The 72,089-nt window shown below is 45.0% G+C and overlaps 1 protein-coding gene and 1 pseudogene across 2 annotated transcripts; both read right to left on the bottom strand.

Moving 5' to 3' along the window:
* Positions 1–7,723: 7,723 nt before the first annotated feature.
* On the bottom strand, positions 7,724–8,494 carry LOC121838468 (annotated as a pseudogene).
* Positions 8,495–36,217: 27,723 nt separating this feature from the next.
* LOC120838320 (zinc finger protein 91-like) lies at positions 36,218–61,424 on the bottom strand. Of its 2 annotated transcripts, none has more exons than XM_042294461.1 (3): positions 61,386–61,424; positions 57,404–57,519; positions 36,218–42,064 (listed from the first exon to the last, which is right to left on the bottom strand). In XM_042294461.1, exons 2-3 carry the CDS (start codon positions 57,429–57,431, stop codon positions 39,615–39,617), a joined length of 2,478 nt encoding a protein of 825 aa, XP_042150395.1. In that variant the 5' UTR covers positions 57,432–57,519; positions 61,386–61,424; the 3' UTR covers positions 36,218–39,614. The 2 variants fall into 2 exon arrangements, with proteins under 2 accessions (XP_042150395.1, XP_042150396.1); XM_042294462.1 differs by having other exon boundaries at positions 61,333–61,393.
* Positions 61,425–72,089: the final 10,665 nt, after the last annotated feature.

Here is a 72,089-nt window from a genome sequence, read left to right as displayed (position 1 = left end):
TGTGTCGTCTGCTACTGTACCGCCAACAGGAGAGCGATAGCTCTGTGTGCTCCACAGATGCGTGTTGCGGTATAACTCTGTACGTCTGTCCTAGAGGAAGACAAAAAGATAGGCTCTGTGACCCCCCTCCTTAGCTAACAAAAACAAACAGAAGTATACTCGTTTGGACTGAAAGGTTTACAAAATAGTGACCAGACATTGGAGAAGCATATGTCACAGAACTTGGTTTATGAAATGGCATCATTGTTTCGAGCAAGAAATCACCTGCTCACCAGTGGGACGATGAAATCGTCACTATTTATTGCGTCAGGTATATTTGCGCTTATGAAGAAAAATCTGAGCACATCCTTCTCCCAAAGTCCTATGTCGAATAATAAACACTTTTTTAAACATCTATGCACAAATAACTCATTTTTCTCTACACTTGTATATACACGTTAATTAAACGACGTCAAACCGCGTTTTTGATTAGATCTTGATACACCAACTACATTAATATTTTTAGGGCTTTATTGAACGATAACTTCAACTATAGTTAATGGAACACGATGGCTCGATCTCAACAAAAACCTCAACGTGCGAAGCTTCCACAGACGGTCGCTTGCGAGTATTCTCAATTTGAGACTTCAGAAGCTTTCGCTTGCCATAGGGAGCTTGCTTTCGACTACAGCACTGCACGGGCCCGGAAAGCGCGGAGCGCGCTGCTGTGGGGAGAGGTTGACTTACAAGATGACGTGTTACGTGGTCACGTAAGATGGCGTCATTTCGTGCAGCGTGATCACGTAAGATGACGTCATTTCGTGTAACGAGATCATGTAAGATGACGTGTTTGTGTCACGTGATCACGTAAGATGACGTCAGTTCGTATGAACTGACGTCATCTTACGACAACGCCAACAACATTAGTGCCGTCCGGAACCATTGACCTTAGGAACGCGCCTCTTCGCTTGAAGAGCTGATATGCGTTGATTGTTATTTGTTTCTTTTGCCTACTACAGACCATTCAAAAACTCGCCTTCTGGGTGCCACCAACTTCGTCTACTGGGCTGTGAAGCGCGTTCGAGCGTGCGCAATACCTCTCTAGGCCGAAAGATTGTACACTGACTATGCGTTCACAGCTCAATGACTTAGGCATTTTTCGTCAGGACAGATGCTCCCACGAGAAGAGCGTAATGGATATGTGAATAGAATTGGAAATTTGAAATGTTCTTGTCCAATCGCATTTTTCTTTGGTTATCAACGCTTTTTAGCGTCATCACAAGACGTTCAACCCATAATACACTGGTGATTAAAAAATAAGCACCGGAAAACATGCACCGATTTTCGCTCAAAAATAAACACCGGAAAAAAACATACCGTAATCATTACCCATGTCACCTTTTTGGGTGATATGTGAATTTCCAGAAGAACAGCGAGTTATCACCCTCCCCTAGGAATACCCTGACTACAGAGCAGGCGACCAGTTTTTCCCCGCGTTAGATTGCGGTGACCACGAACCGTACGGAGGTCACAGGACGTGCGTGAAAAATAAAAAGGAGGAAAACAACGATCTACTCTGTGCACGCTTCATCCCCGATTTCCACGACCCCAAGGCCGAAGGACGTTTGTGTGAAGGATAACGATAAAATAAAACTTTGCGTCAAAAAAAAGCCCGTTTTTAAAAGAAAAAAAAAAGTAGAAACAAGCACAACGCGTTGACGGACCGCGAGGTTGTGGAACACCTCGCGGTCCGCTTGCCACAGGACGGTTGTCTTCGACCCATAGCTCCAAGGTGAATTTGCCACTTGCGAAAACACGGAGACCTACCCAGCGAGAACCAGGAAAGCAAGACACGCACACTGACGCCTCGGCGTGCAGAATGAAACAGGATACGGGCGCGGAATACGGCCGCGGAACAACACCTCGCACAGTGCCGATCCGGCCGATCTCCGAACGGACGATTTCGCATTTCGTGGACAGCGAGCGCCACCGCACGGGAGAGAGAGGTACCTTAAAAACGACGAAAACAAGCACCGACACCTTGGTTCTTTATATCTGCTGTAGTTACGGAACAAATCGACTTACATGAATAATTTGAATATTATTCGATTCCGTAATAAATTTAGAAGACATTAAGCGCAATACTTCTTATGTTTGAATTTAGATAATTTTGTAAATTCGCTCCGAACGCAAGAGTGCCGAATTAGCCGATTTTGACCATTTTCATGATTTTTTTAAAGAATATAATTAAATTTATGATGAAACATTTGTTGCGCTTAGTGTCTCGATAATGACTCAATGTCTTTAAAGCCGAAATTTTCAAGAAGATCCGCGCAGCCGTTATTATGTGAGAATGTTTTTAATTTGGTGAAAAACCTCATGCATTCTCTATGGGGCTCTGAGGTGCGCCCCCTCTTAAAATGCAGGCACGCGAAGGGAAATACCGGTTTTAGTGCGGTTTTTGGCTGGCGCAGCGAGCACGCTTCCCTGTGCGACACTATAGTCCGTTGCAACCTAAGAACGAAGGGCGAGGGTAAGACGGGCCGAAGAGGTGGAAGCAGATGGAACGCTGGAGAAGAGAGGGGGAAACCTCCTTCTCTCTTTAGCGCTCCGCCTGCTTCCTCCTCCCCGGCCCGTCTTACTCTCGCCCTTCGTTCTTAGGTTGCAACGAACTATAGACCTTTTCCACAAGGGCGCCGCCATCTTGGAATGTCGTCACTTCCAGTATGGGCGACGACAAAATAATAAAACGTTTCAACCTGTAACTAGCAAAAAAATAGAGGGGAGCCAAAACGAGAATGTGTGACGGTTAGGCTTATATCCTAAATGCCTTCTATTGGCGTGGCAAAGGCAAAACAATGTTTTCGCCCATACTGGAAGTGACGTCAATTCAAGATGCCGGCGCACTTGCAGAAAAGGTCTATTGATAACGGCGCGAGCCGCAAGCGGCACTCGCGGGGCAAGGAGGTTGCTCGAGGAAGCGGGGAGAAGCGAAGAGAGAGGCTTCAGTTGCCATAGCGACGGAGGGACGCACGCACGTGTCGTTCACGTGCGTACGTCCCTCCGCTGCGTTGGCAACAACCGCAGCGACAGACCAATCGCAGATCAAGGAGAAGTGTTCGCGCGCGTTGCATGCCGGTCGCGGGCCGGCTGCTTCTATCCGCAAACATGGCGTCGGTTGTGATCGTGTGTGGAAGCTCATCGTTCCGCGTAAAAGCGCTATCCTTGACTGTGAATTTTCGTTGTGTGTCGCTATGATAACCCAGCATGTACTAGAAGGGAAGATCCGCCTACTCGTGCGGCGATGTTGTGGCGGCACTCTCAAGACAGCAGAAACGCCAGTGTCGTCGTGTCTGTTTACTTCGACTACTGTGGTGCTTTCTAAGCATTTGTGTTTTCGAACATCGCCCGCATCTTTTATTTGGAGCATTTCATGCCTGTGCTCATGTTGAAGGTATTACTGGCGCGTACCGTATAAAGGATGCGAATTTTCACGAGTTTTCATCGCCGGAGAAAAGTGATTAGGGTTAGCAATCCTGAACGCTCGCAACGTCCGTCCGCAACCCGCGACGCCGTTAAAAGGCTGCACCAGGCAAAAGTCGCTCATTTCTCTCAAAATGTGTGACACACTTGAGAGAGAAGTGTACTAGTCTGGTGAAATAGACTTTCCTCAAACTAAGCTTTATTTTTCATCTAATATAAAATAAATTGTTTTACAAAGGTAAGTTGTCTCATGGCATGTATTTTGGCCTGAAAAATGTATGTTTTGGTTATAGTGTGGATTTTCGCGACTCCCGCAACATACGTTATATGCGGTCTACACTGTACTCTCTAGATGTTGGTGGATGTAAATATGGAATTTTTTCAAAATCAACTTTGTTTGCAGAAATTGTTTTTTCTGGGTGAGCCTTAAGGGTAGATGGCTGCTGCTCAAACTCTGGGTGGATGAAAAGATGGATATTAATGGCTGTACCCTCTATAACGGGCATTAACTTGCACCACCTAGCCTAAAAACTAAAAAAAACGCCATTCCTCCCCTTTTAAACCAATGCATTTCTGTAAATATCAACCGGGCCGTGGGGGTGAACGCCGGGATGACCTTTAAGGGAACACTGACAGGGTATTTATGCTCATCGAGGTTTTTATTAGAACATGACATATAAGGGCCCAACAACCCACAGCACGACTTGTAGCTTGAAATTCGTTTTCTTTCCGCCCGAAAACGGCCGATCGAGAATAGGCCGGTTCCAGTCGCACTCACTCTCTTTTTCACGAATATGGACCCCATTTTTGTGGCCTACAAAAAGCTACAAATATATTCCTCTAAAAAACAAATAGTTGCACAGATCACAGCAAGTTTGTGTAGACGTTATTCTCAATATGGTGTGGGCGAGACGACGCAATGGCGGCGCACAACAGACCAACATTGCGACGGACGCAGGGCCACTACTTCGGAGCTGTTGTTTATGGTACCAGCCAATCGATCTTTAAGCGCACAACATTGAGTGCAAGATATTAAAGTGGAAAACAATCACACGACAAGCGGTACACGCAACTTCGTTGTTGTCGTTGTCTGCATCACACACCAAAAAAGCAGAGAGAGAGAAAAAAATTTGACGGCGATAAAGAAAATGCAATATAGGGCATTGGTGCTACATGACGTGGGTTTTCCCGCTAAATTTAGCGGGTAACTGAATTGGTGTATTGGTCACGTCACATCAATTTCCCACTAAATTTAGGGGGAACTGAGCATGTCTATGTGCCGTGACGTCAGGTCCGTGGCATAAATTTTCCAGATAAATTTAGCCTAAGAACTGAGTTTGTGTTTAGGTCTCGTGCAATCAATTTCTCTGCTAAATTTAGCAAAGAATGCACGAATGGACGCACAAAGCATTTCATGCTTTGGATGCATTAACGCATAAAGCATTTCATGCTTTTAAAAAAAAAGTCCATATGACTTCTCGCTATGAGCTTCCATGCTCATGTGTCAATCTCGAGCAGTTGAGGTTTTTGGCTTTATTAAAAATATATGTGACTCTGCAGAAAAATATTGATTGGGTAGTCTCGTGACTTTAAATCACTTTTTGGAGGGGGCCACAGGTGTCCTTTTAAAAGGTTGGGGAAAAAAACTAATAACCCACACCCCCTTCCTCTTTTTCCCATCGAGGGAGCCGCCATTTTTCTGTTGGCATCACCCCAACACCAGACCCACTAGGGTACGGGGTTGAGACCTTGGGCAAGAGCCAGGAGAGGAGACCCAATTTTCATCCTGTCGCCCAGCTGTGCTACTTAGTTGCTGTTTATTCAGTTTTTCGTAGATAATTTCCACCAGCACTCTAACCTCCTCTCTGTTGCATCTATTTTACTATAATCCACCCTCCATCTTCTCCAGCAAAACCCACGGCTCTTGTATACATCTGTCACCCATTTGAGAAGGGCAGGACTAAGCTCCTTACATTTTAGAATCACAGCGCACATTTCATCTGTATCTTCAAATTTAGCTTTGTATGTGTTTATTCTTAAGACACCCGTCCTAGCCTGAAGCAGCAGAGTGCTCTCTCTTGAATTGCCACCTTGCCAAGGTATACCCACGGTTGCCAGACTGACATCCCCACAAAACGTGGCTGCCTGTAAATGTGCAAGACGAAGAAGCCATACAAGTTAGAAAAGCGGCCATATATGACAAACCTAAAAAACATCATAGCATAAGAAGAGAAAGAAAGCTTACACATTTGGCTGGAAAGCCTCGATAAATTGAACCATTGTTCGGTACTTAGGTCTTCTGTCTTTCGAAGGAAGGGCAATCAACGGCAGACAGTTGTGAAAGTTTCGGTGGACTCTGTAACCCAAGGTCTCAGCTTCTTTTTTTTCTGTGTGTGTTAATGGACCCTCTTGTGTCCATGATAACGTCACAAACCTGCATGTATTTACCCGGTTTGTTCCCAAAACTAGCTGTCCATAGTCTGTACTGCAGCTTAATATTCATGATGCAGAATTGCATGGGGAGAAATTGGTGCCCCCAAAATGTGTGTATGTAACAGGGCGTCCATATTAGCGAGACATGGCTGCATCACATGTTAAAATTATTTTACTGATAACTTGGAGAAAACCACTCTAAAAGATAGAACAAAAACAAAGGGCCGCACTAGCCGACTGAGAGCATGTCAGTAATCTACATTTCTTACCCGTTCACTATGTGACTCATTTTTTCCCGCAGGAAGGACATCTCTTCCTGACAGCGCCAATGAAAGTTCACTAACACATGAATGCCCATGGCACGCAGTGTGGAAGGCCCCTATAATCTCTCGTCATACTGTCCCTGCATATGCCCAGAACGTTGACCCTGCCAAAATCAGGCCGACATTCGCAATCTCTGCAATGAGCTGGCAAAAACCCCCCAACCGTGGCTTTGAGCAAATATAAATGTTCTATTAAGTGGGGGCATGGACCTAAATGTCCAATATGTTTTAAAAAAAATCATTTTTAAATTTTTAGGCTCTTGGATTTAGGAACTAATTAAATACCCTTACACTGAATTTGATAACGATACGCAAGATACTTTTGTTAAAATAAAATATTTTCAACACATTGTGAGGCAGTAACAAAGTAAAGGAGTTCAATGTTTCAATGCATTTTTCTCAGTTCCACCTTTTGCTGCAGTTTCATACAAACAAATATTTTTTGAAGGTAAAAGTATTCTGATATCACAATCAAGATGTTTCTGAACTGAAATTTACTGGGGAATTGGGCTATCTACTTTCAAAAATTGACATAGGACAGATATGCATCTAATTTTTTAGGTAATAGCTCTTCCTCATATTTGAGTTTGAAAAACTAGATACCACATCCCCCTCTTTGTATTCAAGCCGTCAAAATGGTGCTTAATAGCTTCATTTGCATATTATAGATTTCTTACTGAAGAGCGACACATCTTATGCAGGTATGTAAAATTGTTCTAAAGAGTTGAAAGTTTTCACAATACACCTATATCTGATGTCAAACCTCCCCTGAAAATTTCATTTTGATCAATTTGAATAATTCAGAAGTTAAATCTCTAGCCAGTGTCCCCCCTTAATCTATCATTCAAAGAAACATACGGCAAAGGGATCTTATACACCACTCACGAAGCAATTCATTAGCGCTGTCAGGAAAAGAGATATTTTTTCTGTGGAAAAAAATGAGCCACGTAGTTAACGGGTAAGAAATGTAAATTACGAACACACTTTTCGGTTGGTGAGTGTTGCCCTTTTTTTTGTGCAATCTTTTAAGATATTGAGTGTGTTTTTCTTTACCTGTTTCCTCTATCGAAATGCCTCAGTTGCGAGTACAGCATTATCCTGTCGTGTTTGTTCTTTTTCATAGTCCACATTTTCTGAGCTGTTTTCCACATCATGTACTGTGATAAACACTTTATTGTGACAAAAAAAGATCCGAAGGAAACAGGAAAGCTTTCTAAGGTGAGAAGGTATGTGAAGTGTAATTTAGAGATGATGAAAATAGAATGCATAACATTGTTTTTTTAGTATTTACCTTATTAAAGACTAGGGACTACACTTAACGGTGTTAGTTGCATTTGAGTGCTTCCGTGAGCTGAATTCCAAAATGCAATAACATATTAAAGTGCTCAGCTGCAGCAAAACTGCATTGATAACTACTCTTTTCCAAACTAAGTGGCTATCATGGTTGAGCTTTTTTTTGTATGTCATAATATGCATAGTCTTTTCTTCTAGGTGATGGAGCAACATTATTGGGGGAGACCAAATGTGCACTGAAAGTCACTGAGGACATTTGGTTCGGATGCTGTTCCTGCATCTATGTGACCAGAGATCAGCGTGGAATTGTGAGCCACTTGCTTGCCCATGGAGATGAACAATTCAAGTGCCAGCATCCTCCCACATTTAGCTCTAGGTCCCAAGTGCTCAGCAACACTCAAAAGTGCAAAAGTGATAAGTTCTTTGAGTGCATGTTTTGCCCCCGAGCCTTTGCTCAAAATTTTCATCTGCGAAGCCATAATCGAATACACACTGGTGAAAAGCCATTTAAGTGCAAGCTCCGCCCCAAACCCTTTGCTCAAAGTGGCAGTCTGATCTACCACAATCACACCCACACAGGTGAAAAGCAATACAAATGCAAGCTGTGCCCCCAAGCCTTTGGTCAGAATACCAGTATGATCCGCCATAATCGAACACACAGTGGTGAAAAGCCATTTAAGTGCAAGCTGTGCAACCAAGCCTTTACTCAGAGTTCCAATCTGATCCGCCACAATCGAACACACAGTGATGAAAAGCCATTAAAGTGCAAGCAGTGCCCCTAAGCCTTTGCTCAAAATTCCTATCTGATAAAGCGTAATCGAACGCACACTGGTGAAAAGCCATTTAAGTGCAAACAGTGCCCCAAAGCCTCTGCTCAAAGTTCCAATCTGCAAAGCCATAATCGAACGCACACAGGTGAAAAGCCATTTAAGTGCAACCAGTGCCCCCAAGCCTTTTCTCATAATACCAGTCTGATCAACCATTATCGAGTACACAGTGTTTAAAAACTTTACAAGTGCAAACAATGCCCCACAAGCTTTGCTCAGGATAGGAGTTTATCTGCCAGAACCAGATGCACGCCTGTGGAATGCATTGTGGCTGACCTGTATGTTGAGCCTGCCCTAGCTGTGTGTAATCATTTAACATGTGCAGGACTTTATGCCATTTCACTCAAACTATTTATATACCCAAGTGGAAAGTAGGTTCCGAAAATCTTTGCTCAGATTAATAGTTAAGTTCGCCACACTGAGGCGCTTATGCACATTAAGCCTCACAAATTCCAACAGCGTCCTGGTACATTTTTTAAATGGTTTTGCCTTCCCTAGCGAAAATTCCAGAGGTTTCTATCTGTATTGGGTGTATCAGGTTATGGTCCAGTAGGAATGTCATCCAGTAGAATTCTATTGAAACCAATGAAGACCTATTGGTCATAATCAATAGAGGCCTATTGGTCTAGAGGAACCAATACTGGTCTGTTGGTCTCTAGGAAGCAAGATACACCTATTGGTCTATAGAAAACAATAGAGATCCAGTGGACTATTGGTTCCTATAGACCAGGGGTCTCAAAAAAAATGTTTGTGACTCGCTGAGAAGCGGCCCGCAGGCAACCGGTTGCGAGTCCCAGTTTCCATGTCTCGAGCGCTAGGAATGATGGGTCATAGTAATCTAATCTCGTGGATTCATTTTCGCTCAAAAATTAGCTCTGCTATTTTAACGTATGTACATAATTTATAGTTCTCTGTCTTCATTTTCCCTTTGTTTTGCTTTATTTCTTGCTTCCGAGCTTTTTGTAACGTACAACAATTCCGCTACTAGTCTGCAACCCCGAGCTACTCGTTAAAGGATGCATGTCGGCTGCGCAAACTCTCGCTTAGTAGGAGCAAGTGCCAAAGATAAAGCTATGATCTCGGGACCTTCACCTTCAAAAATTATCACCATTAAAAGACATCAGAGTGTTATAATAAAAAATGGTGAGGCATTTAACAACTGTCAAATTAAAATGTTATTTTTTAAAGACATGTTGAGCTGGAAACGACAGAATATGTGCTCTCTTGTTTTATTAAAAATGGTGGGGCGGTGTAATTTTAACTTATGTTATCACATCAGGTCAGTGCTCAAGGTAGTCATATAAACGAATCAAATTTAAAAATGTCACAGGCAAAACTGAGTTTACGAAAAGCATAGGGCATGAAGTCTCCTCTCATTAAAATCTTCTAACAGCTCCCCCCCTCCCGTCTCATGTTGGCCCTTGGCCTTTCCAATGTGGGCTATCTGGCCCCCACACTGAAATGAGTATGAGATCACTGTTGTGGACCATTAGAGGCTTTTTGCATACTGGTTCATGAGTAGAATGAATAGAGGACCAAACACTCGTTGAACTCTATTGATAATGATGGGGCCAGTGCACCAACTCCTGGTCTTTAAAGAATAGTATGGATATCACACTCGACATGAGGATTGCTTCATCTTCCTGCAGAATGAACAATGTCCATTTTGGAAGATGACAATCGAAATGTGTAGACAGTTGACCTGCCAGTTACTAAAACCTAATCAAGCTTGGAATGACTTATGAAGAAAAGAATGTTGTGAACATGTTTCCATTTTTTTTAATCTACTGAGGGTTTGGTGTAGTTGACTAATTAATGATATTATTAAGTGTGCTATTTTTTAGGGATATTCAGTGTCCATTTCAGAGGATGCTAATACACATAGCTAATCTTGAATATTTTATTTGAGCCCCTAAGTTATCAAATCAGTAACTGTTTGAAACATGAAATCAGGCATATACTGTATTTTCCGGACTATAAGTCGCACCCTTGTATAAGTTGCACATCCGTATGTTGAGCCGATTTCGTGGAAAAGTTGACACATAAGCTGCATCTCTCTACACGGTTCACGCGATGAGTTTTTAGTTTGTGTGAATCACGAAATCCGAGTTTCGCCATTTGCACACAATCGGCTAAACAGCACGTATCTCTCAACGCATAACTTTGACGGTTCGACTCGCAAAAAATGCCCATAGCACAGCGCTGTTTGGCGGCGGCGATCGAGTGTTTCGCAGCAAACGGCCATAAAATGCGCAAAATGAGAAGGTAGTTGGTTTTACTTGAGCGAACGAAAGTTTAACAAGCGAGACACTCGTAAACCAAGCTTTCGACTGCTAGGCCTAGCCTAGGCCAAGTCCCCGAGACGACGCGAGCATTGATGCGAAGGCAGAAAGATAAACCTTGACATAATTTTTTTTGGGACATCTAGAAGATAGGCTAGGCACAACCCTTCATTTTACGCGTAGCAACACGGCGGGAGCACGGCAGAACGAAGCTGCTTATCAACCGAGAACTAAAAAAGACGCGAGAAAATATTCTGCACTGCATGTATACCAGCCCACTTACCTTTTTAGTGTTACTGAACTGAAGCAAAAGAATATGGAACCATGGCTGAATTAGGCAACGTCGATAACATGCTGCAAAAGCTTTATTTTCACTGTCTTGCCTATCCACATTGAGCCGCTTAAAAAAAAACATAAGATTCCTCGCTTTCTGAGTCAGTTATGAAAAGTGTAAAAGAGTGTGGCGACAGCAGTGCCTCCTGGAAGGGGCAATACTACCTATGACCACAAAGTCACAGTGCTCTACGAAAGACGGCGCGCGGCGCATAAAAAAATGGCGTCACACAGTTAATTTCTTTTCATTGTTGTATAAGACACACCAAGAAAAATGTTTGAAAAAAAAATCTTAACTTATACACCGGAAAATACGGTAATGAGAATAGACTTTTTTGTATGTTCGGCAGGTAGAGCATGAAACTGTAACCGCAACTTTTAAAATAGTATTTTTAATAAAAACTGGCCATGCACACTTGGCATGCAAGTGGCTTCAACTTTAAAATGAGAAACTAAAGCATTATTTTGAACTAGACTCTTTTGAACAACTCCTTTGACATAAAAATGACAATATTTTAATGGAATATAGAGTTTTGACAAACATTTAATACTGCACAAAATTTGTGGCAAGAAGTTGACCAAAACTAACTGCCAACTAAAGCTGTACTTTAAAAGCAATTGAACATGGTACAGCTCATTTGCCATAAAAATGACAAAAATTGTATATTAAAAAATATTTAACACTGCTCAACTCTGTTGGAAATAAACTGACTAGACATCTAAAATTAAAATGAGTATTTTCAACAGATAGGGAACATTTCACAGGTCTTGGTTTGAACTAACAACAACCTCAACACAAAAAGAAAAAAACTTTCTTTGAAAGAAAAAAAAATTAACAGTGCCATGGTTTTTGCTGAACTGTGTCTGGTTACAATTTTTGATATGTACAACAATAGTGACAAGTTTCTGTTATCCGTCGGTTCTTTTAGAGTTTTGGATTGACAGGATGGCGCTGGATTTTAAAACATAACGTGTTCTTTATTGTTCTAATGGCGCCCGGCTGGCTCTGCGACGAGTTGCCAGTAGGGCTAACGCAACATAAGTGGCGCTACCTTTCATTACATATATAACACGCCCTTTTTTTCTTTTTTTTTTACAAGTTCATGCGGTTTGGAGGACGGACTTGTCTTCCTGAACATGTGTGACTTGAGGTCGTCGGTCCACTGCTGGTATCACATGGTGCATTCGCTGCCCGGGAGGAGTCTTCATCTAAGTCAGACAATGGGCACAGATCCTCCACACTCCTTTGCACTTGGGGTGGTGCCTCTCGATCCCTCGGTGGCAGATGTGCTTCTCTCAGGTGGTAGCGGTTTCTGCGGTATGTGCCTCCACCGTTTCCTTGTATGATGAATGAGCGCGGCTCTGGACCGAATGCTGTGATCTCACCCAGCGTCCACTTGTTGTTCAGCCAGAACCAGACTTGCTGTCCAGGTCTCAGCGGCTTCAGGGTGGATGTGTGCTGGTCTCCATGATTGTGTTGTTCCTTTTGACGAGCTTGAAGTCCTTGCTGGTGGGCTTTCGTAGGGTAGTCTGGAACCAGTAGCTTCGGATGTACTGGAAGCAGGGTGCGAACTTTTCGGCCCATAAGCATTTCTGCTGGAGATGGCAGCGTGGATGTTGGCGTTGAGCGGTAGGTGAGGAGGGCCATGTCCAGGTCCTCACCCGACTGTAGTGTTTTGCAGAGTGTGTCCTTGATCGTTGTGATCGCTCGCTCTGCTTGTCCATTTGACCAAGGGTAGTGGGGTGATGATGTCCGGTGTATGATGGACCATGAGGCGTTGAAGTCTGCGAATTCCTTGCTGTCAAAGGGAGGACCGTTGTCCGAAATGATCTCGTTCGGGATCCCAAAGCGTGCATACATCTTCTTCAGACTGCTGATGACGGGTTGGCTAGCAGTTGAAGACAGCCTTTCTACTTCGACATACTTTGAGTAGTAGTCGAGTACAAGCAAGTGCGACGCTCCATTCAGATGGAAGATGTCGATTCCCAGTTTCTGCCACGGCAGAGATGGTAGCGGGATGTCCATTAGTGGTTGGTGGTGGTTTGCGGGCATGTGGTGCTGACATGTGACGCAGTGCTTTACCATGTCTTCCACATCTTGTGTCATTCCTGGCCAGTAAAGTGCTTCTCGAGCCCGAGCTTTGCATGCTGACATTCCACAATGCCCCACATGAAGTTTCTTGAGTGCTGCTGGTTAAGCAACTTCCGGAATCACAAGGTGGAGTCCACAACAGAGTAGTCCTTCTCCGAAGTGAAGTTCTTTCCTGCAGTCCCAAAACCTCTGTGCCGATGGATGTACTTCGTGTCTCTCTGGCCAGCTGTCCTGGACATACCTGACCACACGCTGCAGGGTTGGATCGGCGGCTGTTTGCACTCTGATGAGATTTAAAGTTTCAAACGAGGCTCCGACGAGCAGGCAGACTGACTGACGGATGTCCACCGATGATGTGTCAACTGAGACGGAGGTCAGAGGAGCTCTGGACAATGCGTCAGCTGCGACGAGCTCTTTTCCTGGCACAAAGACCAGTTGTGCATCATACGGCTGTAGTCGTAGTAAGAGACGTTGGAGTCTGGGAGACACCGCATCATATGGCTTTTGTACCAGACCAAGAAGAGGTCGATGATCAGTCTCCACTTCAAAAGGGCGTTTATACAAAAAATAGTGGAAGTGTTCTGCACCATACACAATAGCCAACAGTTGTTTTTCGATTTGGGCGTACTTCTGTTGAGCACTTGACAGTGTTGCAGATGCAAAAGCGACTGGCTTGCCTTGCTGTAGCAGCACAGCCCCCAATCTGTACGAGCTTGTGTCAACCGACAGGGTTGTCTTCTGGGTTGCATCGCATAATGCAAGGATGGGAGTTTCGGAGAGCGATTTTTTCACTTCAAAGCACTTCTGTGTGTTTGCGTCCCAGATCCAGGGAGTGTCTTTCCGTAACAGCTGCCTCAGTTGATGAGTTCGTTGAGCTAGCTGGGGGGCAAACTTCGTCAAGTAGGTAGCTATGCTCAGAAAGCGCTGAAGGTCTTGTCGGTTAGTTGGCTCAGGATATTGCGCAATTGCTTTGAGCTTGGCATCATCTGGCTGGATTCCTTTGGCAGTCAAAACATGACCAAGGTAGTTGACCTCCGACACTGCCAACTTCAGTTTGTCCTTGTTGAACTTTAAGTTTGAGCAACGGGCTTTCTCCAGCACCTGTCGCAGTTGCTTGCAATGGTCAGGCATGGACTTGGATGCAATTAGGATGTCGTCAAAGTACGGGTTGATGTTTTCTTCTGACGCAAACACTTGGTCCATTGCCTGCTGAAACATCTCAGGTGCACAGCTCAGTCCAAAAGGCATGACCAGAAATCGGTAGCGTCCGAATGGTGTGGTGAAAGTACACAGCCGGGAACTTGCATCATCAAGCTGCATGTGATGAAAGGCATGAGAAGCATCCAGTAGAGTGTACACCGTTGATCCATGTCGCTTTGAGAGGAGGGTTTCAAACGTTGGCATTTGATAATGCGGGCGCTTGATTGCTTCATTAAGTCTTCGCGGGTCTAAGCAAATCCGCAGAGAGCCATCCTTCTTGGTTACGATGACAATCGGGCTGACCCAGTCAGTGGGCTCGGTGACCTTCGCAATCACATGCTCATCCTCCAAGCGCTGCAGTTCCTGCTTGACCTTGTCTTCCATGGCTGATGGGATCTTTCGTGGTGCCGAAATGACTGGCTGTGCATTCTCTTTTAGAGTTATTGTGAACTCTCCAGGGAGACGACCTGTTCCTTCAAAGACATCCTTGTACTCCTCAATGATGCGCTCTGGTGTGTCATCCCTTCCTGTAGTGCCATCAACAGAGTTGCACTTGAGTCTGTTGAGTTGTATTAGCTTCAGCTCCCGACAGGCATCCAAACCCAAAATGGCAGCTGTTGACATGTCAACTATGCAGAACTTCAGTGTTGCCGATGTGCCAGGTACGCTGCATCTTAGAAAGCACTCTCCACGTAGTGGCAACGGCTCACCGGTGTAAGTAGTTTCACAAGCACCAGGGCTGTTAAGTGGTGGGGGATCCGGCAACTTCTGGAACTGCTCCGTCGAGATTAGGTTCACATCTGATCCAGTGTCCAGTTTGAACACAATGTCGTGTCCACTGACGTTCACTCTTTGGCTCCATGAAGAAGAGTGCTGAACGGTGCGAACAGTCAGCACATCCATGGAGAGAGGTGCATCCTCCTGCAGCTCTCGCACGACGTGGGCATGACGCGACTGCAACGGACGAGGCTGATGTTGCTGCTGACACAGCGGAGCATAGTGGTTGGGCTTGCCACAGTTGTAACACTGTTGTCCGAATGCTGGGCACTGTCGTGGCTGGTGAAATTGGCCACACCTGGAGCATGTTCCTTGCGAGTTCTGACGAGGCTGTGGTGGTTGGCGGTGAGTGGGCGTTCCTTCACTTGGTTCCCGCGTAGCGTGATACTGCCGTGAAGTTGGTGGACCGCGGCGATGTATTGCGAGCACCTCTGGACGCTGTGGCTGCATCTCTTGGGCGTACGTTCTGGAAAGCTGCGCTGCCATACACTGGTCCTTGACTTTGTCGAGTGTAAGTTTCTTCTCGCGCAACAAGCGTTCTCTCAGCGAGTTTTCATTTATTCCATGAACGAGGCGGTCGGTGGTCATATGGTTGCGAGCTTCACCAAAAGCGCATTGATCTGCCTGCTTTTCTACGGCTTGAGCGAAGGCCTCGAACGTTTGGTCTTTCGACTGTTTCAAGTTATGGAAGACGTAGGATGCATGCGTTGTGTTGCGGTACCTTTCGAAATGCTCGTCGAAACGCTGAAGAACATCGGCGAACTTCTGCTGCGCCGCCGGAAATGTGAATGCGTGGTACTTCTGCACGAGTTTCGCGCCTCCAACATGTAGGAGCAGAGCAATCCGTGTCTCGCCGTCTTCCTTGTGGTACTTTGTTGCACGTTCGTAGATCGTGAAGCTCTTCTTCCAGTCGCTCCAGTCCTCTGCCGGGTTGGCGGCTGCCGAGAAGGCTCGAATGGGCGGAAAAAACAACGCCATCGCTTCTGTGGTAGATGCTGCTTACTTCCTTATCCCACTTCTGACACCATGTTACGCATGGGTCCTTTTATGGCGCGTTCACACTGGGAGCGGATCCGCGTTCGTGAAGCGGTCGCGGATGCGGTTCGGGAGCGACCCCGTTCAGACAGACCGAGAGGCGGTTGGCGGTTTCTCGGCGATCACGCGTGATATTTTGAGACTTGCGTTTGGCAACCCTGTTTTACAATCCTAAATCCACTTTAATTCAAGATCCAAAGCCAAAGTTTTGCTATTTTGGCACTCGGAATATTTTTCTCCGGGATGCTCGCACACATTGCACACATCACGAGTTCAGGCAGCGAAAAAAGAAGCATGGACCCGCCAAACTCGCCTGTGATTCCCTCGAACTCGCCCACAAGCAAAGCCCAGCTAGGCGCGCCTTGCTGACTCGGAACAGGATGCCCCCGCCCTTTTCTTTGAAGTGGACCCTTCCCGCATGAATAACTGACCTTGATTTCGGGATAGAGGCCCAGTTTTCCCCCTTCGTTGTTGTTCGCTCTTTCTCTTGTGAGTCTTATCATTTTCGAAGTTGTGGGCGGTGGGGTGGACCGTGGTGCGGGAATGTGTTCGGTGCTAGCCGGTCGTGGCTTCGTTGGTGGCGGACTCTCTTCTCGTCACTCGCTCGTCGATCGCGTCTACTGTTTGTTTGACATTAAGCTCAAATAAACGCCGTATGGATTACCTCTGCATTGTCTGGTACGTACACTTTATTTCTTGAGCAGGTTCCCTTCATTTATTTTATTAGTAGTAAACGTTACAGGTCGAGCTAGCGCAGGTACCCTGCCCCTTCCGTGGTACTGCGTTGGCTACGCAATCAAGCTCACGACATCTCTATCGGCCTTCGTGGTGGTCATGCACGGTGTCGAAAACTTTCAATAGTTCACGCTACTATCCTAGGGGGTAGAAAAGCTGACATTTCGGTCGATCTGGGGTGGGTTCCGACGTTCTACAGACAGAGATTAACAAGGCAGCGAGCTTGGGCTGTGGCACCCGGAATAATAAACAAACTCTTACCCGAACCAAATCACCGGTGCGAAGCCCGTTAAAATTACGAGTCAAATCTTCTCGAGGCGGATTCAAGTGACGGACGTGAACATCAAGTTTCTCCGTTGATTTGTCGAAAGCTAAGACTACAGCGCTAGGACTACAGCACCTTGGACGCCTCACCAGCGACAGGTGCCATCTTGTTTCGAAAGTCACTGACGTCACGTCAGCGTCGCGTTGTGATTGGTTGCCGCTTTGCGGTTCGTGAATGCGGTTGGGAGAAATCGGTCCCGAAGCGGTTGGCAAAAACGCGCTCCAACCGCTCGATCCTAGCCGCTTTGCGGTTGAGAACGCGTAGATCCGCTTCGCGAACGCGGAACCACTTCCAGTGTGAACGCGCCATTAGTGTTTTGGATTGACAGGATGGCGCTGGATTTTAAAACATAACGTGCTCTTTATTGTTCTAATGGCGCCCGGCTGGCTCTGCGACGAGATCCAAGTAGGGCTAACGCAACATAGGTGGCGCTACCTTTTATTACATATATAACAGTTTCTAAGCAAAGCTTTGCAAAAACGCAATGCACAAGTCTTACATAGGATTCTTGTGCATGACGTTCTCAACCACTGTCACACTTTACATAGACGAAAATGAAAGACGAGGATAACACAAATACTTGCGCACAGCTTCATGATCATCGAAAGTCATGCTTAGTGACTTGGAACTAAATGTTTATGAAATGTGGCTCGAAGTTGATCCTGTGTTCAAAAGGTTGTTTTGATTGTGTTCACGGGCAACGTCAATCAACTTCTGTGACAGATGCTTTTTAAACATTTTTCGAAGTCCGAGCAGCTTATCTTTCCGTAGTTCTTTGCCCTCGGGTGTGCGTTGTTGTTGTAGGTAGTTGTTGAAAAAACTTAGGAGTTGAAAAAATATTTAGTTTTCATGCGAGAAATTTTATGGAATACATTTCTGCCGTCAACTCAGACTAATTTTTACTAGCAATAGGTTCATTGTGAGACATTTTCTAAGCAGGTGCAATGCAAACTTTTCGAAAGTCTGTTTGTGCCAGGGGCACTGATGCAATTAACCCTAATGTAGAAGGCTCGGAAAAACCTAATATAGAAAATGGAGAACTGTTATTTTCCAGGTGCTTCTTTTAGCCCCATAGGAATGAAAAGACTGGATTTGTGCAAGCATTGCCAGTCGAAGACTTCACAGGCATTTTAAATTTCAGAACGCTTACATGATGAGTCACGGTGTCCATATTAACTTATTTTATTTGAAAAGATAGTGTGCTTGCTTAGCTATACTGTAAATCCCTTTATTCTTATGGCTCCAATTTTTCACAAATCGGGCGAAGAGGACATTTTGTAAATTCAAGGCGCCCAAGGAGGCGTTCATTCAGACCTCACGAAGGTTAAGCATTTTACGGTATCACATTGAATACAATGGAAACTGGGAAAGGCCACGACAGGTTTGGAGAGCAATCAGTGATTGTTTCACTGTGAGGCCTCACTCTCAGTAACTTTTATTAATCTCTCCAGTGTTTTTCTCTTTGCTTTGACAATCTTCTTAGGTATATCATGTGATGTACCCAGCATATTTTGGTCAAATCACATTAATTAGGGCTGCTAGCAATCAGAATTACTTCGAGCTGCTTAATCACATTGCAAGCCAAATATACCCCAGACCTTTTAAAGGAAAGCGGACATGGCCTACCGACAAGAGCTTTTAGTTTCGCTGCATCCAGTTGTGGCTTAGCAAACGCCTTTGTGCGGTTTGAAGGTCTGCCAGTTGCACTTCGGCCATGGAGGCCGTCTGTTCTGAAGATCATAACTGAACCTTCCCAGATGAACATTGATTCGTTCTTCTCCAATGCACACTTATAAGTAAGGCATAAAGTCCAGTTCATCTTTGAAGCTGTACTATGTGCAAGAAGTCTACCAGCGTAGTGTACCTGTATTGGGATTTAAAAGAGAGGTCCTATTTGTCAACAACATGCCTTAAAATTAATTTTGTATAAGAAAAAATATTGCAGCAATATTTACACTGCAAAATACATTTTGAGTTTGGCGCAAGACCAAACATCTGTAGTTATCCTTCTTGCCTCATAACTGTCAGAGTTAACGATTTGAATAACTCGACATAATCCCTCCTCCTCCCCTTTTCTCCCTCCCCTTTCTTCAAATAAACTTCGACTGTACCATGTTTTGACACATGTAATTCATTCGAAGCTTTCAGCACATAAAATGTATAAAACATGTAAACTGTGCCTACCTTCTGGACATATGAAAGCCAACTCACGGCACACTTATCAGTGAAGTCCTTTGTACTTGTAGCGATATAAATAACCAAAGAAAATCTCAAATTTAAATTAAGTCTTGCGTATCGCTCCGGTAAGCGCAAGGCTTAAATTACAATGGCCTGTTTTATACGAGCATCCTCCAGCTCTCCCAGGAGTCACTCGCCTCGTCTGAAGAAATTTTTTATTCGCTGTCGTCGGAGGAAATTTTCGGTTACTTGCACACTGAGCTCCCACGTCACTCAGCAATACTGAAACGACCGGCACCGAGAGTTACTTTCACATATTTGTTAACTTGATGGTCCAAGAAGTCACCATTTTTCAAGTAATGAATAAAAGAAAGACTTTAATACGGTTAGATAAGGTTAAAACAATGACGAAGAGTACACTAAAAGGTTTCCGACGTGAACGTCTTCCATCGGTGCCTGGAAGCTGAGTGTCCTCTTTCCCCATCCCGGGCGATGCCCGGGAGGGGGTGGTCGAGGCACCCGCGGCAGAAGACGCTCAGCAAACAATGGTCCTCCTCTCCTGTCTGAGCACCCCTCCTTGCCAGAGGTATAAACACAGCTGGCCCCCCTTCGGAGTGCGGTCCCCTTCTCCATGGCCGTGGGGTCGGAACACATTCACAAATGAAAAATGAGACTCACTGCTGCATGTGATTTTAACACTCGGCCATACTGGGCCTTTAACTGTCCTCAAATATTAAAGGCCAAAATAAAAGACTGCATTACACCGTAGATTACGCACACCACATCACTTCACACAGACGTATTGTCCTTCAGGTAAGCAGGCGGCTTGAGAGACCTCCTACTTTTCCGTGGCAATGGTTTATTGGGGACGTCTTTGTGGTTGGGGTCTTCAACCATAGTTATTATCGTCGGGACTAAGGCCCTGTTGACGCGTTCGACCTGGCCATTTGCCCTTGGGTGATGAGCCGAGTTGAGGGTGTGATAGACTCTTTTCTTTTGACAGAAGCTCTCGAACTCGTCCGATGTGAAGCGAGATCCTCGATCCGAGACGACGCGATTTGGCAGGCCAAACTCGGTGATAAAGCTCTGCAAGCATCGCAGCACGTTTTTTGTTGAAGTGTCTCGTACAGGGTACAGCTTCACAAACTTGGTTAAGTTGTCGATCAACGCCAAGATCCACTGACTAAAGTCTTCCACTTCGAACATACGGTCCAACGTGGTCAAGGTGCACCTCCTCGAACGGTGGTTTTCCTAAAGGGATTGAGTGAAGAAATCCAGGTTTCTTCTCTTCTGCAACTTTGGCAAGTAGACACTCGAAGCAGCCTTGGATATGCTGTTTTACATAAAATTTCATTTGTGGAAACCAATACAGCTCCTTGTCAGGGTGTCTACCAAATAGTTCTTTTCAAATTCCCTGACTTTTCCAGGTTTTCCCTGACTATTTTAATTGAATTCCCTGACCCACAACTACCGACACCAAAACAATATATGATAGTTAGACACTATTCACAACGTAAAATATTTTCTTTAAGTTAGATAAAGCAAACTTTAGAAGATGTTTAGAGTACAGCATTGACCCGGGTTTACTGTTTCAGGGAGTTTGGTCCCAGCACCTGATCAGTACATCAATTTGTTCTCCGAGTTACTTTGTTCAGTGACTCATCAAAAGCAACCACTAGATATGGCACGTTAGAGAGGCTTGCTAGTAACTTGTCTTGAAAGTAGGGGGCGACACCACGACATATTGTATATCCCACTTTGTCTTTTCCAAGCTGAATTTTTCTGGCGGTTTCTAAATGGGGAACATCAACGGAAACAGCGAGGCAGACGCTGCCGCTGAACGGAAATACCCATGAGTTGTTATAGTGTTCAAGCACCACATGATCCCCGGCCTTTGTAACTTCCTTCTTCAATAAAAAGCCACCACCCACGTCTTCACAGAGGGGCTAAGAGCTTCCGTGGCGGTGGTTAGATGGATTGCCGGAGCCCTACAAGCACTATTGTTACCACCGGACAAAAAACACCCGTTGCTGTCGCGGAAGGCAAGTCCGCATTTGTCGCAGTTTTGAAAAATACGACTGGGCTCTGGGAAACGCTTTGCAGATATTTCATAGCAGTGTGATGTTTCTTACCCTCAAGCTGAGTAGCAATCGCCCTATTCCCCATGTTGCTCAGGGAGAACTTCTTGCAGCACATTGTGCAGTGAGCACTATTTGGATCATTTGGAATGGGCCGAATCCAACTCGCATTCGTGCATATGTCCGGGTTTGTCCAGTTGAGATTGAAGGAGCACTTTCTCGACAGCGACAGAGTCACTTTCACATACCTCCACTTTAGGAAAATAACAAGATAGAAAGTGCAACCCACAGCCAGCGACCCCGGAAGTGTATTTTACGTTGGGGGGCTCACGGTCGAAATAAAGGGTGAAGTGGAAAGGGGGGGGGGGGGGGGGGGGGGGGAGGGTGAAAAAAATGAAAATTGAAAAAACAGTCATTACCAAAATTTCACTCTTTATAGAACGTTAATTATCATTTCCTATACCGCGTATCCTTACATCATCCGAAATTCTTGCCACGAAGCAATGAAATGTTGACGCAGTCGGATCCAATAGTAGCAGCTACACGGTGGCACCGATCTACCGTGTCGATGTAAAATGCACTGGAAAATCGGGCGCCTTCACATACAGAGCTCGTATTTTCGGCGAAGGTGTATTTTAATCCTGGACGCATTCCTATGAAGTTTCTAGGCGTAGCTCTGTTCTTGTAAAAAGTTATGACAAACAATATTTAAAATTTCAAAAATGAGTTCGCTCCGCCATATAGACCGAGCTTACAACCGGCGGATGCGGTCGGCAGCATTTAATTACAATGGAACCGAAAAAAAAAAAAGCTCGATAACATGAATTAATTTTTTGGATTGGGCTAGTTGGTTCACGTTCATTAAAAGGTTTAAAAGCGAAAAAAACACACGGCCAAAGAAGTTGAAAGTTAGCGGCCGTCTGTGATCTATTGCTTTTCATACGTTTTTTTTTTTTTTTTTTTAATTTTTAACCCTTTCGACGAACTCGATACCATCTTTACGCTTTAGACCATTGGCTAGCATCTAGAAGCGTTTTGACAAGCCAGAAATGTGTACCACACCAACGAGGTTCAACGGAAGACACACTTTGCCTGTTATAATTATTATCAGTTTTACAGACTGTGCTCAATAAATTGCACAGGATAAACAACATTGAACTCTAAATATGTTCTCTTAATCGATTTGGGCCATATGGGTAACTAAAAAATAGTCGACAAAGGCCGCCATTGGTCTCATTATTGGGCGATAGCGTTGAAGAATCTACATTAGTCGAATGCGAATTTATGTGCGCGTTAGCGTCGAGGCTGCCGCCCTCTACAACAATCTTTCCTCTTAAAGAAATTAATGAGCTTTATTTTCTTTTTTCGTCATTTAAGCGGGATAAAACTACGACGCACCGAGGCAAACGCACAACTATTTTTCTACGTTAAGAGAAATGCGGCTTTCTTTAGAACACGTCACCACAATGCCATGTTTTCGGAAATTCAATCGAAAAGCTAGCCGTCTCGGTGGCTCCGAGGCAAAGCGCCGGCCTACGGATCCCCGGGTGGTGGGCTCGAATTCCCGCAATCTGACGGGGGCTTATTGCAGAGAAGGCACCGTGTAACCGAGCTTTCGGTTGCAGGTCAGAAGATCCCGAAGGGGGTCGAGATGGATCCCCAGTCCTCCGCTGGGGCGTGTCAGGTGCCCGTCGTTGGTTTGGCACGTAAAACCCCCAAATCTGACTTTTAAAACCAATGCCCACCAAAAGCGGTTAGGGGATCTGACATATTTTACCGGGAGTTCACGTAAGATGTTTCGTTAGCTTTGCTGCAGTGCGATCTCTCTCTTTACAACCTGTGTCGCCCTTCTCTTGCCTTGGAAGTTGGGAAACTTTTCCCCCTCAACTCGCTACATCTGTACGCAGTCTCCGCTCAAGAAGGGCTATCTTTTCGCGCAAACCGTCTCCCCGCCTCACGATCGGCTCTCCACGTGGAAGCAATTACCCGACCTTCGTGGCAGACATGTACAAATTACTCAAAAAAGGTAGTTAAGTTACTGAGTATCGACGCCAAAAGTAATTGGAGTAGAGTAGAAATTACACATTTGTAATAGTAATTGAGTAAACTACTAACTACTGTAAAAAGTAGCGAGTTACTTTGAAGTTACTTTCGAAGTTACTTTTTTATATTTTTTGTGGTAGCAAAATGAACAGCAGTTTTGATCAATGAAAAACCCTGCGAGCCTAAAATAAATGCAGTCTATTTATGGCTTGCGTTTTCGTCAAAATAGTTTATTCGCTCGCAGAAGCAATTGACTTTCAAAGTTCTTGATAGGAGAGTTTTCCCCTTTTCCTTCTAAGGACGTCCCCAGCCAAGCTAAATAGACGTTCCACCGACGGGCTGGATGGAACGGCAGCGTTGAATTTGAGAAACAGGCTGTGCAGGGTCGGCTAAGCTAGTGCCGGCATCTTAGGTGTCCATGACTAAATATGTGAGGTTTGCCTCGGGTAGAGGATCTTCTATAACAAACTTTCCTCCTTTTTTCTTTTTTCTTCGTCAAGTTGAGATTGTTATGACAGACCCCTCTTTATTCTGACGTCGTTCTGAGAGTACGCTGAGCGAGTGCACCAGACCGTCAAGGGTTCAAGTCTCGCGCCACGACGATGAGATCATCCGAACGACTGCGCGTCCCGTTGTAGTGCTAGTGCTACGCTACTGAAAATATTTTTTTTTGGGTTTAACAGATGATGAACCGAAGTATACTTCGCCGCTGACGCCGGGTCCAACAAAATGATCTCCCAAGTGTAACTCGCAATCCTTCCCGGCGACTACAATATTCTGATGCGCCTGACACACCTGACAAGTAAATCGTTTTCAAAAAAGAGGAGGTCTCCCAGGCATGGATGGTCGGAAGGACGCGAAGGATTACGTGAACAAGCATCGTCGCTCGTATACAGTTGCAGCTGGAAGCGGGAACGTGCTCCCATGAACGGATAATCCGTGCCAGGGTTTGTGCGCGGGGGAGTCCGGCTTTGCAAAGGCGTATGCGCTGACGACAAGGCGACCATGGGAACAGGCGCCCAGCTGCGAGGTCATTCCAGTGGCGCCTCCCGTGGAACCTACCGCTTGAGTCAGAACTCACTAAAGACAGACAACACGAAAACAATAACAACTCTCGAAGTGTCCCCGTCTTTCATGGTTGCAGCTGGAAACGCGGCGCCTGCGTGCATTACCGGATTAGGTCAATACCCGACCAAGGCTTGTTAAGCATCTCTTCCTGCGTTCGTGGGTGCCGGTGTTATGTTTTGGCTGCTCGTCGCCACCTTGGCCCAAGGACGCCTTCCCGAACAAGGGGGCGCCTTGTTCGGGAATGCCACTTTATCTGCCGGCGTCTTATTCATTTCTGCGCCCAAACTTTCGTGATGGGCAAAACTAGCACTATATAATTTCGAAAGCAGTTAGTAATTTGAGTAGAAGTTACCTGAAAAAGTAGTTAAATTAAACTACTAATTACCCAAATCAAGTTGTAATTGAAAGTTACCAAGTTACTCGAAAAAGTAGTTAAACTACACTAGTTTGAGTAGAGTAGTTGAACTACGTCCAAGTCTGCTTCGTGGTTACCCTGATTCCCCCCCCCCCCCCCCCCCAAAAAAAAAAAAGAACAAGAAAAATAAACGCCGTTGAAAAACAAAATGGAAGAGATTTGTGTATTTTTGGGGAAACGTCGTTGCTCAATATAGAAGCAACACGAAGAAGCCGGCTGGCTGTGTGGACAGAAGCAGTGCGCTGCGCGTTCCTCCTCATGGCCAACCCGCGTGTGGAGTAGGGTAGGGAGCCTTCATGTGCGCACATGAAGGCACCCTAGACTCCCTCACTGTGCTATGCAAGCCCCAGGCGCCGGCTTTTGTTTTTCTCTCTCTCTCTCTCTCTTTCCCATTTTTTGAAGCTGTCGCGTCATCCGCGGTTTACTGACACTTCGCTTTACTTCGTAATTTTTTTTTCTGGAATTTTGTGGGCGAGGGTTGTGTTGTCGGTGGGCAACCAGCCGTAACAACAGAGAGCCACTTGCTTGCCCTTAGTCAAGTACGTGACTTGGCGGAGCTGAGCAGGAAGGGGAACACGGAGGGGAGGGGGGAAGGGGTGCAGGCATTGTTCAGTACGCCTCCAGCCAAACGCACGGGGGCTCAGCATATTGCCCAGCACTCCCTGGAAAATGTCAGCTGGTGCTCAAGCCCCCGCTGCCCCCGCTGCCCCCCCCCCCCCCCCCCCCCCCCCCGGTTCCGGGGTCCCTGCCGCTGTTGTCGCTCTTCTGCCGCGCACCACCTGCCTCGCGCCTCGTGCACTGCCGCTGTTGGTCTTTGACACTTTCCATGTTGTGGGTTACATTTCGTTTATTCCTCCTTCAGATATTGTCAGGATCTTCAGTTAGTCGGGACTCATATTTTGTTGACAAAATATTATAGTTTGTTTCTCGCTGATGACGTCACCCCTGCCGACTGCTTCCTCAGTAAATGTGTGCAGTTTCACATCACGTGCCAAAATAAACTACGCTTCGCCTGAACGCTCGTTCTCCCCCCAAATATAGCGCTAAACGTGCAGCTTTCACTTTTGCTAGGGAGATGGCGTGAAAGCGTGGAATCCCCTTGTTCCGGGAAGGCCTTTTGCATGTTGATAGCGACTTGCAGGGTTCTCTCGTTCAGCGGTGATGTTGTCCTTAGATACCCAGATGGGTTTTACGCTGCAAAGGCTTCCCACTGGCCATTCGTACAACTCTCGGGGCGTGCAAATCTGGTCATCGAAGGGGCGTTGGAGGCTTGTTTTGGCAGTCAGTCTCTTTCAGGTTCCCCCTACCCCATCGCATGGACCTTCCCTTGCGATATGGCAAGAAAACCCAAGCTTTTGTTAGCGGAACTCACCACTGAATAAATATGGTTTTCCCAGGAGAGGTTTGAAGTTAGAAGAACGCCGAGGTATTTATACATATCCGTGGGTTCAAGAGGAATGCCATTGAGAAAATGAACAGGAGAGGTTTGAAAAGAGAAACGAGAGAAGCGCATGCATTTACATTTGCTGACGTTAAGCGTCATCTGCCAGTTAGTAGTACCAGCTCTGAACTAGGTCGACGTCATTTTGTAGGGTTAAAGAGTCATGAGGGGATGCTGTTTTTCGGTAAAGGACACAGTCGTCGGCAAATAGGCACATGGGTGAAGATACCTGAAGAGGAAGATCGTTGATGTAGATCAGGAAAAGTAACGGACCAAGCACCGTTCCCTGAGGCACGCCAGATGTTACGGGGGCTAAAGTAGATGAACAATTATTAACATGAACAAACTGATGACGCTGAGAGAGAAAAGATTCAATTCAGGAGAGAACATTATTATCGAGGTTTAATGACGGTAGTTTTAGAAGCAGCCTGTTATGCGGAACTTTGTCAAAAGCTTTAGCGAAGTCGAGAAATACAGCGTCAGTCGGGTAGCCAGAGTCAAGGTTTGCGAACAGGTCGTTTGTTAAGCAGAGAAGTTGGGTTTCGCAGGAGTAGTTTCGGCGGAAGCCGTGCTGCGCTTTGTTAAAAAAGGAGATAGAATCAAGGTGAATAGTTACTTGTGGATTACGTGCTCGAGTATTTTAGAAGGTACAGAAGTTAGAGATATTGGCCTATAGTTTAAAGGAGAAGATTTATCACCGCTTTTGTGGACCGGGATGACCTTGCCGATTCTCCAATCCTCAGGAACCGCCGCCGTATCTAATGATTGTTGAAAATATTTTGTTAGAAATAGGCTTCAGGAATATTTAGTGCTTTGTAAAACCTTAGAATTTATGCCGTCGACACCACAGGAAGAGGACATTTTCAGTGACTTAATAATACTAGCAATACCTTCGCAATCAATACAAATTGGATCCATAGGTAAAACATTGCTAGTAATAGGTAAGGACAGTGTTAAGGGACAGTGGGCAGAGAAATGGGAAGAAATATATATGATTAAGAACTGTGGCACACTGATTAATCTCGATTATGTTCTCAGAATCACCAATAAGCGCTAGTGGGGAGTAAGGTGCATGATTTACAACATTCCAAAATTGGCGCGGGTTGTTTAGTAGCATAGATGGAAGGCCTCTCCTGGTAGAATATACGCTTCCGCTGCTCTAACATAATTTTACATTCAGTCGCGCGTTCATAGTATTTAGACCAGGATAAAGCAGTGTCTTGTTTTTTGGCTACTCGAAAACGTCGTTTTTTCTTAATGTTAAGGGTTTTCAGTGAGCGCGAATACCAACGATTAGAAGACCGGGAACTGATGTTAATGGTTGGAACATGAGCTTCAATGAGTTGCAGTAATTTGTTTTTAAAAAGGCACCAATTTTCATTTATATTCCTATCGTCAAAACCCTCCAGGAAGACTGAGAAATAGCTTGAGAGGTCCTGGTTAAGCTGCTCATAGTTCCCCTTATTATATAGCCTTATTTGCTTGGTCAACCTGACTGGTTCTGGTGCTTGAAATTCTAGGTTGAAGAACACTGCTTTGTGGTCACTGATGCCTTCAAAACCGGTAAGAAAGGTAATAGATTTCGGATGGTTAGTCAAAAGCAAGTCTAATATATTTGAAATCACCTGGGAAAGGTTAAAATCCCGGCAGAGACTGACAAAATTGCGACACTTAACAAAACTTCCACTACCAACAAGATCTGATGAATTCCAATTTATCTCACGGAAGTTAAAATCGCCTACTAAGATAACAATGACCAGGATATTGTGTGAACAAAATTGACAACTCATCATGCAAAGCAGTTACAAAACTAGATGACGCATCTGGTGGTCGACAACACACGCCAAGCAGGATTGACTTAAGACCACATTTCACTGAGACCCTGTGCTTATGATACTTTTGTCAATGCGTATTAAAACGCCACCACCACGACGATCCTTCCGATCGCGTCGATAAAATGTAAAGTTTGAATGATTCGGCAGTATTTCATTGTCGTTTATATCAGGATGAAGCCAGCTAGGTCTCGGTGATCAGTACTATCTTAGCATCACAGGTTGAAATCTTAGAACAAAATTCGTCACGCTTTGGTATTAAGCTCCGCGCATTTAAGTATAAAACGCCGATAAGTGAGTTAGAGTTAGAGTAAGCAACGCGTTTGTTCCCCCCCCCAGCATGTGCCTATGCGGAAGCACTCACAACAGAATCGGAAACGGAGTCGTAAAGGAAGCTAGACATTCAAACACATATGTAGTTTATCAAAACGCAGCTTATGCGGACCTCCCTGTGACTTGGCGAATGCAAGAAGTCTCTTGACGCGCAACGCAAACTTTCTTCGAGAAATCTTCAGACATAGAAAAAGGGAGGCCGTGCAGCTTCGGTCCACACAAAAATAACTTTTTTTTTTGTGTTTTTTTTTTTTTTTTTTTTATAAAGCTTACAATAATAGGCCTGCTCTTTTCCCGAGATGGGGTTCCCAATCTATGTGCACGTTCGATGTGAGAGCTATCAAGAGTGACACCGAGTTTCTCATTTGCAAACTCTAAAACATTTTGTTCGGACAAAGACCATGACTCGCCGGCAGCATCGGGTATGCCATAAAATAGAAGATTACACCGTCGCGAGTGGTTTTCAAAATCAAGTCAAGATAGCATAACTTCAGTTGCAGTGGACTGCACAGCGACGGAATGTTGCAGATTACAGATATCTGCTTTGGCCTGCGTGATAGACAAGATTTCTTTTTCGAATGAACCAAGTTTTGCATTTAGTGCCGCCACCGAAGTCTCAAGTTGAGCCTGTTTGCCAAGTATCGCCTCGACATCGGCTTTTAGGGCAGCTTGTCCCGCCGCAAGGCCGGTAACATTAGCATCGAGTTTCTGCATTAGCTCGTACGTACTACCAAGTTGTTCCACCTGCGCTTCCAATTCAGCCTTGGTAGGCGCGGGACCAGGATTTGTTTCAAAGTCAGCGGACAAAAGTAGCAAATTACCAATAACGTATGCACAATCACAAGCGAGACAAAGTAACACTTTGGGCCACGGGGACAGTAAAATGTTCACATTATTTGTACTCTCAGCATGCAACGAGAAACGTTTACAAACCTGTACGAGAGGAAGCATTTCATGCGTAAGCCACCGTGCTGCCTTAGCGTTCCCGTGCCCACTGAGGGAGGAGTGGCTTGCGCCGTCCTTATGTAGGCTGGGATCTTGGAATGCTGGGAATGTTTGCGACCAGGGTGACGTCACGGTGCTTGGGGGCGGGTCCTGCTGACTCACAGAGGATGACACGCCGAGAAAGGTGCCAGCAGGGTGGATCCGTCAGGATTGCTGACACCAAGGATGACTTGAGATGGACCCGGTGATAGTGCGAAACCGAGAAAGGCCTGAAGCAGGAAGCATTTCATGCGTGAGCGACCGTGCTGCCTTAGCGTTCCCGTGCCCACTGAGGAAGGAGTACTGCTTCCGCCGTCCTTATGTAGGCTGGGATCTTGGAATGCTGGGAACGCTTGCGACCAGGGTGACGTCACGGTGCTTGGGGGCGGGTCCTGCTGACTCACAGAGGATGACACGCCGAGAAAAGATGCCAGCAGGGTGGATCCGTCAGGATTGCTGACACCAAGGATGACTTGAGATCGACCCGGTGATAGTGCGAACCCGAGAAAGGCCTGAAAAAGTGGGATCTGTACGAGAGAAAGCATTTCATGCGTAAGCGACCGTGCTGCCTTAGCGCTCCCATGCCCACTTGCCGAAAATAATCCCCGGAGAAGAGGAACAAGGGGGACAAACACAAATCTCCAAATGCACCAGTCACCTATGTTGGGAGATTTGTGTTTGCCCTTTGTCCCCCTTCTCCAGGGATTATTTTTGTCATTCTTGTCCAGCTCACTTGCACCTTTGCATTTAATTGCATTATCGTCATAGCTTTTCCGTTGTTTGGACCATACGGTAGAAACGAAGTATTCAAAGTTTGCATCGGGCTCAGGCAGCGTTCCATCTGTAGAACCTAGTGAGAGCTGTGCACTTGCAGCCTGAATGTTCTTGATTTCATTGTGCACACTTATGTTGCAGTTCACGCATAGGTAGTTTCCAACTATCAGCTTCAAATAGTGAACTGCGGATACAACTTTTGGGGGATCACGCTCATTCCACAACAAAACTTCTTGCGTAAACGAAACGAAACAGCACATCTTTTTGACGGTGGCATCTTGTTAAAATCAAGATCAGTGTTCTTTTTTTTTTTTTTTTCACTTTACAGTGCTTCTGAATGATGCGTGTTTTCTTCGCATTTCACTTGAGAGTGCTTCTTTTGAAAGATGCGCGTTTCCTCGCTCGCATTTTTATTAGACATCCAAGAACTGATGTCGTCTGCTAAAAATTTAGCTTGCCCTTTCGTAAACAAATTCCTCCACCTGCAAGTCTTTTACTCGTGGCATGCATTAATTTAAATAAAGCCTGGGAACACTTTTCTTTACATTCTATTCGCCTTGGGACTGTTAAGACCAATTATGTCCTAAGAAATTCTTAAAAATTTAGTTTCAGTAAACTTTTCACTCATTAATGTGATTGCGGAATACCAGCTGGTGCTCCCATCGGATCCTTCGTTTGCTTTACCGAGCGAAAATGAACGGTAAAGGTTTTATTGTAACGCATCACTGTTGGTGATGCGTTACGACTTTGTGCAGCGTTGTCCACAGATGGTGCATTTTTTTCTTTTGTAAGATTTGCAAAGAGCAAACTTACCTGGGGAAAAAGCAGGGGGGTAAAGGTGGGTGAGGAGGAGTGGCAAATCCCGTGCGCCGACATCCTGGGTCCCGAGTGAACGAACGCAAAAGAGAGCGACAGAACACGAGAGAAAGAAAGCAACGTTGCCATGGTAACGCGAAGAGTGAAAACTCTCAGCAATATAAACAGTGATAATTTAACGTTGTAAATTAAATTATGAGCTATTCTAACGCTTATAAAAAGCAATAAACTCATTACGCTGCATTAACTTCCCTTCTGTCGAAATCTCGGAAATCTGGTGGTTGCGTAGTATCGTATTCCTCAACCGCGCCCGAGGCCGTACATCTGCGCGCTTTTCAAAAAGAAAGCTTCGAAAGGAACCTGAATATCTTTCCACCGGTAAGTTCGTGAATTGTTGAAGTTCACGAAACTGCTCTGATGATGTAACCGTGTTTGGGACCCAGAGTGTCTGCCTGCATGATCCGCCGCTTGCGGCAGCCAGAATGAATGGGAAAATGGCGGACCTTTTCCTCTAGAGTTAGTATGTATGATCTCTATGGGAAAAAGTAAAGAAAGAAAAAAGGCTTAGCTCCTATGGAAGCGCAGCGAAGCCACTGGTCTTCAAACAATACGGCGCCGCTTCGCACGGGAGAGAAGAGATGGCGCAAGCGGTCGCGATAAAGGGCTCTGGCGATACGGGCGATAGCAACTGCGCCAACGACCGAGCATAGGCGCCGAGAGCCGGCGTCTTTAGCAGACAATACTTTCGACTCAAAAGTGGCGCGAGCTTTTCTGATATTAGTTGCCAATGGATTTTATCATCCTTACTAATAGAAGATATTGAATGGACAGATAATCGATTAAAAAAATGGCTTGTCGGGATATTTTAACTGTTTTTTTTTTTTTTTTTCGGGGTACTGCTGTCGTCTGCTTTGCACTTCCTTGTTACCGCGCCTGTTTTTGTTTCTGCCACTGTCGCCGCCTGCAAAACACGCGCCGCTTTTGAGTCAAAACGATCGTCTGCTAAAGACGCCGGCTCTCGGCGCCGTATGCTCGTTCGTTGGCGGCAGTTGGTACTGGTGCCGTATCCAGTGATTTCGGCGGTCGGGGTCCATTTTCGCGCGACATCACGACCTTCTGACACTATGTGATATGTATCATGTCACTCGCGTAGTCTTACGACTCAGTTGCTTGAGTCAACGAGTTTTAATAGAACTGGAATTGGCGCCTTCTTGAACGAGGGAGAAGTGACACGATCTCGATGGTGCTTGCCACTAAGCACGGGCTACCGTCACACCTGCCATTTCTCCATTTCCTCCCTGAATCTCTTGCCATTGCCTCATCCCTGTGGAGGCAGGGGGTTTACTCGGGATTCTCAATCCGGGGGGTGCTGAAATATGTTTATTCGTTGTTCTTTGGTGAGGAGCCGAAGGAATTGATAGAGGTAAAATGGTGCATGCCATAAGTTTGTGTAATTTGCGTAGGACATTATGGGGTGGTTGTCGGACTCGACCTAAAGGTAGAGTGGGGGGCCAAAGTGAACGAAACGAGCCAGAACAGAGGGACATTTCACCGTGAGCCCCCAACAAATTTCATTCCATTGCCGTCTTAGATGACATCCGAGGGACTGGCATCAGGACAGCGACTGCTTTCTGCAAAGTTCCAAGCTTTTTACTGTGGAACATTCTTTGGCTAGTTGGTCCGGATTTCGTGAAGCCATGGCCTGCAACATCACAATGACGTCTCGTGGCCTAGTTAGTCACCAATACAGTTTCCTCGCTGATATTAGTGGGAAAATTGACATCACATGACCTACACACCAATTCAGTTTCGCCGGCTGAATTTGGCGGAGAAATTGACGTTGCGTGACAGATATGCCACTCTAGTTTCTCCACTGGTCTCTATGTCTATTTGCTGGATCGCGTTTCACCAGCTCCGCCTATGAACGGGAATGCAGCCACGGTCGGCCATTTTTTGGTAGAGTTATATTATCTCTAACCATCATAGTAATATGGCGGGCAATGGCGGCAGGCTGCCACAAAATAGCCGTAGATCTAGTACACTGTACCGTGGGTGATATTTCGTACTTGATTGAAGTTGTTCGACGAAGCAGATTCTTGAAATCCGGCTTGAACGGTAGCCTCATCTTTGAGGACCCGGCGAAGGTTGTACGAAAGCACAGCACCGGGGAAAAGCAGCACAGCTCGCATTGAAAGCAGACTCTGTACCGGTGTCTGCTTTCGATGCGTGTTGTGCTGCTTTTCCCCAGTACTGCGATTTCGTGAAACTTTCACCGGCTTCTCAAAGATCGGGATTGAAATTGTTTCGTCAAACAATTTCAATCAGGCACGAAATATCACCCACCCTATTTTGACGGCAGCCTGCCATCACACCTGCCAAAACGCTGTCAGCCATGGATGGATGATAGTGGCTGCAGCAGAGCCGTATATGTAGAGAGTTTGGTCAATGGGAGGCGTGGGCAGAGCCAGGGCGTGTGTCTGAATCGGAAAGAGGGCTTGGCATGCTCTCTTGACCAACCAGAAGCCGAAAAGAATCCCCTAGCGGTGGTAGCGAGAAACAGTTCTGATCGAAGGTCTATGTTCGTATATGGTTTTAATAAGCGCGTAAGAGTGAAGTGGAGTAACTCTTCGTGGTTGAAAATAGGGTGCACGTGTTGTTTTCATCATGATCATGCAGAAAGATGTAAGAAACGAATGCGCCGCTCAACTCTATTTTGCGCGGACAGAATGTGACCGCTCGGACGGCAAATTCCCGGCCCTCGGCGCTTAGCGTACTAATTATGTCGATCGTTCCGCTAGTCGCACTCTTCCACCATCATTTTGGATGAGCCTCATTGAAACATCACGTGTACCATATTTTCAGCCATCGAGAGTTACTTCAATGCAGTTATCAGGTTTGTTTCTCGCGACCACCGCCAGGGTATTATTTCCGGCTTCTGGTTGGTCACATTGAATTTCTGAAGACGCCCTAGAACACGCCCAGCCCGCTTTCAGCCAATGGTGCCTCCGCATTTGTCTCCTATACTTCCCAACGAATGGCCAAACTCTCTACATATACGGCTCTGGGCTGCAGGAGCTGTACCTTGGCTAGAGGTAATATAACTCTACCAAAAAAGATGGCCGCCAGTGGCCGCATTCGCAGAGCGGGCAAACGCAATCCAGCAATTGTCATAGAGATCAGTGAGTTTCTCCGCTAAATTTTGCGGAGAAATTGAAGCCATGCGACCTATACGCGTGTAAAACCACAGCTAAACAGTGGGAGAGTAGTAGCGCATTAATGCAGAAGCCAGCGAGCGCGTTGGCCTTTTCGCCTGAGTGGAAGCCCAATCTCGTTGGCGCGCGCATCGCAACTAGAGATACTGTAAGCTTTTTGCGAACCTGAGGTTCGAAGATCGAATCAAGGAGTTTAATAAAGGGTTCGCAAAGCTTTGAAATATCAAACTTATTAGATAAAAAATTAGATGATTTTCAAAGTTCCGAATTTTTTTTGTGCTCAGAATTTCGATTTTCTAACCTCCGACTACTTCTAACTACGAAATTCGACATTTTCAAACTTTCAAACCTGTTAGGTTGAAAATCTTGACTAACTTCAAACTTCTGAACAAAAGTATGACGAAGCTGAACCAAGTTCATCCCCATAGGTTCGGAGCTATTCAAATATAAGTAACGAGCCATCACCAACATGTGAAGTGCTGAAAATTGCACTTGGCTGATGGCGCCCCTAACGACTCACTCTAAGGGACTGAATGATAGGGGTGTCGCGAACCGGCCGAGGTTCGAGTTCGACCAGGTTCGACTTTTTCGAACCTTTAGTGGAAAATTCGCCGAACTTTGTATTGAGGTTCGACTCGAGTGCGCATGCGCGGCAGACTGGCCAGTTGGCTTTGAATTGGATGGTGATGGCTAAGGGGAGAATTAAGGGCAGCGCGGATTGGTTATTTCAGTTAATGCAGTACAAGAAGATTAAGTTATTAACTTCTTCAGTGATTAGAATTGGTTTCTTTTATTTTCAACTGTTCATAAAATAAAATAACAAAAATTCTCCAAACCTAGACATGCTTGTATCAAGGTCTGGCCACAGTGTCCACAAAGTCGAACCGGTCGAATCTGGGAAAAAGTTCCAAAGGTTCGTCGAACCGGTTCGACCCAGTCGAACCCCGAAAGCTCGACCTAAAAATCTGGTTCGACAAAAGTTCGCGACACCCCTACTGAATGATTGCTTCAGAATGGCCTCTGCCGAACGTTATTAGATTACCTCAGTTACGGAACTGCTCATAGACGCCGCATGCATGAACAGTACCCCCCTCACTCACCATGACTCGCCCAGCATCGCCCGACGCGCCACCAGACGGCTGCTTTGGTAACTGAATCAGGATATGTTTCAACGTACGTAAAAACCAACGGAAAAAAAATACTCTTTTTGTAGTAACTTTTATTGGAGTTTAGTACAATATGGGGGTGCGTGATGTTTTATAAAATCTTTAGTTTGCTAGGTTTTGCGGCGCAATAATATATTTTTCATACAACCATGCCTCAGCGGTGATTTCAGGCAGCGCGTCCCGACCTAGGCTCATCTTAACTTCTGTGGTATTTCGTGGCGCGTCCGCTGGGGAGACGGGGGTGGCATCCCTGTAACCTTTCCGCTGTAATATAGTTTGTTGTTGGGCGAGTTGGTGAACGTTTGGATACATGGTTTTGCGCAAAAAAGACGGACACAAGAGAGAAAACACAGACTCGTGTCTGTGTTTTCTCTCGTGTCCGTCCTTTTTGTGCAAAACCATGTATCCTTTCCGCTGTATCTGTTTCCGCTAAAGTGTCATTCGGTGAAACGTGGGCGTTTGCTAAAACGTCATTCGATCAAGTGAGTGCCTCCCGGCTACTCCCCTTTTGTCAGTGCAGCACAATGTCTTTGCATGCATTAACTCATGCCCTACCCAAACCTGCTAGAGGGCAGGAACTGGCCGGGGATATTGTCGAAAACCGCCACACCATGTGCTGCAGTGTGCACACCCACTTGGCAGTCAATTTTCCTGGCTATGAATGTACAGCGAGATGCCAGCAATGTGCAGAATGGGCTCTTTCTATAGAGCCACTCTGCTCGCGACACATTTACTTCGGCTGCACCGGAGAAAATAAATATTACCACTGCGAAAGCTTGAACTGTCAACCTTTATTTCAGAGAAACAGAAGTCTGATTAAACATTTATATTCTGCACATTTCATGTAAACAAAAGAAAAAAAAATGGGCCGATATTATTGTTGTTGCCACGCTGATTCTCGAAAAAATGCGCTAGCATTTCGCGCAGTGGTTATATATAAAAAAAAAGTATTGTGAATGCTGCCTCTCGGCACTTTTGTGGGGCAGAACATTCCCGAAATTCCTCTTCTCCCTGGTGCGAGCAGACACTTAACATATGCATAAAGGACCTGCGTGCCATGCGTAGAAATTGACAGAGCCATTTTGTTGTTTTGCATACATGTCCGTAGAGGCGCCTTACGGCCCGGCGACATGCTAAGACGGCTGCGCGTCTTGAATGGCATGGCGGGCCAACGAACGGAACTGCAGCCCGTGTGCTTACACGGGTCTCCAAAGCTTGCGGCAGGAGCTCCCGAGGGCGTTGGAAACACCTAGCAACCGAGGTGAGGTGGGGGACAGCGGGACTAGGGCGTATTTCAGCTGCTGGTGGGGCGCCGCGAGGCACCATGTATGGGCGGCCCAAGATGGGTTAATATTTTGTAACGAGCCATCCCCTGACAGTTGCCGCAGAGCGGCATGAACGGGGGGCCGGGGTGGGTTGACACGCGCCCCAGTGATCGACACGCGCCCCAGTGATCCACCCGCCGTCCCCCACTGCGTAGCACTGAAATCAACGAAAGGGGACTTCGCCGGCGATCTTCGGTCGCTAGGCGTTACGCGGAACCGCAGTACTGTTCCGTGGCGATGTTGCAAACTTTGGATACATGTTCTCCAACCAGTCCAACGTCGGCACATGTACCAGGGAATGATAGTGCATTAAAATACCACGATTCAAGATGTTTACAAATGATCACATGATGCAGAAATAAACACACTCTGGGCAACAAAAAATTCAAGGGTAACCAAAGCAAAATCGGTCGAGTTTGTATTCCTCGAGACTTGGCTGTTCTGACTCGCATCATTCTGTTAAAATTATACGAAAGGCATACCATATCGATTTAGAATACAGTATCCTACCGCAAGCGCCAAGTGGATACTATGTCCACTTCTTCGACAGAACCTTCCGAGAGCTGACTGCGCTTGAACCAGCTGCGTGGCAGCCTTTTCATGCCCTGCCGGAACCATTTTCTGGAAGTGTATCGCACCAGCACAAAATGGCGTCCTAGGGGTTTTATGGGCTCTGAAACAGGTTACAATTACTGGGGGCCCGGTTGGGCACAACTAAATGTTTAACGGGGCATTCGACGCGTCAGAACAATGGCGGAGCCCAGCCTCACGTGAATGCATGCAACACTGTGATCGACCAAGGCACTATCAGGATCAGCCATCTATACGACGCGTCCCACGACCCACAAGGTTTTTCATCGTGCATGTGTCCGGTCGAATCTGGCTTGAGTGGTTATCGCCTGAACGAGGCCATCAAGAAACCTTTGCGAGGATGCCATTTTGTGGTCATTGATTAGCTGGAAGTGGCTGTCCAAGTGAAGCTGCAATGCACTTCTAAAAAGTGGTTCCAGTGGGGCATGAAAAACCCGCCCCTTTGGTGATGAGAGTGCAGTCTGCTGTAGGAATAATCTGCCGAGGAGGTGGACCTATCTGTCGCCCTCTAACTGACCGGTAATTGCAGCAAAATAATAAATTGTGAATCAATATAGTACGCCCCTCGTAAGAGTTTCTGCCATCAAGGAAGGGTAGAGACAAACTACTACAGTGCATTATATAAGGAGTAAGCAATAGGCATTGTCTGGTGTACAGTCGCACTTACGATCTAAGACATTGTCACGCAAAGGCAGGCAACAGGGAAACAACTGTCAAAAACAAGAACACAAAGCAATAGAATATTGTGACCACCTGATTGGTATACAAAGTCATGTCTCGAGGCAGATGTCGTATAGATACGTGATAATGAATATGCCAGTGCAGGGAAGGAACGTGAAAACACTACGAGTGCGTTAGTTCCAATTATCAACACCTTTCGTCAATTCAGTCCTAAAGGGGCGTTACATAGTATCAAAGATAGGTACAATGTCAATTTACAGCAAAACCTGCTGAGCAGTGCAGGTATTCAACTAGCCATGCCCCAGTCGGCAGCAGAAAGCACTGCCAAGCACACACACACACACTTGGCAATTGGTCCCCCACCGAGGTAACTGCTAAAATGAAGTCTTGGCATGCTACGAGGCATCAAAATAAAAATCTTGAAACAAAGTTACTTCGCACTTACTTCAGTACTAAATTCTACAACAGATGAAAGATGTACAATAGCGTCGGAACTGAAATTTCCTACCTTTTATTTATCATTTTAATAGCAGAACTGAATTGTGGTAGCTCGTTTACTTTCTGCAAATTTGTACCTTCCACGTAACATAAAATACTGGAGGAGTGCCACCACACTGTCACAGAAAACTGGGTTAGCCTAGACATGGGCACTTGTCCGGCCAAATTGGGCGCTTAACGTATAATTTGTAGAGTTCCCAAGTTTGGGAAATGTTAATGGTGGGCACTTGAATGAAACGCGTGCTTCTGTGGTGTTTTACGATAGGAGTGATATCAAAAGAAAACAATGACGACATTCTTTACAAGCATGTTAGACCATACCTCAAAGGAGAACACCTCGAGTGAATGGAAAAGAACTCGGAACAAGAACTAAAGCATGACCCCCAATGTATGTTCAGGTGTAGAACACAGAGTAGCCTGCCCTAAAAAACATTAAACAATATCTCTAATTCATTGACCCAGCCTCTAGATCCCAGCTGGCAAAGAATCATTTCCTACTGCCCAATACATTATTGTGATGAAAAAACAGTGGTGTTTGGAGGACAGGCTTAAGAGCAAGGCCCTGTAGTCTGGCCCTGTGTACACAGTCTAACTGGCCAAGCAAGCTGGAATTCCCATCAAAGCCTCTTGGATATTTCTGGCATATGAAAGGCCTACTTGCTGCAGGCTCTATGCAATTGCCCTCAGGGTTCGTCAACCTCATCTGTTAGCATGTGCTTGATAAGACCACTTAGAAAATGCCCTGGGATGCTGCTGGAACTTGAGACTTATTGCGCATAGGTACTTCAGTGTGGCGAGCTCAAGTACTAATCCAAGCGAAGGCTTTGGGACCTATCTTGCAGTCCGGAATATGTATGCTTCGATTGAAATGGCATCAATTTCTGCACGAGTTAAGTGATTAAACACGAAGTAGGCTTAACTTATGGGTCAACTGCAAGGCATTCTGCATGGTCCATCCGGTTCTGGCAGATAAACTACTATTCCGAGCAAAGCTTTTAGGGCGTTCTTTTCACTTTTAAGGCTTTTAAACACTGTGTTTGATAATGATGGATCGGACTGGTATTAGAGAAAAGTCTTGGGGCACTTTTCAACAGTGTGCATTCGATTATGGCTTCGCAGATTGGAATTTTGAGCAAAAGCTTGGGGGCACTGCTTGCACTTAAATGGCTTTTCACCAGTGTGCGTTCGATTATGGCTTTGCAGATTAGAATTTTGAGCAAAGGCTTGGGGGCACTGCTTGCACTTAAATGGTTTTTCACCAGTGTGCATTCGATTATGGCTTTGCAGATGGGAATGTCGAGCAAAAGCTTGGGGGCACAGCTTGCACTTGAATGGCTTTTCACCAGTGTGTGTTAGATTATGCTTTCTCAGATAGGAATTTTGAGCAAAGACTTTGGGGCACTGCTTGCACTTAAATGGCTTTTCACCGGTGTGTATTCGATTATGAGATCGCAGATGGGAATCTTGTGTAAAGGCTCGGGGGCACTGGTCGCACTTAAATGGCTTTTCACCAGTGTGCACTCGATTATGCCTTATCAGATAGGAATTCTGAGCAAAGGCTTTGGGGCACTTCTTGCACTTAAATGGCTTTTCGCCAGTGTGCATTCGATTATGGTTTCTCAGATGGGAATCTTGAACAAAGGCTTGGGAGCACTGCTTGCACTTAAATGGCCTTTTGCCAGTGTGTGTTTGATTATGGCTTTGCAGATGGGACTCTCTCACAAAAGTTTTGGGGCATTGCTTGCACTTAAATGGCTTTTCACTAGAGTGTGTTTGATAATGGCGTCTCAGACTAGTATTCTCAGCAAAGGTTTGGGGGCAAAGCTTGCACTTAAATGCCTTTTCACCTGTGTGTGTTTGACTGTGGTAGATCAGACTGTTACTTTGGGTAAAGGTTTCAGGACACAGCTTACACTCATACAACTTATCACGCTTGTGCTTCTGAGTGTGTCTTTGGTTGTGGCGGGTCAGAAGGTAATTTTGAGCAAAGGCTTTGGGGCATTGCATGCACTTAAATGGTTTTTCACCAGTGTGTGCTCGATTATGAGAGGTTAGAAGGAAATTATGAGCAAACTCTTTGAGGCAAATTTTGCACTTAAATGGCTTTTCACCTGTGTGCACTTGATTATGGCGGGTAAGAAGGAAATTTTGAGCAAAGGCTTTGGGGCACTGCTTGCACTTGAATGGCTTCTCACCAGTGTGCAAATGACTATGGCTTTGTAGATGGGAATTTTGAGCAAAGGATTTGGGGCACTGCTTGCACTTAAATGGCTTTTCTCCTGTATGTGTCCGATTATGGCGTCGCAGGAGGGAATTTTCAGCAAAGGCTTTGGGGCACTGCTTGCACTTAAATGGCCTTTTGCCAGTGTGTGTTTGATTATGGCTTCGCAGATGGGACTCTCTCACAAAAGTTTTGGGGCATTGCTTGCACTCAAATGGCTTTTCACCAGAGTGTGTTTGGTAATGGCGTCTCAGACTAGTATTCTCAGCAAAGGTTTGGGGGCAAAGCTTGCACTTAAATGCCTTTTCACCTGTGTGTGTTTGACTGTGGTAGATCAGACTGTTACTTTGGGTGAAGGTTTCAGGACACAGCTTACACTCATACAACTTATCACTCTTGTGCTTCTGAGTGTGTCTTTGGTTGTGGCGGGTCAGAAGGTAATTTTGAGCAAAGGCTTTGGGGCATTGCATGCACTTAAATGGCTTTTCACCGGTGTGTGCTCGATTATGAGAGGTTAGAAGGAAATTATGAGCAAACTCTTTGAGGCAAATCTTGCACTTAAATGGCTTTTCACCTGTGTGCATTTGATTATGGCGGGTCAGAAGGAAATTTTGAGCAAAGGCTTTGGGGCACTGCTTGCACTTGAATGGCTTCTCACCAGTGTGCAAATGACTATGGCTTTGTAGATGGGAATTTTGAGCAAAGGATTTGGGGCACTGCTTGCACTTAAATGGCTTTTCTCCTGTATGTGTCCGATTATGGCGTCGCAGGAGGGAATTTTCAGCAAAGGCTTTGGGGCACTGCTTGCACTTGAATGGGTGTTCACCAGTGTGAATTCGTTTATGAATTCTCAGAGACGAATAATCAGCAAAGGCTTGGGGGCACTGCTTGCACTTTAATGGCTTCTCACCAGTGTGCACTCGATTATGAATTTGCAGATAAGAATTTTGAGCAAAGGCTTGGGGGCACTGCTTGCACTTAAATGGCTTTTCACCACTGTGTGTTCGATTATGACAGGTCAGAAGGGAATTATAAGCAAACTCTTGGGGACAAAGCTTGCACTTAAATGGCTTATCACTCTTGTGCTTTTGAGTGTTGCCAAGCAGTTGGGACTTCGAGCCAGACATAAAAGGATTCTGGCACTTGGATTGTTTATCACCATGGGCAGCCAGGTGGCGCACAATTCCACGCTGATCTCTGGTGACATAGGTGCAGGAACAGCACCCAAACGAAATGTCCTCAGTGAATTTCAGTGGGCAGCTGGTCTCCCCCAACAATGTGGCTCCATCACCTAGAAAAGACCATCTGTATTACGATACACAAAGAAAGCCCTACCAAGATAGTTACTCAAGATCGCCAATTCGGTTTACGGAAGCACTCAAATGCAACTGGCACCATTAAAGGAGCTGTGCAACAGTTTCCATACTTTGCTTAAATAATTTAGGAGTTGGTGTCTCAACCTTTTTGAAGTAAAGAACAAAAAAACACTTTTGCCTGCATGTTCTAGTTTTTCAAATGGACAAACATTGAAGTTTTCGGTGCCTCTCAACTCTTTTACCATCTTCCGAGTCACGTGCGCTGTAATGTCAATGGGGGTGGCGCGGGGTTCCGGTTCATGCGCAGTGGCGACACTATTCTTTGCATATGCAAAGAATAGCGTCGTCGCCGCTGCGCATGCGCCAAACACTAACCACATTTTGCGCTTTGTGTGCGCTATTTTAGCGCACGCTATTTCTCGGAAATCGCGTGCATATGCAAAGGGTTTTTGCGCTCCTCCAAGGAGGATTCGTGATGAGAAGTTGGTTAAAGCCAAGACGAGCACAGTTAAAAAAATGGCGGCCCCAGGACTATGGCTGCGGGCACTTTGGTGGCGTCGTGAGCGCGACGTCGGAGGCATCCTTGCGACTGCGATTTTCGATACAGTACGACATTGCACTCGGTTTGAAAAACCCAGTAAGGTGGGCAACGTTCACAGGCAACTTGATGCGTGCAACGAGTGGACGTTTATCGGCGAAGGTCAGTACACTCGTGTTGAGGCGACAAACGCAGACACCACCAATCGACCGCTCGCGTTGCATTCTCACGTTTAAACAAATGTAAACTGTTACTCTGAACCAAAAGTCTTGTTTTCTCTCAAGTTAGAGCATTTCGTCTGTGAAATAAAATCGTGAGTGACTGTATCTTGGGGGCGTTGCAAGCGCGAGATGCTTGGGCTTTTGTGTCGCAGTGGAGAAACGCTATTCTAAAGCTCTCTTGCATCGCACGTGCTAACGCAAGCGCTAAATTTCGCGCTAGTGTGCACTAAAATTGCATATGTTATTCTAAAACTCCCTGTTATAAACATGGCCAAGGTGACGCTTGGTACGCGAAATTTAGTAGTGCAAGGGCCGAAGTAAAGATTCTTTATCAGCGAGATAAAGGAAACTTTAGGAATAAGACTGAGAACGAACTGCTGAAAAATCCTAACAATATTTGGAAGTACAAAAATAAGTTATTGGGCACAGAAGCCAAGTCTGTTACGTTGTCAAATGATTCCGGTTTTCATTCTGATCCCCATGTTGTCGGCGAAGTGTTTTCGTCATACTTCTCAAGTGTATGCTTGTGTGATATGCAATCTGCGAGCTCAGAGCCACGAGTGCTTGCCATATTTACCCGAACATAGGTTGACCCCATTTATTGAACCCACCGAGAATAAATAAAAATTAATTGAAATCGAGGTCGACCTTTTTTTTTTAGGAACAGGGGAAAGTCGGGGCAAAAGAAAGAAACAAACCTTAGTTCACAGCACTCTCGGCTAAATCGCAGGGCGATGCCAAAAACTTAATCGTCGTCAGAACTTCCGGACATGTCATCGTTGTCCGAAGCTTCGTCAGCTTGGTAGACATTCTCGCAAATTGGCGACAATATCTCACTGACACCGTCCGTTGAAAAATGACGACGAGAAGAAACGAAAGGTGGAGTTGGGCGAAGCTACGGAAGACCAAATACAAATACGCGAGCAACACCGGAGTCGCCGTGAGCAACACGCAAGCCACCGCAAGCAACAAGCTAAAGTAACCACCATTGTCTCCTTTTTTTTTGTGTGTGTACATTTGAATGGAGGGCAAGGTGGATGGCACATCACGTTCTTCCCCTTCCCCTTGCCCAGCGAGGGGAAAGCTACAGGCGCGATGGCGCAACACCTCCTAGAAATAAGGCCGTAGCGCTCCGAGTGGGTACGTCACAATGTTGGAGGAAGGAAGGCCATGGCGCAACTACGTGAGAAAATTTCAGCTGTCGACGCATATCAACGTGAAAAAAAGTTTCTTCTCGAGCGGCGCGGTAATGTTCATGCGCGTTTATCCGACATTAATACACATTTTAAAAGCGCAGTCTTGTACAATTTATTATATATATAATATAAACATAATATACGTCACCAAGGTTAAAAGTATCAAATTTATATTTATGATTATCCCCATAACCGCGGGACTATGCGCAATCCCGCAGCTTCCCACTCTTTGAATGAACCGGCTCTGAATTTGCGATGCGACATCTTCCCTCGTACGGGCTCAGATTCTGGTAAACTTACGTTGTGTGTGAGCTGCTGACTGTCTGCAAAAGAATGCTGAGACATTTCAGAAGAGAAAAGAACCGAACAAAAATCCAATCATCGCCGCAGGGAGCGCACACGAGCAAGAGATGGGTCGACAATGTTAAGCCTCTCATCCCATACTGCTGGTGCTGCTCTCGTGTGTGTGTGTGTTTGCGTGTGTGGTTCTTTTGATCCTCCTACCCGTCATTTTTTTGTTGTCACTGTAGTCTCGGGTAGTTTTTTTTTTGTGTTCGCTTGATACTACGGCATTTACGTAGATTTACGAAACACGTCCTGCCACGGTTTGAGTGACGTGTGTGGCAACTAGTGAACGATGACACTGGCTGATGGCCTCTCTCTCAACAGAGGCTTCTGGAAGTTTGTGTTCAAATGTTTTCGTGATGGGTCGTGTGGGACATATGGATACGATAGACAGGTGAGAAACAACTTATTTACTCTTGGTCATGTAAGACGCAAGTGCTGTGGTTGATTTTTTTTATTTCTAAATCTCGTGATAGAATGGAATTTTGTTCTTCGTCATTATCCGTTTGCTATTGCGTCGGCATTTATAAATATGCCGATGTGTGGTAATGTAGTTTTTACTGGAAGGTAAATAACAAGTTTGTGTGATTGTTGAAAGTGCATTGTTTGTGCGTATGTGTTTATTTATACTAATGTTATTTTGTTGCCTTTACCGCATTTATACTAGAATCTTAAGTGTATTAAGGTAATAGTATTACTGTATACAAAATAGATTATATTTTGTTCTTAGGCAGCTCGAGCCCATAGGAAGAAGTAAATTAGTTGACTGTAAATAGTAAGTTTAGTACCCCTGCCACACGGAAAAGTTAATTTTGTTTAAAGTACAAAATATGCATTCCTACAGCAATAGTTGCGTGACTCAATATTTTCTACTTAAAACAATCACATTTTTCTATAGACGTCTTCTACGCATATCTTGTGCCATTTCGCATTGATCATTTAGCGGTGTAATGTTTTGCCCGCGTAATAAAGTGTTTCTGAGACCCGTTGCAAAGTGCAGCTTTCATTTTAGCTAATAAGACACGCATGTCTGACGAGAAGCGCGTTATGGCGGTCGATCCAAGCGCGTTGCCTTCGCTTCGATGCGCGCCCCCGATGGCCTTCCTTTGCGACGTCACAAGAAGAGCGCTACGGCCTTATTTCTAGGAGGTGGTGTTGGATGGCGAAACCAGACGCCCGAGGGATGTGCGCGAGCGGCGGTTTCGCGGTTCCGGCGGCGGGGGGCTGTCGGTTGCTGCTGTTGCGGTGGTTTTCTAGCACCAAAAGCTTTTTGAAACAAGAGGCGACACGGCTCTACGGCAACGCCGGCTCGGTGATTTGATAGCTCCATGCCCTCGGTAGGGTCGCAAAATTTGGTCGCGAATGTAGGTCGATCACGATTATATGTCGACCCTTAATTTTTGACAACATTTTCGAAAAAAAAAAAGGTTGCCTTATATTTGAATAAATACGGTAATCACATTGTTGCGAAAACTGATAGTGTTTTTGCCCCATTTAGCGTCGGTCACTCTGCAGTGCACGATTGTATTAGACGTTTGAAACCTAAACTTTCATTGGATTTCGATAGCGTACCAGCGTTTATTGCTAAAGGTTGCTCTGATGCATTTGTGCCGGTCTTGACCTACCTTTTTAACTTGTTTATTCAAAAATTTTCCCAGAAAAGTGGAGGTCAGCCATTGTGGTGCCTATTTTCAAATCAGGGGACTCTGCAGATGTTAGAAATTATAAACCCGTTTCCTTAATAACCATATTCTCGAAACTGTTTGAAATTGTAATAGAAGTGCACCTTTCTAGCTATTTCAAAGAAATACTAAATGAATCTCAACACTGTTTTGTTAAATCTAAAAGTGTTGAAACTAGCTTAGCTGAGTATTTGAGTCACGTTGGCCCCACTGTTTCCAGCCAAGGGCAGGTCGACGTTATTTATTTTGACTTGAGTAAAGCCTTTGACATTGTGCACCATGAACTATTAGTGCACAAGTTATCGGAATATGGAGTTGTTGGCCGTTATGTTTGTGGTTTCAGTCATATCTGTCCGAGCACATTAACAATGTTTGTGTTAATGGTGTGTTTTCGAGATCATACATATCATCATCCGGGGTTCCTCAGGGTTCTATTCTAGCACCCTTGCTGTTCAATATTTTTGCCAACGACGTCTCTCTGTGTAAAACAGTCAAATCTGCTGCAGTTCGCTGATGATACTAAGATCTTCAAACAGATCAAATCAAATATTTATTGTGTTCTCCTACAGGAGGTTATTACTGCTATTTCATCATGGTGCCTTCAAAATAAATTATGTCTAAGCCCCCAAAAAATGTGTTATCTCCTTATCGAGGAAGAAGTGTGTGCCTGATATTTTGTATAAGTTGGACAATCAACCATTGCGACGTAAATATTGCATACGTGACTTAGGAGTGTATATTGATTCATCCCTTCGTTTTGATTTGCTTGTGACTTTTACGTTTGTTTTCACATATTACCCGTCATTTCAAAAAGCCGTCCTGTCTCGTCAGGCTTTACACATCGATTGCGTGCTCAAAACTGGAGTTTGGCTCTAGTTTGGAACTGTCTGGGTGTGACCAACTCTGATGGCCTAGAACGTGCGCAGAGAAAGTTGGCACGCATTGTTTACGACCGTTATTTTTTTTTTTTTTTACTACGAGTCAATGTTGGATCGACTAAACTTGCAATCGCTGGAGGCTCGTCGCAGTCTTCGTGATTCTGTATTTTTGTATAAAACTCTGCATAGTAGATCACGTTGCCCTAGGCGTTTCTCTGCTTTCTATACATGTCCCCCAAGTAAACTGTCGACGCCACAACACATTTTACGTGCAAGATATATGTTCATTTTCCCCAATTTTACGAATTCAGAGCAATCTTATTGCACTGAGCGCGGTGGTTGACATTTTCGGGAGTGAGGGGGATTTTAAAAAGTGCACTAACCATTCAAATTTACTAACATCAGTGTTCAAGTTTTATATATGTTCTGCCACTATGTGTATGTGTTTCCTTTTTCTTTTTAAAGTGTATGTTGTGCATGAGTGTGCACCAGTATGAAGGCCTCAACTGTTTCTGGACACAAGACAAATAAATATGTACTGTAAATGACTTAATTTTCGCGAGGACCTAATTTTCGCAAATTGCTCTCAATTCATGAAAAATAGGTCCCGCAAACAATTCCGGTAAAATGTAAACACATTGGAATCTATATTGAGATCTTACAGCCTTCGCGAAAATTGGGACCCGCGAATTATTCAAAAACTTCAGCTCCGACCTAAATCGCGAAATATTGAGCCTACGAATAATAAGTCGTTTAAAGTATTTCTGTTTTTGAAAGTTTTCCTGTTTTTTTTCAGAATTTTCCTTTTTTTAGCTTCAAGAAAATCTCTTCACCATAGTACCTTTGGATTTAGAATTTGAATACTTTTTGAGAGCTGGATACATCATTATCCAGACAGTGCAACAAAAACTATTTCTGGAGACTTAGATATGTTTTCTAATTGGCAACGACTTCGACTATGGCTCAATAAAACAAGAGTCTTTCTCGAAGTTATCATTAAAAGAATTTTAACACACGATGAAGTCATGTCTCACTAATATGGATGCTTTGCTATATACACACAATTTTGGGGAACCAATCCCTCCCCATGCAATTCTGCCTCGTAAAAATAAAAACTTGAGTGCAGACGATGAACAGCCAGTTTTGGTAACTGGGTAAACAGATGTATGTTTGTCTCATTATCAACACAAAAGGGATCATTTAGATAAAAAAAAAGAGATTAGTTAAAACCTTGAGCTTCAGAGTTCACCTAGAGCTTCACTACCGTTGCCCTTCCTTCAAAAAGCATAAGACCTGGGCACCAAACAACCGGTTCAATCCCCCTTTTTCCAAATATGTGCTGCCACCTAGACATGCAATTGGGTTCAAGGCTGTTCGACACCTGAAAAATCAGTTGCATCCTGTTTGCCCATTGAACCGCTGTGACCTAGATATGGCTCCCTCAAACTTCGCCTTTATCCCCATCGCGAGTTATCTTCAGCCCCGAAGTTTATACAACGAAACCATGTTCCCTCTCTGCTTCGCCAGAAGGAAAAGAGTGAGTACCAAACCCATTTACTCAGACAAATATATCTGCAAAAGGTCCATTTATCGGGGCTTTCCAGCCAAATGTGTAACCTTCCCTTCTCTCTTTGTGTTACAATGTTCTTGAGGTTTGTCGTCTGTGGGCGCTTTTCTAGCTTGTCTCGCCTCTTCATCTATGCCCATTTACAGGCAGCCACGTTTTGTCAGAAAGTTGCCTTGCCAAGGTGTGCACACCTTGGCAAGGCAATAATTCAAGAGGAAGTGCTCTGCTGCTTGATGCCGAGATGGGAGTCTCAAGAATAAACACATACAGGGCAGCAAAAACACATACAGGGCTAAATTTGAAGATGCAGATAAAATAAGCACTATATGTAAAGAGGGAAACATTTGAACTTGTTATTCTAAAATGTAAGGAGCTCAGTCCTGCCCTTCCCAAAGGGGCAACAGATGTATACAGGGTCGTCGAAATAAATCCAAAAAAATTCACCATAGTTAGGAAAACGCGGAGGCAAAGATAAAAATTAATGATGACCGTATGCTATGCTCGATCTGCTCTAACGTCTTCCTGGCTGACAGATCATCTGAACGTCCTGGCAATGCTGTAAACTTGAGCATTCTTGTAGCCGTACGACGCAATGATTTACTTAGGCGACTTTCCGGCACAAAGTGACTCGAGTATTGCTGCCCTCCGTTTGTATTTCCTGCTCATTTTGGAGCAAGCCGCAAATTGTTTATTATGTAAAGGTCTGCTGTCGAATCACGTGGCCGCAGGAGCGTAATATGGCCGGTTAGCTTCACTGTATTGTTGACACAAAATCTGGAAAACGTCCGGATTTTCCTTGACCCTGCACAGGGGCCCTGAGTTTCGCTGGAGAAGATGGAAAGTGGACTACAGTAAAGTAGATGCAACGAAGAGGAGGTTAGAGCGACAGTGGAAATTATCGAGGAAAAAATGAACAAAAAACAAGTAAATAGCAGAGCTGGGGGAGACAAATAAAATTGGGACTCCCTCCCTCGTGGCTCTAATCCTGCACTCCTGGGGGTCTTGTGTCGAAGTGACGCCGACAGAAAAGTGGCGACTCCCTCGACGGTGGAAACAGGAGGGGGGAGCGTGTTTTTAGTTGGTTATATCCAGTCTCTTAAAAGACATGAAACCCTCCAAAATATTTTTTTTTTTGCCAGGCAATTTAATATGGTGTCAGGAGACTACCGAATATATATTTTGCTAGAGAGAAATATTTTTTTAATTAAGCCAAAAAATTCAACTGCTCAAAACTGAAACTGAAAGCTCAAGCCCAGAAGTCGTGTGGCTACACCCGACCGCATTTTTTTAAAATCCTAAAATGCTTTTTAGTGCTAGCCCCCATCCCAAAAGTTTGTCCGTCCACCGCGGATTTCCTGGCAAATTTTGGTGGAGAAATCGATATCACGAGGCCTATACACAAATTCAGTTCCTTAGCTAAATTTAGAGGGAAAGTTGATGTTGCGTGACCCAATGTCACGGGACATGAACCAATTCAGTTACTCGCTGAATTTAGCACGAAAATTCACGTCGTCTGGCCTAGACACCAGTTTCCGGGAAAATGTATGTCACGTGACGCACCAATTCCCTCACCAATTCCTCATAATGCATTTCATGCACCATAGCACTTCGCTGTCAATTTTAAATTTTTTCCTGCTTCTTCAGCGTGTAAAGCGGACGACGACGACAAAGTTGCTTGCACCGTTTGTCGTGCCGTTGTTTCGCAATTATGTCCCTTCTGCTCGATGTCCTGTGCTTGAAGATCGATTGGCCAGTGCCACGAACGAAAGCTTCGAAGTAGCAGCCCTGCGTCCGCGCGACGTTGGTCTGTCGTGTGCCGCCATCGCGTCGTCCAGCCCGCGGTACTTCGCCAAAATGACATTTACTATGTGTACTTCCTGCGATCTGTGCAACATTCTTTTTTTCTATCGATGTATTTGCAGTTTCTTGGAGGCCTCAAAAATGGGGTTCATATTCTTTTCTACTTTCTATATTGAATGTGTGCCTTAGAGGGCCAACAACTTTGAATATATTTGGTACACATCGTTAAAACGCCGCGTGACCATGGAAAACAGAGCGGGCGCGACTGAAATCAGCCAATTCTGAACCGGCTGTTTCCTAGCGGAAAGAAAACGAATTTTGAGCCTCAAATTGTGTCCTGGGTTAGTAGGGCTCTTATAGGTGTTGTTCAAATAAGAACCTCGGCAAGCAGAAATGCACTGTCAAGGTTCCTTTTAAGGTGGACTCACATGGTCCGTTCACATCTATGCTCTCTCCTAGATAGTGCTGAGGTTTGGCCGGAGAAGGTAAAAACACAGAAGAGAAAGGGGGTAACAGGCAGCCGATCTTCGCTGCTAGGAAAGCACGAACCCTGACGAACATTTCCTTGCAACCTTTTTGAAAGGCCCAGAGGCAGAGTGCCATTGTGTCTGCGGTTTACCAGGGGGAAGCCAGGGTAGATGAGCAGTGGAAGCCATGGGCGTCAGCAGGGGGATGCAAAAGGAGCAGCTGCCACACCAACCCAGACTCCCCCTCCTCCAGAACAAGTGGGGTGACCGTTGGTTCGCTGACGAGCGAAAAAACAACTGAAAGCAATTTAAAATTAAAATCGAGTAACCATAAAAACGTAAAAAAGAGAGAGGTTTTGCCCCATATTTCGTGGAAGAAATAAATGGAAAGGAAAGAGCAACCAAGCCCTACTTTTGCCTCTGCAACCTCCATCTCTAAACCTGGGTGAGGGAGCACCAATTTCTGAGAACACCGCAATACCCCGCAGTGAACGCTCAGTGGTGATGAAGCCCAGACTCCAGCTTCGAGTAGAAAGTTGGCGAAACGGCTCGTAAAACAAGTTCCCAACTAGGGCCCCATCATTCTTGCATACTCTCACATTCGCATCCACTTGTCCGTCACAATAATCCCTCAATGTCGTCGTGTGCAGCGTGTGCCCGGGGCTGTGTGGACATCAGTGGGGAGGTTGGGAAAAGTCAAGGTAAAAGAGAAACAATGATGACTATCTTCACAGGGCAAAGACCAAACGCGCCCTGTTTTCGGAACTTCGCTATCCTAGCTCCACTTGACATTTTAATAGGCAATTCCTTTTGTGTTCTCTCCAACTCCACGCCCCTAATAGGCAATTCCTCCTGTGTTCTCTCGAACTCCATGCCCCGTGTGCCGAGGACTTGGGGGTTCAGGTTGCTTTTACAAAAGCCGCGCCGACTGCCGCATAGCTGATGCACCAAAGGACGGGCAATTTTGGCCTTAAAGACGGGGCTCTCAAGCCTCCATAATAAACCACATGTTGTCGAGATGATTCACTGAAGAGCAAGCCATGAGCGGCAGTGAACATAAACCTCTGAGGAGGTTTGGGGGGGGGGGGGTGGGGGGGGTCAGGGGTCGAACGTTTGCGTTTGGATGAAGCACAAAACCGTGTTAGCACCAAGTCATCAATGCAACTGGCAGTCGGGCGATAATTCACTGTCTCACCGTTTGACACCAGGAAAAGGCGTGTCAGAGACCCCCCAGTCCACACTCGCAACCATGCATTTGTTGTTTCCGAAAGTTTGTGGCGAGCGTCACTCTCTTGTCGGCTCAGAATTTCTCCATTGGTTTGTTCCCGCGCAAACGACTGGGAAGATCTCGCGCGTTCCTTTTCTTTTAGAGCGCAGCTCTTAGGCACTCATTCCCGTGTTTCGCGCCGTCGCCGTGCATGTTGCATTATAGGACGTCACAGACTTATACACTAATTCCATTTCCTGCTAAATTTAGCGAAGAAACTAAACTGGTGTGTAGGTCTTTGACGTCCCATAATACAACACTGAGCATTCAGTTTCCCTGCTAAATTTAGCGGTAACTGATGTCACATGACCCCAAAACCAATTCAGTTTCCCTGCTAAATTTAGCAGGGAATTGAATTGGTGTTGAGGTCACGTGACGTCAACTTTCCCGTTAAATCTAGCGGAAAAACTGAATTTGTTCATAGGTGACATGACACGAAGTCATGCGAAGTCAATTTCCCTGCTAAGTTTAGCGGGGAAACTGAATTGGTGTTGAGGTCACGTGGCGTTAATTTTCCAGCTAAATTTAGTGGGGAAGCTGTGGGGGGAGGGGGAGGATGAGGAGGGGAGGAGGGTCCTCCGTACACTCCCCTTCTCCTTCATACCCTCCCCTCCCCCTCCTCTGTACCCTCCCCTCCCTCCTCCTGCATACCCTCCCATCACGGTATATCGCAAAATCAAAGTACCTCAAGAGCTGTGCTCTAATTTCGCATTACAGAGATTTGTAAACGTCTTTCAATTTTTTTATATCATCGCTAGCTAACACAAGTCAGAAAATATAGCGAGGAATGTCAGGAACTCTTTTAAGTGGAAAAATTACATCCAGCACAGCTTTTTATTTTTTAGGACGCAGAAAGTGGCCACCTCTGACCCGTGACAGGACTCAGAATGCCAATCTATTGAGGCAAATCTTATCCCAGTCACTCCCAAGAAACTTTTGCCCTCCAAAATTCAGCTTGACATAAGATTCACCCTCAACTCATCTGTTACAGGTACGTTTATAGTTGCTTTTTTAATTAAGAATGGACATTTTCAAGTAAAACTAAAGTTGACCAGATAAATACAAGACCCACATAGAGATGGCACTCTAACATCATTTTTAAATTCTGAAATAAAATAGACAGAGCCCCATTTATTTACCTAAATTCCCTTAACTGTAGTTTTAAGCTAAGGCGACAAAGGAGAAACCTATCGAAGAAAAATATATAAATAAATAGCAACATTTATTTTCAGGAAGCTCGCCCTAAACATTAGTGATGCCAGGTAAAGCCTGGGTTACATTTTAGCTCTACTCAACCTTGTTGCAACAGATAGGCATTGATTAGTGTTTATACCTGGAAATAAAATATAACTGGGAATCTGCATATGTGGACTCTGCATTTACGGTATTGGTATTTCTCAGTTTGGTTCTTTTTTTTTTATAAATCCGGAGCTTTTATGACTTTGCATTATCGAAAGTGAAATGATGAGTTTTCGGAGTTGTATAGCTTCGAAGCTTGCATGCTCATTTTGGCGTCGCCTAGCTTTCTCTCCTTTCATACTGTGAGTATTATGAAAAAAGGGACTGTTCATCGCGATAAGTAAAATGTCATGGAGGAAGTACAGTTTGTTGATAGAAACTTTGAACTTTATTTTGTTCGAAGACTCGAAACATTGTAGACAAGCTTGCTTACCTATTTGCACATTTATTCGTGCTTTAAATTATATCGATGGGCATTCAAGAACATACTTTTAGCTCTTATTCTGTTGCCATGTTGCAGAATCTGATGAATGAATGACCGGTAATTCCTTCGTCACCAACAGCCCACTGGTCCTGATATGTTCATGCCCCGTTCAACATTCATGAGTGTTTTGCGTTTGTGCTGCGGGAATTAAATCGAGAGTTGGCACAATACTTGCGGGGGCCTTTTTTTACATAACCAATGAGAACTGCAAACTTAAGAATGTTTATGCCATTTGTGTAAAAAAATTTATATGTATAATATGTTGTAAAATTGTCGCAGGAATGTATGTATTGGATGAGACAAATTAATATAAAACCTTTTGTTTATTTTGGCCGTTATATATTTCCGTACATTGCAAGGAATATATTTTACCCCGTGACACTCCACTGCCTGCCTGCCTGCCTGCCTGCCTGCCTGCCTGCCTGCCTGCCCCCCCCCCCCCCCCAATAAAGAAAAAAAGATTAACGGGTGCGAAAGTTTTGCCCCAAAAAGAAAAAATCCTGCTGACGTCCCTGGTCGAAGCCTGCTGATTTTCCCTCAGACAGTGCCAATTCTGCCTCACCGTGCGAGGGGCTCATCACTTTCTTTGTTTGTTTGGAAAGGGGCAGCTTGTACTGTTTTACTTCATGAACAGAAACTTTATTGCATGCCAGTAAAAGAAGAAAAAGCTTTTATGGCTCTCAGGTAATCTCGGCCAATGTGCCAGCTTGCGGATTCCCAGATTCAGTTCTACGTCAAAAGGTCCCAATCATCAGTTCTTCGCCGGCGTGTTCCCAAAATTTACTTTTTATTATTTTGTATGTTTGTGGGTTCCTCAATTGGTGTTTGTTCAAGAAAATCACATAAACCACCTGGTCACAAACATGCAAATGCCCGAAAATTAATGTGAGTGAAAGCATAATGCTTTAAAACAAAAATAATAATTATTATTGTTTTATAAAATGCCCTATGCAGTGCGAAGTTGGTCCGCATTATGAAAACCTGGTATCCAAAAACAAAGTCGGCATCTCTTCATGTACGGCACCTATGGCAGTGCATGCCTCAAACTAAAATGTAAGTTTATTTACACTTTTCATTGTTTGAACGTTTGAAAGTGGCAAAGATAAATTATTCTCACAATTAATTGTTATGTGCGAGTGTCGTCACTCACTGAAAGAGTCAGGTGTGTGCAACCTTGATATAAAAATAAAGCGAGGATTCCTAGTGCTTGCATGAAATTGACTCGTATTCGAAGCAACTGGCCACAATAGAGCCTTGGGCTATGGTCGACGGCCACGGCTGCACGACGTCTTTCATTTTGCGGAGATCTCTTGAGTCAAAGTCATGCAGTCAAACGCACAACACTACGGCATCTTCGTAGCCACTGAACACACAGAGCACCACAAAACATTGATTGAATTACAAAAAACATAACTTTGCCTCCGGTTCGGGCATGCAATGAATGCCTGAACCGAAAAGGACTTTTGAGCGCTGTTAAGGCGGCCAGAAGTGCCTGGAATATCAAGTACAGCAACTTAAAACTCCGCCGATTTTCTGATAGTCTTCGATTTGACTGGATATTGGCAGACCGCATCAACAACCTTTTCTCAATTCATTGCGATAATGTTTTATCAAAATAAAAATTTTCCGTGAAGTTATTGAATTTCCAAATTACGCCGGCCGCAAGGGTAGAAGGCGACTTTCTACTGGCAACAATAAAAAATCCCTGTTTTCCTACCCGTGTACGTCACTCGCAGGCAGGCGGACGAGCGACCCGGGCAACCGTGAAGCTGCTTTCCGGGCGCCAGCCACCGAGATTACTTTTCACAGCTTCAAGGTTGAAAGCTCCTTTGCAATGGCTAGCAAGCTGTGCTCCACAGTAGACTGTAGGAACCGTACCCGGAAAAGCTTCTTTTTTACCCTTTTTTTTGTGGTAGCACAAAATGTGCTCCCTGGCAGCCACGGAGGCCAGCCGCATCGAGGTGCTTTCGCACAAGCTGTGTACCGAGAACTAGTGTCGCATGAAACATCTTCACTTTTGCTTGGAATACTTTATAGCCGCGTGCTCCGAGTTGAGTATCCTTTTGTAGCTGGAACAGCTTCAAGAGCGGCAAGCACCCCTCCAAAGAGGAGTACTAATAACATTGAGAAAAATAGTGCACATTCTAGCACTATAGCCGACTTCTGGCGCAGTCACGCATGTTGTACACAATTGCTTCAGAGTATTTTTGTATTATTTAGACACTACATTTTTTTTGGACATTGAATCTAGCTCAGGCTACTCTCGGAGTTCCACTCACGCAGCCGATCGGTTGAAGATGAGAAGCGAAACGTCTATACAAAGTTCAAGTCTGAGTATAGACGTGACTTTCGGCACATTGCTATTCGTGTCTCGTGTTACAGATGTTTAGGGAGCAGATGTTGAGTTTCATTATTATACGATGGAGCCATTGCCTGGTTTGTCAAATGGTAGGTGTGCAATATTCTCTCGCAGAAGAGGTGGTGAAAAAAAAAGTGAAAAAAGAGTGAAGTAAACAGAGAAAAAAACTGGCTCCTTGTGCCCCCCTTCAGACCCCTGGAAATTCAGACACCCCCTAATTTCTGGGGTAACCCCTGCTTGCAATCGTCTATACATTTCAATGTTTACAAGAATCAGTCTGCTCCGTTCACCCTTAAGCTGAGACTAGAAGCTCCGCCTTCAGTGCGAGCTTTCTGTCCTTGCCAACACTAGTGTGAACGCGCACTCAAACCAACCAAAGCACTGCAGAGACCAGCGAGCTTGTGCTGAAGGCCGAGCTTCTAGTCTTAGCTTAAGAGTGAACGGAGTATACATGTGTTAGGTCACAGCCCAGCACCCTTATGTTCCCCACTTTCGAAGGCGAATAAAGTGCACACCACCTGCACTTATATGCTGAAAATAGCACCGACCAGAAGCACTTTTCTGGAATGGTTTATAGATATTTTGCTAAATTACTTATGCACCAAGGAGCATATGCATGCTATAAGACCAGTTACACGTGCTGGAATCTCCAACAGTAATTTTTCGAAAAAAAATTTAAAACAAATGTCACATTCATTCGAGGTAAAACAAGCGTGGGGGCACCTGTACCCAGATTTCAAACATTCTCCGTGGTGCTTGAGTAATTTGTAAAAAAAAAATGTACTGCGCGACCCTTCAACCTTTCTTCGCCAGCGTAACTGAAGCTTCGGATAGAAGAATGGATTCCCTAGCGATCAAAACGGCGTGGGAAAGGTTTCATAGATAGTATCCCACTTTATGCGACCTTGTAGAGTTCAAGCGCCGAAAAACCAAGGATCGCTGGACTAGGAAGCAGGAAAAACGCCCTAGCAGCACACTTCCCTGGCTCATAGTTGGGCCAGTTGGGAGCAAGCTTGGGACAGGCTTGAGCCAAGTTGGCTCTACTTTAAAATTCCTCTTGTCCTCCGCAAGCCCAGCCCTTATCACCACGCATACCTTTTTCTGGGATTTGGACTCTACTGAAGATGCCTCCCTGGTGGAGGATCTCGGAATTTTCATGTGTCCAGCAGTCTGAGGACAGCTGTACAAGAGCTGCTCTAGAATACAACCAGCCGTAGTCAAGCCACCGCCACGTTTTATGTTTATTATAGAGGTGGAAAAGATAGACCTACCGTGACCTGAAGACTGATTCAGTTCCATATGAAATGTTGGATGGGGTAAGGCTCCAAAGACATCCACCAAACGCCGTCTCACTAAAGCCAAGCCGTTTTCCACCAGGCTCCTGCAACTGTAATCGTGTTGCATGTTTAGATAGCGGAAGGTTAGTGATGACAATGATTTTGAAGGTTAGTGGTGCACAAGCTACGAGGCCATCCACGCCAAATTAAAGTAAGAATACTTTGGTAAGGGTTTCACAAAAGTTCAACCTAAAACTTAGTGTGAAACAATAATTGGAGTAAAAGGCCAATGCTAGTAAGAAAGTATATTACTCAAATAAAAGGGACTATGGGATTCTCCCCCAGCAGAAGAGCCGGATGAAATGGGATCTGTTGACGAAAAAACTCGGGAAAATGAATGCGAGGCTTTGGCTCTAGACCGGGACAGGACCACTAGAGATGTAAAGTAGTAAGAGTATCACCACACTGATCACAAATCTCGGACGGCACAACAAGGTTTCATGAAGACGAATCTTGCATGGAAAGCTTTCCCAGGCCCCAAGAGCAGCTTTACTAACGCGGAGCTTTTTTTCGCACTCACTGTCCCATTCCAATGGCCAAAAAAGGAAAAAGCGACCACTTTACTAAAAGCTTTATATCCTGATATGGTAAACAGGAAGACGATTGGAGAAGGTCCCCCAGGACCCGCAAGCCTGTCAGCCTTCTTGTTGCCTTCTATGCCAACATGACTAGGTACCCAATAAAATTGTATGCTTTGACCGTCCAGAAGAGCAGCCTTGAGTTTATGCTGAATTTGTTGTACAAGCATGTTGTTAGTATCTTTAAGAGAGCAAACTGCAACAATCACACTCTGAGAATCAACAAACAGAACAGCCCTTATTATTTTTAATGAATAATGTAGTCAATGTGATACTGCATAGGGTTCTGGAGTAAAAATGCTGGCAATCAAATTAAGTCGCTTAACTTTAGAGAAGTGTTTTGAATACATAGCACAGCTAATAAAAGATGAAGTCTTGGTGCCATCTGTATAAATATGAAGGTAACCATCATACTTTAATTGAGCTTCACAAAATTCTCGCTGATGTACAGTGTAGGAAATGCACAGATTTGTTAAATTGTGTGAGAGACCAATTGCAAGCAACTGGCAGCGTCTTCCAAGAGGGAATACCATCGTCGGCTTTCCGAACGAGGCCGACCTGGTCCAGTGAAAGAAGCAGCGGAATGCAAAGGTCTCCAAAGCGGGAGCTTAGTGGTGGCACAATGCTTGGCTTGACGATAAAGAGACGAGAAAACCTCAACCTTGTAGGTGATGAGCGAGTCGGGTTTTGAGGGTCAGCCAGGATCTGGTAAGCATATGTTAGTTTAAAGATGTGTATGTCGTTTTTTCAGTGATAGCTCATTAGATTCTGCACACAAACTGAGGACAGGGGACGTCCGGAAAGCATCAGTTGCTAGTCCGAAGCCAAGATTGTGAACTGGGTCCAACATCCCCAGGGCAGATAGCCAGGCGGATCGATACACCACTGCACCATAGCCAAGACGAGATCTTACAAAAGCATTGTACAACCATAGAATACATTTTCTGTCAGAACCCCATGACTTCTAAGATTTTCAAAAGATCTATAGATTTAAGACATTTTGTTTTCAGAGCTTTTAGGTGGGAAATAATATTAAGCTTTTTATCAAATGCCACACCTCGGCAGAATCCACACTGGTTGTTATCGAAGACCTTCTGTTCCACCAATATTACATACACCAGTATCAAACGTTCAAACGTTTTTCTGAGGCATCTCGTCAGTTTGACCAGACAACGTCTTAACAGCTGTGAGGGGTCTTTATTTGGTATTAGAAGGGGAATAATGTGTGCATGTTTCCAAGTGTGGGGAAAACATACCTTTTCCCATAAAGTATTGAAAAGGAGGTTCTCAAGGGACTCCATGGATAAGTTACGAAACACTTCATAGTGAGGTCCATAATGAGGAGCAGAGAGCTTTTCGTACATTAGGGGTCGTCTCAAGTTCACATTGCGTAAATGGCTAGTTATAAGAGGTTGCATTTCTTCCAGATACAATTAACTTTTGTTGCCCCGCACTAGCTTTAAACTGTGCGAAGTTAGCACTGTAGTAGGCCTAGCTAGATGAATTATAGAAATGTTCCCCAAGAATGTGACCAATGTCTTTTAATGACAAACAAGGAGCATTAAAAGTTGGGATAGCAAAGCACCTATAGCCCCTATTTACGCTCCTATATCTGTCCCAGGCCTCCCTGGCAGGGACAACACTAGTAAAAGAAAGGAACTTCATCTATGACTTCCGCGTTTTTCCTGCTTCCTAGTCCAGCGAGCCTTGGTTTTTTGGCGCTTTAACTCTAAAAAGTCGCGTGAAGTGGGATACTATCCATGAAACCTTTCCCACGCCGTTTTGATTTGCTAGGGTTGTGGCACACTCCTCGTTCCTCCAAGGTTTAAGTTTTTTCGGCACATTACCAGACGTTTGTGGAATAGAGCGTAGAGCAGCACTTAGTATCTGCTCTATGACATAGAGCATAGCATTCTCAAGACACATAGAAGAAAGAAGTGAAGGATCTAGAGTGGAGTGAAAATTAAAAAGTGTCCAGTCAATTTGTCTAACTTCCAGCTAGGGACCCCACTTTAAAAGATTAGGCAATTGAGTTCTCTCTAAAACAATAGGATAATGATCACTTCCATAAGGGTTGCGGAGAACCTTCTACAAAGAGCAAGGAGGTAATGAAGGTGAAGCAAGGGAAAGGTCAATAGATGTGAACGAGCTGTGCGTGGCATTAAAAAAAGTTGGCTCTCTCCCTTTAAAAAGGCACAAACCTGAAGACAATGAAAGGCGTTCAATCAGACAACCACGGGAGTCTTGACAGGTAGGATGATGGACGTTAAAGTCACCCAGAATTAAAAAAGGTTGCGGAAGCTGCCCTACGAGTGCCTGCAGCTCTTGAAGGTTTAAAGGAACATTATGCGGTAAGATGCAGGGCAAAGAAACCTTTACAACTCAGTATGTTTATAACCCCCCCCCCCCCCTTCTTTTTTCGTTGCTACTCCAGAGAATACTTTTTTTTTATTTATGAGGGACTTTCTCCTCCATTTGGGGGTGTTAATTTGACAATTATATTTGTCTCATGTGGTAACAGTAATCCTCCATTGCACCCAAAGACTGAAGTTAAACAAGCTATGGAGCTGGTCGAAGCATGGGGGGAAGAACTCGAGAACGACACTCCTGTGAGGTGGCTGCCAAAGTTCGGCAGTCCCTCTGAGGCCGCTAGGATCTTGCTCTTCAGGTAACCCTCCCGTACGTACTTGTAGTTCTAAGTAACGTCGTATAAATAGGTCACATTTAGTCCTTCCAATGCTTCTATCCTCGGGGACAATTTTCTGATGGAGTTCAGCAACAACGAAAACATAATCGGGTGCCTCAATGATGTCTACATGTCGCATGGGTCGTGCAATATTGTTGGTACTTTCAGTAAATATCACTATGAACTAAACCCTTATGTTGAAAAATTACAAAAAAAAAACAAAAAAAACACCCATTCGTTTTCTTTCCCGTGCAATGGCAGATCCGGAAAAAATAAAGGAACGAAAAAGCTTTCGTTCCAACTCGCAATTTTAGAACAAGGGGCCACATGATCTGACGCCAGTGTTCATCATAATCATGCGCTGGGGTTGGCAAAGCATAGAGCATGGGCTGAGCTCAAGACACTGTTTTAGTGGGGCTATTCTATTATCATCTTTGAATGCGACAATGTTTGCCGGTACTGTACCGAAGCTGGAACGACGCGGACCGGGTCGACAATGGATCATCTTAGAAGGTAAAGTAAACCAGCGCGAAAAAACGAGACAGAAGAAACAAGGAAGGCACACTCACAGAGCTGTTTTAGGTTGCTGAAAAATGTACCTGTTTGTTGAATAAGGAGAAGTAGAAGTGTCAGAACATGAAATCGACCTCACCTCCAAAAGCTGGCTGAACCCGCTGAACTATTTTCAGTGCCTGACAAAAGAGTCGGTAAACATGAACCACCACCGTCGTCGCAAGTGCAAAGTTTTGCCGATGGGCGCGCCACTGAAACAGGGTCTTTTGGATAGATGGGTAGCGTCCCCTCCCGGTGCCAGCAATATCCAGAGTCCGCGAAGCCTTTTTCGGAGGAGTACAATCTGTAGTCACTCGCAACATTTCAGTTTCGTTATCAACGCATTAGAATGGCAATCTGGACTAGTTGGTTCATGATAACTTTCAGGGCGCCGAAATTACACAAGGACAAGATACAAGAAAGGAGACGTGAACAAGGCGCTGAAATTACACAAGGACAAGATACAAGAAAGGAGATGTGAACAAGGCGCCTTGTTCACGTTTCCTTTCTTGTATCTTGTCCTTGTGTAATTTCGGCGCCCTGAAAGTTATCATTATCAACGTTCCCGCGGGGGAGTGAAGGAGTTTCGCGGCTTTTTTGTTTCGATTGCTGGGTGGGCTCTCTCGCTGTACGTGCTTGCTATCGTTCCTCTCGTCATGACCGACTCGCCCGAGCATACTGCGGCGATGACATCGTTGCAGTTAATTTCAGGAGGTCTAATAAAACGCAGTGCGAAATCAGCGACAGCGACGAAGACGACGAGGCAGCCGTTCTCGGCGAAGTGTTTGCCGAGTCGTTCGCCTGCCAGCGAAGACGCCCAAAATATTGCGTTATGTCGAAGACGTTTTGTGCGCCTATTCGAATGAAGAGCTAGCTATGTCGTTTGTTCGTTGTGTGGTCTCTGTGATGTAATTGAAATAATTAGAAGACAATACGCCAAACACTCCGCCGGTGGAAGTCGCCGTCGAGGGTGACGATCGCTTTCTTAAAGGGGTCATGAAACGATTTTCCTACTTCTTCCTCCTTAGCTTTAATCCTCAACTCAAATGCGAATTGTGAAATCACATGGTCGTGACATTCCTTCGGCACCGGTGCGATGACTCCTAGCTTCCACCGTGCTTTTTATGCACACCATAGAACTTGTCATTCCCCAGTGACGATAAGTTTCGTCAGGGCACTCATTGGCCACGAACGCGAATCCAAATATTCGTCGACGGATTGATTGTTGACGAGCGGATACGTCCGAGTGACGCAGTTCCCGTGTCCAATGCGTGAGCTGGGCTCTGCTGACGTCAGTTTGGCGCCGGTGACGCGCTTTTGGAACCGCGGATGTATCATAGTGAAAAGGCGGAGAGCTTTCAAAGGCAAGAAGGTACAAAATAGTCCGCTACATTTTCAAATGTTCGTATCGAAATGCTGGCTTTTGACTTTCTAGCCTCTTTCGTTTGGCCAACTAAACGATATGCGATTAGTAAAGTCCCAATTTAAAATGATTCATCCCAACCCAAAATTCGTTTCATGGCCCCTTTAACTGCATCCTACGTCTCGTGCACGCACTTCTAGTTCTCTTCATAAGTTTTATTTAACTGCAAGAAAAAATAAATTGTATCTTAACGTCGGGGTCACCGTTAATCAAGTAGTAAACAATGAAAATTTTTGTCCCCTGTGTGTGTGTGTCTGCGTGTGTACGAGGACGCATGCGTGTGTTTCGTGTGAAAATTCGTATAGCGCCGTAAATATAGCTCTAAACATTTCTTTTTTTCCTTCGTTGTAAAATCGTTTTTTTTTTTTCCTTTGCGTGTGTCCTTTAAGATTTTTAGAAGAGCTGAAGAATACACTTGGGCAATTTTCAGTCTGTTGACATATGTTTAGTAGGTGATTTCAATATTGATACGCTTCAACCATAAACCGTACGTCAAGTCTATTGTCTGTGGCTATCATCATCTTTTAGCGCATTTTGGTCTGGAGGAACTGATTTTAGCTCTGACTCGAGAACTTTTGGATAATCATCTTGTGGCCTCATGTCTGGATCATATATAAGCATACGCGCTCCGAATGTTGTTGCAAAATCGACCGTAATGGAGCAAAAATTAGCCGACCATTACTTTGTGGCGTGTAAACTTGCATCCCAACTCACGATGAAATCAACAATAGCAATAACAAAAACATTGGAAATAACTGATATAATTAGATTTGATAATTTGGTTAAAACCTATGATTGGAATAGTTTACTCTCTATTCAAGAGTTTGATTAAGTACTAGGGTTTAGAGATGTATTTGACTCCTTCAAGGACAAATCTAAAAAGGTTATCACTTTGAGGCGGCATAAAGCGAACAAAAATAGTTAACGATCGAGTGATATTTTGTCAGCTATCCGGGCTAGATGTCGGCGATCTCCAACCCCCCCCCCCCCCCCCCCCCCCCAATACCAACTTGAAAAAACGAATTCCCTAGTATGCAAAATCGAGCAACCGCGCTTATTCTATCAGCAAAAAGAAAATACTTTTGAGATAATTTTTTTTTTAAGCAAGGTCAAATATTTTTGGTGACTTGGAATTTGATAAATCAATTACGAGGCACGGGTGTAAAGAGATCGATCGATGCCTCCCTAGAGAAAGTGTTTGGTAACAATACGACAAAACTAGTAGAGGATTTCAATAAGTTCCTTGCCACATTTTCTGGAGTATAGCTCGTGATGATACTATGTTCACAGCAGATTTTCTTGATTCAAATGTTTCCTCGGCATTCCTTCCCGAAATATCTGAACTTGATCTACGCACTTCACTTTTTAGTTTCAAAACTAACAAGGCGCCTGGAATCGATGGCATCAGTGCAAATCATTTACGCCACAATTATGATTCCATAAAACTTGTGCTCCTTCACATGTTAAATGGTTTCATTTCCTCCGGGATGATCCCGGTTGATTTGAAAAGAGCGCTAGTGAAGCCCGTATTTAAGGGGGGAGAGCATGAAAAAACTTGACAATTATCGACCAATTTCCATTTTTCAAACTATGACGGCCTTTCTTGATCCCTTTAATATTTTGTCACCCAATCAAGATGGGTTTGTCAACGGAGGTGGGACACAGCCACTTTTGGAAGATTTTGCAGATGAATTGCATCTAGCCTTCGAGAGGCATCAGGTTGCTTGCGCGCATTTTATTGATGTAGCAAAGGCGTTCGACACACTGAGTCACGAGATTTTACTAACGAAATTGGATATTGGATTCCGCCGGCCCATTCCTTTCCCTTCTCTGGAACTTTTTAACTGAGAGGACACAGCTAGTTTCTATAGGTAATAGTCGAAGCTCCCGAGGTTCCTCAAGGTTCTGTTTTGTTACCTCTTCTTTTTTAACATTTTCGTAAACGATATGTCCAACTCAGTTTCAACATGTAAATTGTTCCAATATGCGGATGACATAGTGTTGCTTTCAAAACATCTTGATTATCCTGTAGCAATTGCTTTACTTTAAACGGATACTGAACCGAAATTTGGATTTTGCATAGTAAGGCTGCAGAAGTGTTGGACGGGATGCTACGAACCCCAAAACATCCCTCGTACATCGATATCTCAAACGGATGGCCGTACTTTTGGAAAAGAAAGGCGCGATCAAGCGAGTTCTTTGACGTAACTGTCCTCCGGGAGAAATTGAGAATGAGGAGAAGCGGCCTCGCTTCTCTCCTCCTCGCTTCGGTTCACCAGCTTGACGGGACGTAGCAAGGAGAGAGAATGGGAATCGTGACGTGCCTTGTCTCGTCGGCCTCGTCGGCCGGCTTCAATCGCACATTTCTTTTCCAAAAAATATGGCAATCCGTTAGATATATTGCGGTATGAGTGATATTTTGGGGTTTTGCAGCTAGACCATTCCATTTAGCGCTCTCTGGGCGGCACCATTTTGTTCGAAAGCAGCGCCCTCGCCATACATCCGGGAAATTCAGCGGGGTAAAACGAGAGAGAGGGCACGCGCCCGACTTCGCTTGCAGACGACAAAACGGGAGGTTGCCATTCTCCATCTTTCGGCTGTATCGGCGGGCTGTACGGAACATCAAACTCTTGCTCGTGGCTGCCGTTGTGAAGTGGTCCGCGTTCTTAGGATAGTTATGGCTACTCCAAAATCAGCCTAGAGCTCACTGTTGTTCTACTTCGGTAAATGATCAACTGACATATCTTTTTTTCCATTACCTAAATAGCAGTTGAGTAAGCCGGCAGTACTACCCTCAACTACTGCGTGTATTGCGGCAGGAGAGCACGTTTTATTTATTATTTCAGACTTCCACTCGTGGTCGCTAAAGGCCTACACCAGTACGAACTTTGTATAGTAAAAAAGGTACAGCAACCGGATTTACTTTTCGCCAAAGAGACCGGCCAATGCGACACAGTTTTTCCTATTATTTTTTTTTATTTGCACGCAGGTAACTGAGTCTTTTTGTCTAGCATAGTATTACGCGACAACTGCCATACCAAAATCTGCGCATCTGCGCTTGAAAGTTCCAAAATGACGCGATTTTAAAAAGAGTTTACACACCAGCCAGACGCTAGCTACAGACCGCTCGGCGGAGCAGACGAGGTCGGGGTGAGAGGGGGAGTGCATTTTTTTTTTTTCTCTTTTACCCTCTCTGCTATGACCCTAATGGAAAAAACAAACCGGAGAGCCCGGAGCGCCCCTAGCGGACGCCACCGGCGCTGCGCATGCGCGATGAGGGTGTGGGCAAGAAGCTCGCCGTCGCCCATAAACAAACCATTGAAATGCGATGTTGTCGGCGTCAGTGTGAGTCCCCGCGCTCTTTTTGGCGTTGGAATTGTGGATTGTACGTCCTCCTAACGATGTCTGACTACTTGAGCGGCGTCAACGAAATTACCGAGGCTCGTTACACCGCAAAACTTCGCGTGAATCGTCTGACATGCGGCGATTCATTCCGCGTGCATGCCGCAGAATGTACGCTAAAGCCAGATTCACATGGTGAGATTTCGCTCGCAATTTTCAGTAGCGACGTCACTCGGACTGCAATAGCGTGAACCGTAGCTGAGATGTCGACGTCGATAATGAAAATCGCAAGCAGAATCTAACCAAGTGAATCAGGCATAACAAGTCAGTGATGGCCACTGGTAACAATGATCAACATCTCCTTGCATCTACTGTTTACGTCCCAACCTGCTTACCAACCTTCAAACTTAAGTCTTTTGAGGCCTGCACTTACTTCTTATCGCAAGTACCGGGCCCACGTTTGGTCTACGGGCCGGTGTCCTCTAAAAGAGCAGACGACAAGCAGAAACGTTTGAAAGAGCAGACGACAGTTCGAACGATCAGGCGGCCGTTTGAGCTTGAAGACGCACTGAACGTAGTTCGCAGGTGGTCCGTACAACTTGACGATTTTCTGGCGCTCATTTTGGAACAAAACAAATAAATTTGATGACCAGAAGTATCCGAGAATTCAACCCAAAATGCTTCCCGCCCAAGCAATCATGGTCCGACGGCGTCTGGTTTTCCATTTTCACGGCACATATCCACGTTCTCGGACGAACCGAGCGCATGAAAACACCTTCAAATCTTTCTCGACACTTTTGGTACAGCCCCAGTCGCAGCATTTTGACGAGAAGGCAGGTTTTTGTCTGGTTCCTTTCAAAACAACGCACGAATACACGTCCCACATGGGCACTTCCGCCCACAGCCCTGGATTGGAAGTGCGCCCGACGCGCTACCACCGCGACGTGACGTAACAGAGATCTAGGCTATCCAATATCGTCGCGTGACCTTGCGGGAATCGCTCGAAACACTTTTGGGGGCTCCGCAACCGTCACTCCGTCGTCCGCGCTGGCGCCTCCTCAAGTGTCCCCCGGTCCTTGCAGTTTACGTTTGTTTTTCTCTCGTGGCGTTGTTCCGTCTTTCACCATTCTGAATGTGTCTTTCTGTCGTTACTTCACATGCATCTTTTCTTAGAAATGGCTGAGGACGACCCTGGAGGAATAATGAAAGCTAGTGTCTTCGATACTGACGAACTCGTTCGTCCTCATATCTTCAAAGATATGAGGACGAACGATACAGTGTCACAAATGAAAATTTACACGGTCTTTTTTACCGCAAAAATGAACCAGGCATCGCCGAACGCTCATTCTCCGCCCAAAGGTAGAGCTAGAGGTCACAACCAGATGCCAAAGTTTCAGCCCGATCCGATAACTTAAAGGGATACTTCAACGAAATTTGAAATATTCCCGTCGTGTTTAGAAATAGGTTGAATATGATCCACAATATCCGTAAATGACAATCGCACGTTTGTATTTTGATCCTGGTGGCTGTATTTTTCGTTATAAACGGCCTACTCTGGCAAGTGCTCGGAGAAGGCCCAGCTTAGAGCACGTGACATCCAACGCAATCGTGACGTAGGTCGTCTCAAGACGAGCAAAGCTACGGCGAGGCTGACGTCGAGAGGATGGCCTAGTCGTTCCAGCCACCGAAGCGGCTGCTTTTGTCCGAATTTTGAGTGACGGGTTAATCTTCTATAATCTTCTAGGGGGACAATAGCGACTTCTGCGACACACAAAAGGGATTCTCGGGAAGAGGGGAGTTCCTCCTTCCCCCCTTCTCTCGTCGTGGCCGAAGACGAGACAACCTCCGTCACTAGCTGTCAAAGTTCCTAGACGAGCATTACAAACGAGGCGTTAGCGACATCCACCAGGAGCTCTTTGCTAATCGTTTAATTCGTTTTAAAATTCCTTTTCGTGACTTTTTTTAACAAGATATTGGTATGTTCCATGTGATACTGCTCTTTTGAACACATATAGACCAAAAAAATGAGCGCCGAAATTTCGTTGTAGTATCCCTTTAAAGGGACACTCAAGCGGTTTTCGGAGAAGCTACTTTTTGGTGCGATGGTGTTAAGGAAGTGTCAGTGAATGAGTATCTTCAGTTTTAGAATGCAGAAACGCCTATTAATCACGCAGGAATAAAATACGTGCGGACTCTTTTCTGTACTTGCGAGGACCAATGAAATTATCGTATGTTTGAAAATTTTGGCGGTCTTTTTAAAGGGACACTGACAGGGTATTTATGCTCGCCGAGGTTTTTAGTTGTACGTGACATATGAGAGCTCAACTACACAGAACAGAATTTGCGGCTTGAAATTCGGTTTCTTTCCGCCCGAAAACCGCCGATCAAGAACTGGCTGGTTCGAGTCTCGCTCACTCTCTTTTCCGCGGTCACGGGCAGTTTTCTAAGGTATCGATGCGACCACCAAATTTAATCAAAGTCGTGGGTCACTGAAGGCACACACTCAATATCAAAAATAGAAAAAAATATGAAGCCCATTTTTTGTGACTTCTAAAAAGCTGCAAATACGTTGATTGAAAAAAAAGTTTCACAGACAACCGGAAGCATTCTGTGCGTGCGTCGTTTCGCGTATCGTGGGACTCGCAGGGACGGCGATGGCAGCGGACGACGGGCGTGGGACCTCTATTTCAGAACTGTCGTTCGCGGTACTGGCGAATTCTGTCTGAGGGGGCGCACCTCAGAGCCCCATAGAGAATACATGAGGTTTTTCACTAAAATAAAAAAATTCTCACATAATAACGGCTGCGCGGATCTTCTTGAAAATTTAGGCTTTAAAGACATTGAGTCATTATCGAGACACTAAGCGCAACAAATGTTTCATCATAAATTTAATTATATTCTTTAAAAAAATCATGAAAATGGTCAAAATCGGCTAATTCGGCACTCTTGCGTTCGGAGCGAATTTACAAAATTATCTAAATTCAAACATAAGAAGTATTGCGCTTAATGTCTTCTAAATTTATTACGGAATCGAATAATATTCAAATTATTCATGTAAGTCGATTTGTTCCGTAACTACAGCAAATATAAAGAACCAAGGTGTCGGTGCTTGTTTTCGTCGTTTTTAAGGTGCCTCTCTCTCCCGTGCGGTGGCGCTCGCTGTCCACGAAATGCGAAATCGTCCGTTCGGAGATCGGCCGGATCGGCACTGTGCGAGGTGTTCTTCCGCGGCCGTATTCCGCGCCCGTATCCTGTTTCATTCTGCACGCCGAGGCGTCAGTGTGCGTGTCTTGCTTTCCTGGTTCTCGCTGGGTAGGTCTCCGTGTTTTCGCAAGTGGCAAATTCACCTTGGAGCTATGGGTCGAAGACAACCGTCCTGTGGCAAGCGGACCGCGAGGTGTTCCACAACCTCGCGGTCCGTCAACGCGTTGTGCTTGTTTCTACTTTTTTTTTTCTTTTAAAAACGGGCTTTTCTTTTTTTGACGCAAAGTTTTATTTTATTGTTATCCTTCACACAAACGTCCTTCGGCCTTGGGGTCGTAGAAATCGGGGATGAAGCGTGCACAAAGTAGATCGTTTTTTGCCTCCTTTTTATTTTTCACGGACGTCCTGTGACCTCCGTACGGTTCGTGGTCACCGCAATCTCGCGGGGAAAAACGGGTCGCCTGCTCTGTAGTCAGGGTATTCCTAGGGGAGGGTGATAACTCGCTGTTCTTCTGGAAATTCACATATCACCCAAAAAGGTGACATGGGTAATGATTACGGTATGTTTTTTCCGGTGTTTATTTTTGAGTGAAAATCGGTGCATGTTTTTCGGTGCTTATTTTTTGATCACCAGTGTATTATGGGTTGAACGTCTTGTGATGACGCTAAAAAGCGTTGATAACCAAATAAAAATGCGATTGGACAAGAACATTTCAAATTTCCAATTCTATTCACATATCCATTACGCTCTTCTCGTGGGAGCATCTATCCTGACGAAAAATGCCTAAGTCATTGAGCTGTGAACGCATACTCAGTGTACCATCTTTCGGCCTAGAGAGGTATTGCGCACGCTCGAACGCGCTTCACAGCCCAGTAGACGAAGTTGGTGGCACCCAGAAGGCGAGTTTTTGAATGGTCTGTAGTAGGCAAAAGAAACAAATAACAATCAACGCATATCAGCTCTTCAAGCGAAGAGGCGCGTTTCTAAGGTCAATGGTTCCGGACGGCACTAATGTTGTTGGCGTTGTCGTAAGATGACGTCAGTTCATACGAACTGACGTCATCTTACGTGATCACGTGACACAAACACGTCATCTTACATGATCTCGTTACACGAAATGACGTCATCTTACGTGATCACGCTGCACGAAATGACGCCATCTTACGTGACCACGTAACACGTCATCTTGTAAGTCAACCTCTCCCCACAGCAGTGCGCTCCGCGCTTTCCGGGCCCGTGCAGTGCTGTAGTCGAAAGCAAGCTCCCTATGGCAAGCGAAAGCTTCTGAAGTCTCACATTGAGAATACTCGCAAGCGACCGTCTGTGGAAGCTTCGCACGTTGAGGTTTTTGTTGAGATCGAGCCATCGTGTTCCATTAACTATAGTTGAAGTTATCGTTCAATAAAGCCCTAAAAATATTAATGTAGTTGGTGCAGACATCAAGATCTAATCAAAAATGCGGTTTGACGTCGTTTAATTAACGTGTATATACAAGTGTAGAAAGAAATGAGTTATTTGTGCATAGATGTTTAAAAAAGTGTTTATTATTCGACATAGGACTTTGGGAGAAGGATGTGTTCAGATTTTTCTTCATGAGCGCAAATATACCTGACGCAATAAATAGTGACGATTTCATCGTCCCAGTGGTGAGCAGGTGATTTCTTGCTCGAAACAATGATGCCATTTCATAAACCAAGTTCTGTGACATATGCTTTTCCAATGTCTGGTCACTATTTTGTAAACCTTTCAGTCCAAACGAGTATACTTCTGTTTGTTTTTTGTTAGCTTAGGAGGGGGTCACAGAGCCTATCTTTTTGTCTTCCTCTAGGACAGACGTACAGAGTTATACTGCAACACGCATCTGTGGAGCACACAGAGCTATCGCTCTCCTGTTGGCGGTACAGTAGCAGACGACACAACGCAGCTCCGTAGTCTATCGAGGGCACGGCTAGCCGCGGCCCGTAGCGCGACCGTTCAGACTAGGGGAATGGTTTTGAAGAACCGAGAAATGGTATCTTGTGTACAATAATCATATGTCGTTAGTATACTAGTATTCTACTTGCTAAGCCAAATAAATATTTGCAGCTTGTGAGAATATGTTTGCGTGACGATTTACCGTTCACACTCCTGACGGATGTTAGCGAATCCTTCATGTTCGTGGCTCGCAGTTATCGCTACCCCCTCGGAGTGACTTCACCATATATATTTGTTTCTTGCTTGCAGGACATAAAAAAATCACAAACACGCGAGAAAAAGAAATCGTATGAGTACGCGTGATTTTGAGCTTCGCAGCTCTAAAGATGCCCGGTAAATGTCGTCCAGCTTGGGAAGAAACTAATCCTTTTTGTTGGAGTTTGACTATCGTATGCTGGCAGCTCGTTTCCGGTCTGTTTTGTCTATACTCCGTTCACTGTAATTTGGCAACCCTCAGTCAGAGCTGCTGTGAGGGAATCACAGTTGCGGAGCAAAGCACGTGAGAGCTACTTTTAAGAGCAGTACTATATGGCGCCTGCAGCGCATCTCCGACTGGTGTGTTTAGCGTCTTATGCTGGCCATACATCAAAAGTGGTCCCGAAGTGCAACAAATGACGTCACAGAAGACGGAGTGTCACGCTGTTGCATCTCGCGATCCTGGCAATTCATCGTAGAAATGCTGGCGAAAACCACGAGGGAACACGAGTGTCGCTGTCGTCATGGCGTCCCAACGAAAAGCAATTATACAATTTCGACGTTTTTGTAATTCGGTAATATAAATTACTGTATACAATTTTTAAGAAAATAAAGACATCATAACCAAATATGAACTTCCGTGCTAAAACATGCAGTGCGAAGTG

The sequence above is a fragment of the Ixodes scapularis genome, unplaced genomic scaffold (genome assembly GCF_016920785.2).
Source record: "Ixodes scapularis isolate PalLabHiFi unplaced genomic scaffold, ASM1692078v2 PGA_scaffold6__148_contigs__length_123643588, whole genome shotgun sequence".
Classification (NCBI taxonomy): Eukaryota; Metazoa; Arthropoda; class Arachnida; order Ixodida; family Ixodidae; genus Ixodes; species Ixodes scapularis.
Note: the sequence above shows the minus strand (reverse complement) of the source record. Positions and strands in the feature narration are given on the sequence as shown.

Excerpts from the sequence above, each read along its gene's own strand:
- LOC120838320 (XM_042294461.1), bottom strand. The coding sequence starts at position 57,431 with ATGGAACTGAATCAGTCTTCAGGTCACG. Across the intron at positions 42,065-57,403 it reads GAATCAGTCTTCAGGTCACG|GTGATGGAGCCACATTGTTG; the intron begins GTAGGTCTATCT and ends GGTCTTTTCTAG.